Genomic DNA, 72,089 nt, shown 5'->3' on the forward strand with positions numbered 1-72,089 from the left:
TTTACCAAAAAAATAGAGTAAGTCAAAACCACATTGCAAATAAACATTTATTACAAATAAAGAAGCAGGGCGCGTCCGAGGGTGAGTATATACCTAATAAGAATATAATCACCCTCGGACGCGCCCTGCTTCTTTCCGACAGCCTTCCTTCCTAAGAATCAGCCCTTCCGTGGTGTAGAGAGAGGGTTTATTACACTCCAAGGTGTTCCCCAGGTTGCCTTTCCTGAGCTTCGATCTTCCGGCTCTCGTTTAGTAGTTGTTGGAAACTACGCTGCATTGGGCCTACAAATTGAGTATGGGGTGTAGAGAGATGGTGTGTTCCACTCCAAGGTGTTCCCCAGGTTGCCTTTCCTGAGCTTCGATCTTCCGGCTCTCGTTTAGTAGTTGTTGGAAACTACGCTGCATTAGGCCTACAAATTGGGTATGGGGTGTAGAGAGATGGTGTGTTCCACTGTAGAGAGATGGTGTGTTCCACTCCAAGGTGTTCCCCAGGTTTCCTCGCCAATGCTTCGATCATCATGCTCTCGTTTAGTAGTTGTTGGAAACTACGCTGCATTAGGCCTACAAATTGGGTATGGGGTGTAGAGAGATGGTGTGTTCCACTCCAAGGTGTTCCCCAGGTTTCCTCTCCATTGCTTCGATCTTCATGCTCTCGTTTAGTAGTTGTTGGAAACTACGCTGCATTAGGCCTACAAATTGGGTATGGGGTGTAGAGAGATGGTGTCTTACACTCCAAGGTGTTCCCCAGGTTTCCTCTCCATTGCTTCGATCTTCCGGCTCTCGTTTAGTAGTTGTTGGAAACTACGCTGCATTAGGCCTACAAATTGGGTATGGGGTGTAGAGAGATGGTGTGTTACACTCCAAGGTGTTCCCCAGGTTTCCTCTCCATTGCTTCGATCTTCCGGCTCTCGTTTAGTAGTTGTTGGAAACTACGCTGCATTAGGCCTACAAATTGGGTATGGGGTGTAGAGAGATGGTGTGTTACACTCCAAGGTGTTCCCCAGGTTTCCTCTCCATTGCTTCGATCTTCCGGCTCTCGTTTAGTAGTTGTTGGAAACTACGCTGCATTAGGCTACAAATTGGGTATGGGGTGTAGAGAGATGGTGTGTTACACTCCAAGGTGTTCCCCAGGTTTCCTCTCCATTGCTTCGATCTTCCGGCTCTCGTTTAGTAGTTGTTGGAAACTACGCTGCATTGGGCCTACAAATTGGGTATGGGGTGTAGAGAGATGGTGTGTTCCACTCCAAGGTGTTCTCCAGGTTGCCTTTCCTGAGCTTCGATCTTCCGGCTCTCGTTTAGTAGTTGTTGGAAACTATGCTGCATTAGGCCTACAAATTGGGTATGGGGTGTAGAGAGATGGTGTGTTCCACTGTAGAGAGATGGTGTGTTCCACTCCAAGGTGTTCCCCAGGTTTCCTCGCCAATGCTTCGATCATCATGCTCTCGTTTAGTAGTTGTTGGAAACTACGCTGCATTAGGCCTACAAATTGGGTATGGGGTGTAGAGAGATGGTGTGTTCCACTCCAAGGTGTTCCCCAGGTTTCCTCGCCAATGCTTCGATCATCATGCTCTCGTTTAGTAGTTGTTGGAAACTACGCTGCATTAGACCTACAAATTGGGTATGGGGTGTAGAGAGATGGTGTGTTCCACTCCAAGGTGTTCTCCAGGTTGCCTTTCCTGAACTTCTATCTTCAGGCTCTCATTAAATTGTGGTTAAACGGAACAACTGCATTTGGCGTACTAGTTGGTTTGGGGCCTACTATCGGTGTCTGCCGCTCCTTGCTGTTCTCCTGGTTTCCTGTCCTGAAATTCCGTTTTCAGGCGCACGTTAAGTAGTTGTTAATGTTAGACTGCATTTGGCCTACTAGTTGGGTTGGGGCCTACTATCGGTGTCTGCCACTCCTTGCTGTTCTCCTCCACTGAACAAAGCTGTGCCGCCTGTTTACTACTGTTGCCAATTTTGAACTGCATTTCGACTACTTACTGATTTGGGCCTACTCTCTGTGTCAGCCTCTCATTCCAGTTGTCCTCCACTGCAATGCCCCCTGATTAGTCGTGTGTTACCAATTTTGAACTGCATTTAGCCCACTTTATTCTTTGGGCCTATATCTGTGTTTCCTCCTCATCCTGCCCATTGCCCAGCCAGTGATAGATGAGTCTGCTGGTACATTGACCCATAACGCAACATTTCCCGTGCACGCTACACTGCAAGATTGTGACCCTGCTGAAAGTCAGGTCCCCCTTCCCGCATACCATACCACCTTACACGGGGACAAACAGGAAGATGCAGATGAAAGTGCAGGTTCCTTCATCAGGTGGGGGGAGGAATACTAGTTGGCGACGTCACTGGCACAGGGCCTCTCATGGTACGCAAAAGTGTTGCTGCCTGTGGGAGGCGCCCTCGCCGTGCAAACACACCGCTGTACTTTGAGGGGCCCTGTGCCAGTGCAAATGCCAATGAGTGGGCCCCCCCTGCTTGCTCAGGTTCACAGCACTTGCAAAGTTGAAATACTTACCTCTCCCTGCTCCACTGCCGTGACGTGGTCCAGATTTCCTGGGCCCACTAATTACTTGAACCAGCCCTACCCACCACAACTTTAGCCAAATGACCCCCAATTTCAAATGCCTTCCAATTATTATAAGGTAAATTATGCTTGACAAGCTTCATTAAGAAGAATGGATGGTTTTGACATTAAAATGGGCACTCTAGGTGTTTTCCTGGCCCCCACTCACTGCCGACTATGCTGCCCCATTGACTTGCATTGGGTTTCGTGTTTCGGTCGATCCCGACTTTACGTCATAATCGGCCGATTTCACTCGACCCGACTTTTGAGATAGTCGGGTTTCGCGAAACCCGGCTCGACTCTAAAAAGGTCAAGGTCGCTCAACTCTAATCAGCACCCTTCTTAGTCAAATCCGTCAAAGGCTTAACAACACTAGAAAAATTAGTTATAAAACAACGATAGAAATTAGCAAAGCCTAAGAACTTCTGCAGACTCTTAAGAGATGCAGGCTGCGTCCAGTCACAAATAGCCCGAACCTTGACGGGATCCATCTCAATAGTAGAAGGGGAAAAAATATACCCCAAGAAAGAAATCTTCTGGACTCCAAATAGACACTTTGAGCCCTTTACAAACAAGGAATTAGCCCGCAGGACCTGAAACACCTTCCTGACCTGCTGAACATGAGACTCCCAGTCATCAGAAAAAACCAAAATATCATCCAAATACACAATCATAAATTTATCCAGATATTCACGGAAAATATCGTGCATAAAGGACTGGAAGACTGAAGGAGCATTAGAAAGTCCGAAAGGCATTACCAAATACTCAAAATGGCCCTCAGGCGTATTAAATGCGGTTTTCCACTCATCACCTTGCTTTATTCGTATAAGATTATACGCACCCCAAAGATCAATCTTAGTGAACCATTTAGCCCCCTTAATGCGAGCAAACAAATCAGTCAACAAAGGCAAAGGATACTGATATTTTACGGTAATCTTATTCAAAAGACGATAATCTATACAAGGCCTCAAGGACCCATCTTTTTTGGCCACGAAAAAAAAACCTGCTCCCAAAGGGGACGAAGATGGACGGATATGTCCCTTTTCCAAGGACTCCTTAACATAATCCCGCATAGCAGTATGCTCTGGCACTGACAGATTGAACAAACGACCTTTAGGAAATTTACTACCAGGAATTAAATCTATAGCACAATCGCAATCCCTGTGAGGAGGAAGCAAACTGAGCTTAGGCTCCTCAAAAACATCCCGATAATCAGACAAAAATACAGGAACCTCAGAAGGAGTAGATGAAGCGATAGAAATCGGAGGTGCATCATCATGAACCCCCTGACATCCCCAGCTTAACACAGACATTGTTTTCCAGTCAAGGACTGGATTATGAGTTTGTAACCATGGCAGACCAAGTACTAGAACATCATGTAAATTATACAATACCAGGAAGCGAATCACCTCCTGATGAACGGGAGTCATACGCATGGTCACTTGTGTCCAGTACTGAGGTTTATTCATAGCTAAAGGTGTAGAGTCAATTCCCTTCAAAGGAATAGGGACTTCCAGAGGCTCAAGACTAAACCCACATCGCTTGGCAAATGACCAATCCATAAGACTCAGGGCAGCGCCTGAATCTACATAGGCATCGACGGAAATGGATGATAATGAGCAAATCAGATTCACAGACAGAATGAACTTAGACTGTAACGTACTAATGGCAACAGACTTATCAACCTTTTTTGTGCGTTTAGAGCATGCTGATATAACATGAGCTGAATCACCACAATAAAAGCACAACCCATTTTTCCGCCTATAGTTTTGCCGTTCACTTCTAGACTGAACTCTATCACATTGCATTGTCTCAAGTGCCTGTTCAGAAGACACCGCCAAATGGTGCACAGGTTTGCGCTCCCGTAAACGCCGATCAATCTGAATAGCCATAGTCATAGACTCATTCAGACCCGTAGGCGCAGGGAACCCCACCATAACATCTTTAATGGCCTCAGAAAGGCCATCTCTGAACTTTGCAGCCAGGGCGCACTCATTCCACTGAGTAAGCACTGACCATTTCCGAAATTTTTGACAATATATTTCTGCTTCATCTTGCCCCTGAGAGAGAGCTAATAAAGCTTTTTCAGCCTGAATCTCCTGGTTAGGTTCCTCATAGAGCAAACCCAATGCCAGAAAAAACGCATCCACATTAAGCAACGCAGGATCCCCTGGTGCCAATGCAAATGCCCAATTTTGAGGGTCACCCCGCAGGAAAGATATAATAATCTTAACCTGCTGAGCAAGGTCTCCAGAAGAGCGAGATTTCAAAGAAAGGAACAGCTTGCAATTGTTCCTAAAATTCAGAAAACTAGATCTATCTCCAGCAAAGAACTCTGGAATAGGAATTCTAGGTTCAGACATAGGAGCATGTACAACAAAATCTTGTATATTTTGAACCTTAGCAGCAAGATTATTCAAGCTGGAAGCTAAACTCTGGACGTCCATGATAAACAGCTAAGGTCAGAGCCATTCAAGGATTAAGAGGAGGAAAAAAAAAAAAAATCAGCCTGGCTGCAATTAAGGCTAGGCAGCAACCTCAGAGGAGAGAAAGAAAAAAAAAAAAAAAAAAACTTCCTCAGACTACTTTTCCTCCTACTTCAGCCCAAACATTTTGGCCGGCTATACTGTCATGATTCCAATGGCAGGGAATCACAAAAGGACAAGCACCAACGAGCTCTAGGGTGATGGAACCTGAGCTGACCGCGACCCTAAACCTGAACACACAAATAACAATAGCCGGGGAACGTGCCTACGTTGATCCTAGACGTCTCGCACCAGCCGAAGATCTAACTTCCCCTATTAGAAGAAACACAGACCTCTCTTGCCTCCAGAGAAATACCCCACAGAAATAGCAGCCCCCCACATATAATGACGGTGAAATGAGAGGAAGGCACATACACAGTATGAAAACAGATTCAGCAAAATGAGGCCCGCTAAAACTAGATAGCAGAGCATACAAAAGTAAACTGCGCGGTCAGCAAAAAACCCTTCAAAAAACCATCCTGTAATTACTTGAACTCATGTTCCAACTCATGGAACATGAGGAGCAATTACAGCCCACTAAAGCAACCAGCAGCAAAGAGACAATTATATGCAAGCTGGACAAGACAAAAATAAAGCAAAACGTGGAACAAGAAAATCAAAACTTAGCTTGTCCTGAAGATTACTGAAGCCAGAAGCTGAGGTAACAAAACACTCTGATAACCTTGATAGCCGGCAGGGAAATGACAAGAAAGCCCGGTTAAATAGGAAACTCCCAAATCCTAATAGAACAGGTGGACACCAGAGACAGCAGAACATAAATCACCCAGTACCATCAGTAACCACCAGAGGGAGCCCAAAAACAGAACTCACAACAGCCATCGCTAACCGCACCGCCCAACATGAAATGAGGTCAGAAGACGGGCAGCGCTCACAGGGCATTGCCAAGGGATAACACAAGAGCGCAGACTCCTGTACAGCAAATAACAACGCTCAGGAAGCAGCGCCCAGCACAAAGGTGGTATTTTTCTACACCTGTGCTGCGTGTCATTAAAAAGACAAGTCACGCCTCCACTACAGTTCTACTGTATACTGTGCTAAATTGTGTACGTGTTTTATTCAGCGTGTGCAATGAGAAAAATTAATAGAGCAACCATTGACTTGTGCAGCATTAATGCTGTACAAGGTGTGGCTCTTGTACTTTGTAACACCTGAGGGGGGGGTAAAGGTGACCTTTGAAATTGGTTCTACTAGGCTTCGGCCTTCACTCTGCTCCTCCTGCTGACCCTGGGCTCTAACACCGCCAGTTTGAGCCCGGACATGCTAGCTGCACAGAGAAAAACACCAGCCAATGTGTTAGTGGGGTTCAGCAGCGTCAGCTGTTCCCCTGCTGTGTAGCCGGCATCGTGTCCAGCACAAGTCACGCTGGCACAACAGACCAAAAGCTGCCACCAGTGCAGGCTTCGGCCTACACTCTGCTCCTCTCCTCCTCCTGCTGACCCTGGGCTCTAACACCGCCAGTTTTTGCCCGGACATGCTAGCTGCACAGAGAAAAACACCAGCCAATGTGTTAGTGGGGTTCAGCACCGCCAGCTGTTCCCCTGCTGTGTAGCCGGCATCGTGTCCAGCACAAGCCACGCTGGCACAACAGACCAAAAGCTGCCACCAGTGCAGGCTTCGGCCTACACTCTGCTCCTCTCCTCCTCCTCCTGCTGACCCTGGGTTCTAACACCGCCGGTTAGGGGCCCGGATGTGCTAGCTGCACAGAGAAAAACACCCGCCAATGTGTTAGTGGGGTTCAGCACCGCCAGCTGTTCCCCTGCTGTGTAGCTGACAATGTGACCTGCAAACGCCACGCAGGCACCTGAACTGAAATTAAAGGGTCCCTGGCCCCCACCCCCAGGTGTTTTTATGTATAACAGCCACCTTGTACAGCAGTAATGCTGCATTTGTACAAGGTGGCTGACTTTTTCTCCTTGCCCACGTGGAACTCAACACGTACAAAATGTGTCTCAGTAGAGGCCATTACATTGTCCCTGAGGTGTGACTTTCCTTTTTAATGAAACGCAGCACCCCCCTTGGTAGCGCTGCCCGTCTTCTGACATCATTGGTTGGCTGCCTGTGCCTGTGCGTCCGCCCTGCCCAACACAACGCCCCTCGTTGTCTCATTTATTTTGACAGCGAGGGTGTGATTGATGGGCATGTGCACTGCATATGTTCACCTGTCTTAACTCATCTCCTTTCGCCTTCTTCAGACTGTGCGGCCTCATGGTCGCGGCATGCGATAAGGGATCAGCTGAGGCCGCACAGTCTGAGGCAGGTGTAAGGACATGAGTGAGCGGCGAACATATTTACTGCACAAGGCCAGGAATTCCAGACCCGCAGTGTGAATTTTAGAAATCACACTGTGGGTGTGGGATTCATGGCCATCGCTAACCTCACCGGCCAACATGAAATGAGGTCAGAAGATTTGCAGCGCTCACAGTCACAGGGCGTTGCCAAGGGATAACACAAGAGCGCAGACTCCTGTACAGCAAATAACAACGCTCAGGAAGCAGCGCCCAGCACCAAGGCGTTATTTTTTGGACACCTGTGCTGCGTCTCATTAAAAAGACAAGTCACGCCTCCAATACAGTTCTACTGTACAATGGGCAAAATTTTGTACGTCTTTCATTCTGCGTATGCAATGAGCAAAACTTAAAGAGCAACCTTTCACTTGTGGAGCATTGCTGCTGCACAAGGTGTGGCTCTTCTACATTGTAACACCTGAGGGTGGGTTAAAGGTGACCTTTGAAATTGGTTCAATTAGGCTGCGGCCTACACTCTGCTCCTCTCCTCCTCCTGCTGACCCTGGGCTCTAACACCGCCAGTTGGGGCCCGGACGTGCTAGCTGCACAGAGAAAAACACCAGCCAATGTGTTAGTGGGGTTCAGCACCGCCAGCTGTTCCCCTGCTGTGTAGCCAGCATCGTGTCCAGCACAAGCCACGCTGGCACAACAGACCAAAAGCTGCCACCAGTGCAGGCTTCGGCCTACACTCTGCTCCTCTCCTCCTCCTCCTGCTGACCCTGGGTTCTAACACCGCCAGTTGGGCACCGGATGTGCTAGCTTCACAGAGAAAAACACCCGCCAATGTGTTAGTGGGGTTCAGCACCGCCAGCTGTTCCCCTGCTGTGTAGCTGGCAATGTGACCTGCAAACGCCACGCAGGCACCTGAACTGAAATTAAAGGGACCCTGGCCCCCACCCCCAGGTGTTTTTATGTATAACAGCCACCTTGTACAGCAGTAATGCTGCATTTGTACAAGGTGGCTGACTTTTACTCCTTGCCCACGTGGAACTCAACACGTACAAAATGTGTCTCAGTAGAGTCCATTACATTGTCCCTGAGGTGTGACTTTCCTTTTTAATGACACGCAGCACCCCCCTTGGTAGCGCTGCCCGTCTTCTGACATCATTGGTTGGCTGCCTGTGCCTGTGCGTCCGCCCTGCCCAACACAACGCCCCTCATTGTCTCATTTATTTTGACAGCGAGGGTGTGATTGATGGGCATGTGCACTGCATATGTTCGCCTGTCTTAACTCATCTCCTTCCGCCTTCTTCAGACTGTGCGGCCTCATGGTCGCGGCATGCGATAAGGGATCAGCTGAGGCCGCACAGTCTGAGGCAGGTGTAAGGACATGAGTGAGCGGCGAACATATTTATTGCACAAGGCCAGGAATTCCAGACCCGCAGTGTCAATTTTAGAAATCACACTGTGGGTGTGGGATTCATGGCCATCGCTAACCGCACCGGCCAACATGAAATGAGGTCAGAAGATTGGCAGCGCCCACAGTCACAGGGCGTTGCCAAGGGATAACACAAGAGCGCAGACTCCTGTACAGCAAATAACAACGCTCAGGAAGCAGCGCCCAGCACAAAGGCGTTATTTTTCGACACCTGTGCTGCGTGTCATTAAAAAGACAAGTCACGCCTACAATACAGTTCCACTGTACAATGGGCAAAATAGTGTACGTCTTTCATTCTGCGTGTGCAATGAGCAAAATGTAAAGAGCAACCTTTCACTTGTGTAGCATTACTGTTGCACAAGATGTGGCTCTTCTACATTGTAACACCTGAGGGTGGGTTAAAGGTGACCTTTGAAATTGGTTCAATTAGGCTGCGGCCTACACTCTGCTCCTCTCCTCCTCCTGCTGACCCTGGGCTCTAACACCGCCAGTTGGGGCCCAGACGTGCTAGCTGCACAGAGAAAAACACCAGCCAATGTGTCAGTGGGGTTCAGCTACGCAAGCTGTTCCCCCGCTGTGTAGCCAGCAACGTGTCCTGCAAACGCAACGCAGACACAAAGCTGCCTCCAGTGCAGGCTTCAGCCTACACTCTGCTCCCCCTGCTTACCCTTTGCTCCAACACCGCTAGTTGTGGCTTTAGGAAGACAATCTTGAATAGGCAACGCATCCGGGTTCCAGCACCGTCAGCTGGTTCTCGCCAGTGTTTTTGTCACGAGTACTCCCTCGTGCCCAGCCTGGTTCCAGCACCGTCAGCTGTTTCCGGGTACTGTCAAACTCACTGAGACCCCTATGCGTTGCCCCGTCGTGTTGCGGTCGGGTTAGCCAACTCCAGGGTGCCTCCAGTTTAGGAGCTTCCTATGTGGGCTGCGTGAACTGGTAGTCAAGGCTGGTTCTGTAGTGCCAGTAGGCCCAGCTCCCCCTGTAGGACTGTTGGGGTTCGGTAACTGCGGCTGCCTCGCGGCCTAGCTGTTCTCTCCTCTCCTGTGGGCCTTGGGGTCCACCACCTGGTTCCAGCACCGTCAGCTGGTTCCGGGCCGAGCCTTTGGCTTAGGTGCCTCCTCCTGGGTATCCGAGTTCCGCCATCGCCAGGCGGTCCTTGGTAGTGCTTTTAAGCGCGGGCACCTACAGCTTAGTAACCGGGTTCCAGCACCGTCAGCTGGTCCTTGGTCGTGCCATTGGCTCTTGCACACTGGGGCAACGCATGTGGGTTCCAGCACCGCCAGCTGGTTCTCGGCATTGTTTTTGTCACAGGTACTCCCTCATGCCAAACCTGGTTCCAGCACCGTCAGCTGTTTCCGGGTAGTGTCAAGCTCACTGAGACGCCTATGCTTGCCCCGTCGTGTTGCGGTCGGGTTAGCCAACTCCAGGGTGCCTCCAGTTTAGGAGCTTCCTATGTGGGCTGCGTGAACTGGTAGTCAAGGCTGGTTCTGTAGTGCCAGTAGGCCCAGCTCCCCCTGTAGGACTGTTGGGGTTCGGTAACTGCGGCTGCCTCGCGGCCTAGCTGTTCTCTCCTCTCCTGTGGGCCTTGGGGTCCACCACCTGGTTCCAGCACCGTCAGCTGGTTCCGGGCCGAGCCTTTGGCTTAGGTGCCTCCTCCTGGGTATCCGAGTTCCGCCAACGTCAGGCGGTCCTTGGTAGTGCTTTTAAGCGCGGGCACCTACAGCTTAGTAACCGGGTTCCAGCACCGTCAGCTGGTCCTCGGTCGTGCCATTGGCTCTTGCACACTGGGGCAACGCATGTGGGTTCCAGCACCGCCAGCTGGTTCCCGGCAGTGTTTTGTCACGGGTACTCCCTCGTGCCCAGCCTGGTTCCAGCACCGTCAGCTGTTTCCGGGTACTGTCAAACTCACTGAGACACCTATGCATTGCCCCGTCGTGTTGCGGTCGGGTTAGCCAACTCCAGGGTGCCTCCAGTTTAGGAGCATCCTATGTGGGCTGCGTGAATTGGCAGTCAAGGCTGGTTCTGTAGTGCCAGTAGGCCCAGCTCCCCTGTAGGACTGTTGGGGTTCGGTAACTGCGGCTGCCTCGCGGCCTAGCTGTTCTCTCCTCTCCTGTGGGCCTTGGGGTCCACCACCTGGTTCCAGCACCGTCAGCTGGTTCCGGGCCGAGCCTTTGGCTTAGGTGCCTCCTCCTGGGTATCCGAGTTCCGCCAACGTCAGGCGGTCCTTGGTAGTGCTTTTAAGCGCGGGCACCTACAGCTTAGTAACCGGGTTCCAGCACCGTCAGCTGGTCCTCGGTCGTGCCATTGGCTCTTGCACACTGGGGCAACGCATCTGGGTTCCAGCACCGCCAGCTGGTTCCCGGCAGTGTTTTTGTCACGGGTACTCCCTCGTGCCCAGCCTGGTTCCAGCACCGTCAGCTGTTTCCGGGTACTGTCAAACTCATTGAGACACGTATGCATTGCCCCGTCGTGTTGCGGTCGGGTTAGCCAACTCCAGGGTGCCTCCAGTTTAGGAGCTTCCTATGTGGGCTGCGTGAATTGGCAGTCAAGGCTGGTTCTGTAGTGCCAGTAGGCCAAGCTCCCCCTGTAGGACTGTTGGGGTTTGGTAACTGCGGCTGCCTCGCGGCCTAGCTGTTCTCTCCTGTAGACCTTCGGGTCCACCAACTGGTTCCAGCACCGTCAGCTGGTTCTTGGCAGTGTCTTTTGCTCTTGTACCTTCTGCTCCCCATCCTGGTTCCAGTACCGTCAGCTGGTTCCAGGCAGAGCCTTTGGCTTAGGTGCCTCCTTCTGGGTATCCGAGTTCCACCAACGTCAGGTGGTCCTTGGTAGTGCTTTCAGGCACGGGTACCTCCTGCTTAGTAACCGGGTTCCAGTATCGTCAGCTGGACCTCGGTAGTTCCATTGGCTCTTGGACCTTCGGCTACCCATCCGGGTTCCAGTACCGTCAGCTGGTTCTCGGCAGTGTCTTTTGCTCTTGTACCTTCTGCTCCCCATCCTGGTTCCAGTAACATCAGCTGGTTCCGGGCAGAGCCTTTGGCTTAGGTGCCTCCTTCTGGGTTTCCAAGTTCCGCCAACGTCAGGCGGTCCTTCGTAGTGCTTTTTAGCACGGGTACCTCCTGCTTAGTAACTGGGTTCCAGTAACGTCAGCTGGTCCTCAGTAGTTCCATTGGCTCTTGGACCTTCGGGTAGCCAGCCGAGTTCCAGTTCCATCAGCTGGTTCTCGGCATTTTCTCAGCCTTCTTGTACCTTCTGCTACGTTTTCAAGTTGAAGACCCTAAAGACGACATCACGGAAGACCACCCCTAAGATGACGACGACGACCCTGGAGATGACGACCCTGAAGACCACCCCGATGACGACGACGGCGGAGACGACGACGGCGGAGATGACGACGGCGGAGACGACGACGGCGGAGACGACGACCCTGGAGACGACGACATGGAAGACCGAGAAGCAGAAGAACAAGAGGCTGCAGAACAAAGAGCAGAAGAACATTAAGCATAACCCTTAATATCAGAGCAAAAGATATGTAAATTCTATGCAGAAGAAGACTAAGCAGTGTATGGGGGTGAGTCCGTTCCTCCTCGTGGTGCCCCTGGATAAAGCCTGATGCTGCAGGCCAAACTGAACGCGGACAAATGTAACTTTTGTGACTGGCAGAACGGAAGGTGTAATCTTCAAACTTTTATACATAACAACTACGGGAATGCCTGTCACAAATGTGAATATGATGTAAAAGTAGAATAGGAATAATAATAATAGTTGGATAAAATGAATATGAAGAATGTAATAAAAAAAAAAAAATTTAGAAGAAGATGAATAAGGTGAAGAAGTTGATGTCAAAGATGCTGATGATGATGAATATGAAAGTGTGGGAAAATTAAAAAAAAAAAAAAAAAAGGGGAAGGGCGTGGAATAGTGAAACATCAATATCTGACAAAATAAAAAAAATATTTACATAGTCAATATCTTTGTCACTCCGAACGTCTTTAAAAAAAAAAAACATGCTATTCTATTTGACTGGGCTAAACCTCTATGACTTTAATGTCTCCGCCACCTCCCCAAATAGATCCTGCATTATTCTTAGTTGTTTTCCTTCATGTAGAATGAACCTACAAGGAAAGAAAGGGTTTATTTTAATTCCGATATTTTGGTCCCATTGACTTGCATTGGGATCGGATATCGGTATCGGCGATATCCGATATTTTTTGAATATCGGCCGATCCAATCCGATACCGATACTTTCCGATATCGGAAGGTATCGCTCAACACTAATGGTAACTAATAATAGACAGCAGCAAGGAATCTCTCCTGAACCTAAGTCCAGGATTCACTCTACTGAGCATGCTCATGAAGCGACTTCTCATTGGTGATCGGCCGTCACATGCTCAGGTCCTGGTCTAGCTTCGCATTGGACCATGAGCAAGGTCCTGTCTGATTGGCAAAATCTATAAAAGGATCTTTGGTGCTCCTGTTGGTGCGCTAAGATCATTTATGTTCTGTGAGAGTGTGGAACCTAACGGTAGTGTGGACTTGTTTGCATGTGCACAGGACAGGCCTAGGGCCTTTAGAATTCCGGCACCTCCGGAGAGGAGATTGTTTGTGTGGCTTCAGTGCTGGCATTTAGCCTTTAGAATTCCAGCTTCTCCGGAGAGGAATTCTGTGTGTGCACATACTGTGTTTGAGTCCACTACCAGTTCCCTTGCCTCAGTGAGGTAGCTAACACCTGTGTAGTTAACAGGGTTTGTGTTTAGAGTCTAAACAACTTTGTGGCTGTGTGCTTATAACACAGCTCTGCTGCAGAGTATCTTTCTGTCGCTGTTTGTGATTGGCACCTGTTTCAGTACCGAACTAAATTTAATTCAGTGCTGGCAAACTATACATTCACTGCTTTGTTTTGCCATTGTCCTTACTAACTGCAATATACCATCTCTGCACGGTGGACCACAGGTGGTGAACGCACTTTATTATCATATCTTGTTTAGTGCGTTCCGCCGACCCTAACATTAGGTGCCATAATTTCAACACCTGAAATGAAATAACAACCTCTGCATGCTATCATCATAAAACTAAGGCAAATCTGTTTCTACTATTTTTCTAAAAAAAAAAAACTGGATAAATGAAATGTGCAAGTTGTCTAAAAAAGCAATGGAGCACCCTTTCTAATTGAAATGTTCAGCACAGTAGCTTGAAGCGGGAGGCAGTCTGGGCTGGAAAGTAGAAATGATTCAAGGACATTATGTCACATTCTATTCTGTTGAGCCAAGAAAATTCACTCTTTTTCTGCCTCTGTCAATCTGAAATATTTTTTAACAGTACTTAATGTACAAAGCTGCATGCTTTCAGCAATCGAAAAATAAACAATAGATAGATAATGATTTTGGGTTTTCATTGGCTGTAAGCCATAATCATCAACATTAACAGAAATAAACACTTGAAATACATCACTCTGTTTGCAATGACTCTATAAAATATGAGTTTCACTTTTTATATTGAAGAACTGAAATAAATGAGCTTTTTGATGATATTCTAATTTTGTGAGAAGCACTTGTATATAGTGAAAAGCAACTAAACATCATCATAATAATCATAATCAATGTATTACATAACTGTAAGATATAACAAGGCGTATCACTAGGACAGACTCCCCAAAGCCATCACATTTTAGGCACTAAAAATTAAAAAAGGGTAAAAACTGGGCAATTGAAGTTACAGATGAGCTCAAAAGTTTACGTAACCCGGCAGAATTTTTTATTCCTTGGACTTTTTCTGAGATTATGAATGATAACAACAAAACTTTTTCTCCACCCATTTTTAGTGGTTGGGTGAAGCCAACAAACTCTCCTTCCTCAGCATCACTGACACCTGGCTCACCCCCTCTGACTCAGCCTCTCAAGCTGCACTTTCCTATGGTGGATTCCACCTCTCTCACACCCCTCGCCCCAGCAATAAACGTGGTGGAGGAGTTGGCTTGCTCCTGTCCGACACCTGCTCCTTTACTCCAATCCCGCTACCACCCTCCGCTACTCTTCCCTCATTTGAGGTGCACTCCGCATCTATTCCCCCTGAAACCTCCAGCTCGTTGTCATCTACCGCCCCCCAGAACTAACCATCTTCACCTTTCTCGATCACTTCACCACCTGGTTACTTCATTTCCCCTCTGCTGACTTCCCCACTATCATCATGGGTGACTTCAATATCCCCATTGATATTTCCACCTCAGCTGCCTCTAAATTTTAATCACTCACTGCCTCCTTCGGCTTAACTCAATAGTCCTCTGCGGCCACTCACAAAGATGGCCACATGCTGGACCTCATCTTCACCTGCCTCTGCTCCCTTACTACTCTCACTAACTCACCCATCCCCCTGTCTGTCCACAACCTACTAACATTCTCTTCTCTCTCCTCTCCTAGTGTGCAACCCCACTCCAGAACTCACTCACCCTCGCAGCAATCTCAAACACCTCAATTTACAATCACTCGAAGTCCCTTCCCCCTCTTACAGACATAGCTTCCCATCATGTCACAGATGTTGCTGCCACTTTTTATAACACTACAATAACAGCAACACTCAATTTGGCTGCCCTGCTCATGCATAGCAAAATTCATGCAATAAACAGCCTGACCAAAGAATGAGACAGGCTTCCAGGGTCGCTGAGCAGAGATGGAAGTGATTCCGCGCTGCCGATCACTTCATTGCATACAAGCAGTCCCTCACCAGCATCAAGTCCACGCTCACTGCCACAAAACAAACTTACTTCTTATCTCTCATATCCTCCCTGTCTCACAACCCTATACAGCTTTTCAACACTTTCAATTGGCTACTAAGTTCCCCAGCACCTCCTCCCTCCACTCTCATTTCTGCTGAAGATTTTGCCTCTTTCTTTAAACAGAAGATCGATATGTCCACCATGACAGAAGATCAGCTCTCCACCCTCCTGTCAAGATCACACCTCACCACTTGCACGCTTGACCAGCTCCCGTCCCACCCACCTCATCCCTAACCTCACAGTGGCCTTCATCCCAACCCTAACACACATCTCTTTAAACTCTCACTCACAACAGATGTCTTCCCCTCATCCTTCAAACATGCAAAGATCACACCCATCCTGAAAAATCCCTCTCTCGACCCATTCTCTGTGTCTAGCTATCGCCCGATATCTCTTCTTCCTTATTCCTCAAAACTACTGGAACAGCATGTCCATCTTGAACTGTCCTCCCACCTCTCCTCCTGTTCCCTCTTTGACCGGTTACAATCTGGCTTCCGACCCCATCACTCAACTGAAACTGCCCTAACTAAAGTCAACTACTAAATGCCAAGAGCAAGCGACACTACTCTGTCCTCCTTCTCCTTGACCTGTCTTCCGCCTTTGACACTGTAGACCACTCCCTCATAGAATCCCACAGTAAGCAGTATCATCTCTATGCCGATCTACGCTGATCTCCACGCAGATCTACCTATCCAGACCTGACCTCACCTCCTTACACACCAAAATCCCCCACTGTCTGTCTGCTATCTCGTCCTTCTTTTCTGCTAACTTTCTAAAACTGAACATGGACAAAACAAAATTATTCATCTTTCCCCCATTTCACTCTACCCCTCCACCAGACCTATCTATCAATGTCAATGGCTGCTCACTTTCCCAATCCTGCATGCTCGGTGCCTTGGGGTGATCCTCAACTCTGCCCTCTCTTTTAAGCCACATATCCAACCCCTTGCCTCCTCCTGCCAACTCAAAAATATTTCCCGGAACTGTGCATTCCTTGACCACGAAACCACAAAAACACCAGTGCGCGCCCTTATCAACTCCCGCCTTGACTACTGCAACCTCCTACTCTCTGGCCTGCCCTCTACCAATCTGGCATCACTCCAATCCATCCTACACTCTGCTGCCCGACTAATCTACCTGTCTCTCCGCTATTCCCCAGCCTCACCCCTATGCCAAGCCTTTAACTGGCTTCCTATCGTCCAGAGACTCCAGTTCAAAACCCTTACTATGACATTCAAAGCCATCCACAACCTGTCTCCTCCATACCTCAGTGACATCGTCTCTCCGTACTTACCTACACGCAACCTTCGATCCTCTCAAGATCTCCTTCTCTACTCCCCTCTCATCTCTTCTTCCCACAACTGCATCCAAGACTTCTCCCGTTCTTCCCCCCCATCAGGGCTGGACTGGCCATTGGGCATTTCTGTCAAATGCCAGAAGGGCCAGTCCTTGTAATGGGCCGCTAGACACATCGCCCCCTCCGCGTTGTCAGTGGGAGTTGCAGAGTTCACTTCAACAGCCAGCACGCCAGGCAGCATTTGCTTGCCTTGCGCACTTGATCGCGCCGCACTAGAAAGGAGGAAGTGGGCGGACTGATGTCCTGAGACCTGATCACTAGCACTGCAGTGTGGTAACATAGAACAAGATGGGGGCCGCGCTGTGCTGTGCTGCGGCCATGCCTCCCACTGCAGCTTGTGATCACTTCTTCCTGTCTAGTCTGGGGACAGGGCATGAAAGTATTTACACCCACTGAAGATGTCCCTGATGGCAGTGACAGAACATAGGGAAACTGCAGCGGTAAGTTTCTGTGTATTTTGTGATGGAGGACGGGTAGCTGCCTGGCGCCTGCCCACGATGCCACTGGTTGGGTGGGGGTGCAAACATTTTTCTATACAATGATTTTTTTTTTCTGCTCCGGGTTCAGCCATTCAAAAAAGGGGCGTTCCGTGCTGGAGAAGAACACTGGCCAATGAGCATCAGATTGATAGAAGAGCTGATTGGCCAGTGCTCCTGTCCCCCTGCACTGGGCGCCTCTGAGGGAGAGAGCCTGCAATCAAGCTGCAAGGTCAGCCATATCTACCTGTATGTGCTCCCAGGGACAGATAGAGAAGCAGCTCAATTCCCCATGGTCACATCTCCTGCTCTGGTCCACAGCCCCGACAGAGAAGGAGAGAGCGGGGGAGGTGCTGGGAAAGTGCTTGCTGTGAGCAAAAGGAGCTGCACATGTATAGTGGCCTCTTCTGCAGCACAGAGTGTGTGGGTGTGTGGTATCTGTAGTGTGTGTGTGTGGTATCTGTAGTGTGTGTGTGGTAACTGTAGTGTGGGTGGTATCTGTAGTGTGTGTGTGGGTGGGTGGTATCTGTAGTGTGTGTGGGTTGGTGGTATCTGTAGTGTGTGTGTGGTATCTGTAGTGTGGGTAGTATCTGTAGTGTGTGTGTGGGTGGGTGGTATCTGTAGTGTGTGTGTGGGTTGGTGGTATCTGTAGTGTGTGTGTGGTATCTGTAGTGTGGGTGGTATCTGTAGTGTGTGTGTGTGGGTGGGTGGTATCTGTAGTGTGTGTGTGGGTTGGTGGTATCTGTAGTGTGTGTGTGGTATCTGTAGTGTGTGTGTGTGGTATCTGTAGTGTGTGCTGTGTGTGAAATATCTGTAGTGTGGGTGGGTGGTATCTGTAGTGTGTGTGTGTGTGGTATCTGTAGTGTCTGTGTGGTATCTGTAGTGTGTGTGTGGTATCTGTAGTGTGTGTGTGGGTGGGTGGTATCTGTAGTGTGTGTGTGGGTGGTATCTGTAGTTTGTGTGTTACTTGTGTGTGAAGTATCTGTAGTGTGTGTGTGTTGTGTGTGAAATATCTGTAGTGTGTGTTACTTGTGTGTGAAGTATATAGTGTGTGTTACTTGTGTGTGAAGTATCTGTAGTGTGTGTGTGTTACTTGTGTGTGAAGTATCTGTAGTGTGTGTTACTTGTGTGTGAAGTATCTGTAGTGTTTGTTACTTGTGTGTGAAGTATCTGTAGTGTGTGTTACTTGTGTGTGAAGTATCTAATGTGTATTACTTGTGTATGAAGTATCTGTAGTGTGTGTGAAGTATCTGTAGTGTGTGTTACTTGTGTGTGAAATATCTGTAGTTTGTGTGTTACTTGTGTGTAAAGTATCTAGTTTGTGTGTTACTTGTGTGTGAAGTATCTGTAGTTTGTGTGTTACTTGTGTATGAAGTATCTGTAGTGTGTGTGTGAAGTATCTGTAGTGTGTGTATGTTACATGTGTGTGATCAGTGCTGTATTTTTTTTAGCATATTCTGCAGTGTGATAATAGTCTGCAGGCCATCTGTGTTGAACTGATGTCTATTCCCCCTATAGCCACTGCAGGTTACATACAGTGGGGCAAAAAAGTATTTAGTCAGTCAGCAATAGTGCAAGTTCCACCACTTAAAAAGATGAGAGGCGTCTGTAATTTACATCATAGGTAGACCTCAACTATGGGAGACAAACTGAGAAAAAAAAATCCAAAAAATCACATTGTCTGTTTTTTTATCATTTTATTTGCATATTATGGTGGAAAATAAGTATTTGGTCAGAAACAAACAATCAAGATTTCTGGCTCTCACAGACCTGTAACTTCTTCTTTAAGAGTCTCCTCTTTCCTCCACTCATTACCTGTAGTAATGGCACCTGTTTAAACTTGTTATCAGTATAAAAAGACACCTGTGCACACCCTCAAACAGTCTGACTCCAAACTCCACTATGGTGAAGACCAAAGAGCTGTCAAAGGACACCAGAAACAAAATTGTAGCCCTGCACCAGGCTGGGAAGACTGAATCTGCAATAGCCAACCAGCTTGGAGTGAAGAAATCAACAATGGGAGCAATATTTAGAAATTGGAAGACATACAAGACCACTGATAATCTCCCTCGATCTGGGGCTCCACGCAAAATCCCACCCCGTGGGGTCAGAATGATCACAAGAACGGTGAGCAAAAATCCCAGAACCACGCGGGGGGACCTAGTGAATGATCTGCAGAGAGCTGGGACCAATGTAACAAGGCCTACCATAAGTAACACACTATGCCACCATGGACTCAGATCCTGCAGTGCCAGACGTGTCCCACTGCTTAAGCCAGTACATGTCCGGGCCCGTCTGAAGTTTGCTAGAGAGCATTTGGATGATCCAGAGGAGTTTTGGGAGAATGTCCTATGGTCTGATGAAACCAAACTGGAACTGTTTGGTAGAAACACAACTTGTCGTGTTTGGAGGAAAAAGAATACTGAGTTGCATCCATCAAACACCATACCTACTGTAAAGCATGGTGGTGGAAACATCATGCTTTGGGGCTGTTTCTCTGCAAAGGGGCCAGGACGACTGATCCGGGTACATGAAAGAATGAATGGGGCCATGTATCGTGAGATTTTGAGTGTAAACCTCCTTCCATCAGCAAGGGCATTGAAGATGAAACGTGGCTGGGTCTTTCAACATGACAATGATCCAAAGCACACCGCCAGGGCAACGAAGGAGTGGCTTCGTAAGAAGCATTTCAAGGTCCTGGAGTGGCCTAGCCAGTCTCCAGATCTCAACCCTATGGAAAACCTTTGGAGGGAGTTGAAAGTCCGTGTTGCCAAGCGAAAAGCCAAAATCATCACTGCTCTAGAGGAGATCTGCATGGAGGAATGGGCCAACATAACAACAACAGTGTGTGGCAACCTTGTGAAGACTTACAGAAAACGTTTGACCTCTGTCATTGCCAACAAAGGATATATTACAAAGTATTGAGATGAAATTTTGTTTCTGACCAAATACTTATTTTCCACCAGAATATGCAAATAAGATGTTAAAAAAACAGACAATGTGATTTTCTGGATTTTTTTTTCTCAGTTTGTCTCCCATAGTTGAGGTCTACCTATGATGTAAATTACAGACGCCTCTCATCTTTTTAAGTGGTGGAACTTGCACTATTGCTGACTGACTAAATACTTTTTTGCCCCACTGTATGTAAAGTGGTTTAATACATTTTGGTGTAAAAAATAAAGCAAAAAAGTCGGCACAACCTGTCAGTGCTTTACGATTTGATTCTACAACACTTGTATGGGGGCTGGTGAATTTTTATTTGTGCAAGGCCTGCTTTTTGGTCCCAGTCTGGCCCTGCCCCCCATACTCTGGAACTCTCTACCCCAACACATTAGACTCTCGGCTACCATGGAAACCTTCAAAAAGAACCTGAAGACTCACTTCTTCCGACAAGCCTTCAGCCTGCAGTGATCCTAAATCTACTGAACTGCCGCACAACCCGCTCTACCCTCTGCTAGTGTATCCTCAACCCATCCCCTGCAGACTGTAAGCCCTCGCGGGCAGGGTCCTCCCTCCTTCTGTACCTTTTAGTGCCTTGTTGTTTGCTCATGTTTATTGTATTTGTCTTTATTTGCCCCCTTTTCACACGTAAAGCGCCATGGAATTAACGGTGCTATAAAAAATGTATAATAATAATTTATTGTCAATCTACTGTGTTTCCTCTTTTTAAATCATAATGTCAACCCAAAACATCCAAATTACCCTAATCAAAAAATCACATACCCTGTTGTGATAACATGCACAGAAGTTGACACAAATGGGTTTGAATGGCTACTAAAGGTAACATCCTCACCTGTGACCTGTTTGCATGTAATCAGTGTGTGCATAAAGCTGAGTGAATTTCTGGTATCCAGAAAGACATCTTTCAAAAAATGGGCTGCAAGGTCGAGTCGCCAGAAAAAGCCAATACTGCACAAATGCCACAAAGTATCTAGCCTACAAAATGCAAAACAGCACCGAGAAAAGTCTCTAAACTTTTGGAACAAGGAAATTTGACCACAACCATAAATGTTACATTTGGAGAGAGGTCAGCCAGGCCTATGATTAAAGGAACACCATTCATACTATAAAGCACTGAGGTGGATCACTGATGTTTTGGGGATGTGTGAGCTACAAACGCACAGGAAACTTGGTCAAAGTTGAAGGAAAGATGAATGCAGCATGTTATTAGCAAACACTGGAGGCAAATTTACACTCATCAGCCCCGAAGCTGCGCATGGGATGCATTTGGATGTTCCAACATGACAACAATCCAAAACAGAAGGCCAAGTTGACCTGTCATTGGCTACTGCAGAACAAAGTTAAAGTTCTGGAGTGGCCATCACAGTCTCCTGAAATCAATATCATTGAGGCACTCTGTGGACATCCCAAGCACGCATTTCATGCTAGACAGCCCAAGAACTTAAAGAAATTGGAGGCTTTTTTGCCAAGAAGAGTGGGCAGCTCTACCATCTGAGAAAATAAGGAACCTCATCCACAACTACCACAAAAGACTTCAAGATTTCATTGATGTTAGAGGGGACAATACACGGTAATAATAAATGGGGTATGTGCACTTTTGATCAGGGTCATTTGGATGTTTTGGGTTGTCATTATGATTTAAAAGGAGAAAATACAGGAGATTGACAATACATGGTTTAACCCAACCACTAACCATGAGTGGAGAAAAAGTTTTGGTGTTATCATTCATATTCTCTGAAAAAACGCCAAAAGAGCAAAAATTCTGCTGGGGTATGTAAACTTTTGAGCACAACTGTAATTTCCCTCGATAAGAAAGTATTTCATTTCCTATACCAATACACAATTCTGCAGAAAGTTCCTAGTCAATCATTAGATTTTAGTTGTAATGCACTACTGTAATCTATCTTATCAAAGTGATTCACTTGCCCGTGGCCAACAAAAGTCATTTTTCTACAGATAAACTGCTGGTTGGATATAAGCTATTGATTGGGAACAGTTACAAATGACAAATATTATGATAGAACTGCCACTATCATCGACTTTGATTTCAGTTTTTATGACAGAGGAGAGACCATTGTAAATGCAAAATTTAGCAACATTAAGTTATTGTACCATAATGGATACTTATTTACTAGTGATGAGCAAATGATCTGCTGAAATTCATATTAGGCAGATGGCTCAAATTTGCTCAAGAAATTTGATTCAAAAAGTAATTTAATGTGAATTGAATGTCCTTTATTATGCTCTGGGGTCTCTGTAGATTCAAGAGCATAATAAACATAGGGAGAAAAAAACAACTCGTCACTCACCTGTACCACTGCCAAAGCTTTGTCACCTCAAAAGTCACTATGCACATCGACCAAGGCCCAAGTGTTGAGTGAAGATGACTGGAAAGCCAAAAAGTATGTGGGCACAGGGTGCAAGGCTGCATTGGCAGGAAAGTTGAGTAGTGAGTATACAGCTCTGGCAAAGAGACCACCACATCAAAACCCTGTCATGGGCAGCCCAATCTCCAGACCTGAACTCCATTGAAAACCTCTGGAATGTAATCAAGAGGATGATGGATAGTCACAAGCCATCAACCAGAGAAGAACTGCTTACATTTTTGCACCAGAAGCAGTGTGAAAGACTGGTGGACAGCATGCCAAGACGCATGAAAGCTGTGATTAAAAATCATGGTTATTCCACAAAATATTGATTTCTGAACTCTTCCATAGTTAAAACATTAGTATTGTTCTTTCTAAATGATTATGAACTTGTTTTCTTTGCATTATTTGAGGTCTGAAAGCACTGTTTTTTGTTGTTTTTTTTGACCATTTCTTCTTTTCAGAAAAAAATACAAATTTATTGCTTGGAAAATTGGAAACATGTTGTCAGAAGTTTGTAGAATAAAAGAACAATTTACATTTTACTGAAAAATATACCTATAAAGAGAAAAATCAGAGAAACTAACTATTTTGCAGTGGTCTCTTAATTTTTGCCAGAGCTGTATATTTATCTATTTCTTTTTGCCCGCCAAAATTTGGTAAAATGTTTGACAGTCGATTGAATTTGCGTGAAAAAAATAGCAAATTTTTTGGATTTAGAAGAATCCATTTTTTTTTATTTTAGGAAAATTCTATTTGCTTCAAAATGATTTTCTGATCTCTACTATATACAGTACAGATCAAAAGTTTGGACACACCTCATTTAAAGATATTTCTGTATTTTCATGACTATGAAAATTGTACATTCACACTGAAAGCATCAAAACTATCAAAACTATGAATTCACACATGTGGAAGATTGCGGCCAGCATGCAGCTAGCAGGTAAGGAAAGGGTGAGTCAAACACCTGAAAACTCCGCCCATATGACCGAAAACTGGTCCCGCCAAATTCAGGTGACAGGTTCCCTTTAATTACGTGTTTCCACCTACTGTAAAAGCATTTTATTATGGCGGGTCGATATTCCCTCTACAATTCTCCTGTTGTCACTATCATTGCACTGATACAGGTGTAATTGATCCACAATTGCTCACATTTTCTAGCTGGACAGATTCATATGTATGAAGTTTAATTGATTTTGGGACACAGTGATACGTAAATCTTACCTTTCCTTTTTAGCAGTTTCTATTACTACATTATTAGAGATGAGATTTTTTTTTTTTTACACACACACTTTGGATTCACTTAAATCTGAATGTTTGTGATCGTCAATGAGTGAATCCAGCAAAATGGTGGCCTCCGTTTCGATGGATTGCAGACACTCTGAAAAGGGGTTAAAAATTAAAAGCATAACATATACAACTTGTTGTTCACCTTTTCTGTATTACGGCTTCCTGCTTGGTCCTCTGCTGGCACCCTAAGGCTCTGTTTTCTTATTTTATTTATGTCATAAATATTCATCTCACTATTCATTACCTCTTAAATGTATCCATTTAAAGAATAGACAGAATTTTCAGGCTTTCACTTTAATTGATATTGTTACTTAACAAGGAGACAAAGATGATTTGTTCATTGGTGAAGCTATTTTCAAAATATCACACCTTTGTAATAAAAACATGACTTAGTTCTTAAAATATGACTGTCTCTTTAAATTCATTCTACTTCTAGGCATTTATTTTTCTTCTGATTCAGAAACATTTACCTGCTGGTTATTTCCCAGGGTTAGCCTCAATGTACTAGTTATAACGAGCTAGCAGCTGTTTCTGCTGAGATCTCACATTTTTTGGATGGCAGTGACAACTCTTGATTTATTATACCCAAGCCCTAGAAAATCTGGCAAATTGTTTCCCCTTTTCCTGAGGCTCAGAATGTTCATTTCATCAGCTGGATAAAATGCAACATCTTCTCCAGCTCATCAGCAGAGACGCCTCATATTTTCACAAAGTTGTAATCACTCTTTCAGACATTGATAGAGGTGGGCTGTTAACTTCTCAGGGGTCCATTTGCACTTTGCGGTCTCTAAAAATCAAGCCATTATTCTGCGTATTAGAATCTAAAGATTGTACAGCTGTAGAATGAGCTTTATCAATTTTATTGTTTCTTTCTTTCGTGTGCTATTTTAATTATTTAACGTTTTTTTTTCCATTTGCAATGTCTATGACAATTTACAGTTATTTACAAGGATAAATTTCGTAATTCCATCAATGACATAAACATGATACACTTCTTACTTTATCAAGATGTTAAAAAGTTTAATAAATGTAGATTTTTGTCATTACAATATGAAAATGTATGATGAACGTGGTATAAAAGGAAAAAAAAGCGAACAAACTGAATTACGTAACAAAAATTAGATAAATCTGCAGAAATTTGAATTCATCAGTTTGCTCATATTTGGCCAGGAAATTATATTCGCCTTACAATTTTCTTATGCAAATGGAATGTGCATTAATGTGTTTATGGTCTCTTCTGACCCCAAAGCAAAGCAAAGATGATTCGATCACCAAATACACAAGTTTGAGTCGGATTTGCATAAATTTGCAAGTACCCACACATTTAAATAGTTTGTGTTTTGATTTATGAGGAGCAACAAACAAAAATGAAAAAAGAAAGGGCTTTAATCATTTCAGAAACTGGTGAAGAGTCAAAGAGAGGACTACTGATGACAGACACAGTCAGACGCTTCTCCATAATGTCTTACATCTATTAGATCACATGGTCTAGCTCAGTCAATCTTGGGGGACAATCACTGCAAAAAAGGAGCGCTGGCCAAGCAGATCCATTTTATGCTGTTACAGCATGAGGATAGAGGTGAAAGTGCACATTAGTGTTCGGGGGCTTTAAGGAAGCCTGCGTACATCCTCTGTTAAGCCCTGCTTACTTCCGCATACTTCTGCATGCATCCTGCGTACATATCTTTAACATTGGGTATGCACGAAATGCGGATGTATGTGGATGTGTCATATTGGCGTGCCCACCGACCGCACGGGAACGCATTAAACCCCTTTTTGTTGCTTAACCCTAGAACGCATACCTGGGGCCTCACAGGCTCGTTAGGTTAATTGATTTCCATTTTCTGCAAGATTACTTTAGTTAAAATTCTGAAACTCTAGGTATTCCTCAGGTATATAGTTGTTAGTAATTTCCAGTTGTTCATATATTTTTATGTTACAGGCATTTCGGTATAACAATTCTTTTTTGGGAATACCCCATATTCACAGACCTGGGGCCTTTTAGGCCCGTACTAGGTTTACATGTGATTACAAGAGATGTTTTCTGCAAATTTTTTTCAAATGATATTGTAAATGAGGTAGTTTTGTGTACTAACTTAGAAGGAAAACATATCGCTTCAGTAAGATAAAAAAAGCATGTAAAAATATAACAAAAGAGGAACTGTATGCTTATATTGCCCTTATAGTGAAACTCATCCAGAATTCCATGCCAACAGGAAGGACAAGAGACGTCTATTCTTGACGGAAATTTGCTATGAACTTTTAATGCCTACCATGAAGGAGCGAAGCAACCCGAAATGCTTGCAAAGGCAAACTACCGAAGCTATGATCTGATGTGGTATACATTTTCAGGAACATCCAGAGCCAAGAGAAAAAAAAGAAAGCGTTGATATATTTGTCCAGGAAAGGAAATCTGAGCGTATCTGTAGGCTCCTTAGCAGGGGTCACCAGGAGGTCAGATCCATTACGGATCCTCTCCTGGCGGACCCCAGCGCCGCTAGTGGCAATGCATCCTTAATTTGCAATTTCAAATAAACTTTGAAAAATATTTATATTTGAGTTATTCCATGTTATTTGCACACGGGCCTAAAAGGCCCCAGGTATGTGAAAGTGTAGATTTTTATGGTCATGCATTCTAGGGTTAATTATTGATGATAAATGCAAAGTTATAGGAGTTCTCCACTACTAGAATAACCACTTTTCAATCATTAGTGTTTTATTCCTCCCAGTAAAATATTAACACTTACACTAACCTCCTGTGCCAGCACTGTCCCAGGCCATCCCTGTGGCAATTCTTAAAACCTTGTCTGATTTGGCAAAATTTATTTAGCAAATATGGTGGAAAATAAGTATTTGGTCATTAACAATAGTTCATCTCAATATTTTGTTATTTATCATTTGTTGGCAATGCTAGAAGTCAAACGTTTTCTGTAAGTCTTCACAAGGTTGACACACACTCTTGGTGGCATGTTGGCCCATTCCTCCATGCAGAAATCCTCTAGAGCAGTGATGTTTTGGGCAACACGGACTTTCAACTCCCTCCAAAGGTTTTCTATGTGGTTAAGATCTGGAGACTGGCTAGGTCACTCCAGGACCGTCATATGATTTTTACGAAGCCACTTCTTTGTTGCCCTGGTGGTGTGCATGGGATCATTATCATGCTTATCATGCTGAAAAATCCATTCACGTTTCATCTTCAATGCCCTTGCTGATGGAAGGAGGTTTGCACTCAAAATCACTCATGAATGATACATGGCCCCATTCATTCTTTCATGTACACAGATCAGTCATCCTGGTCCCTTTGCAGAGAAACAGCCCCAAAGCATGATGTTGCCACCCATACTTCACAGTAGGTATGGTGTTCTTTTGATGCAACTCAGCATTCTGTCTCCTCCAAACACGACAAATTTTGTATCTACCAAACAGTTTTATTTTGGTTTCATCAGACCATATGACATTCTCCCAATACTCTTCTAGATAATCGAAATGCCGTCTAGCAATCTTCAGACATGCCTGGACATGTAATGGCTTAAGCAGAGGGACACATCTGTCACTGCAGAATCTGAGTCCCTGGTGGCGTTGTGTGTTACTAATGGTAACCTTTGTTACGGTGGTCCCAGCTCCATGCAGGTCATTCACTAGGTCCAGCAGCAACAGAAGAAAGGTGTTCCAGCTCCATAAAAAAGTGATTCTTTTTTAATCTTTAAAATCTTCCAATTCACTGGATCCTTGTGTACATGCGAATGCTCAGATGCAGAGAAATATGCGACGCGTTTCGATCGATTCCGATCTTAATCAATGCATAGTTAAATGTGAGACACAAACCATCTTTTCTAATGTTCCCAGACCAATCCTGAAAGCAGTTCACGTCACCTGACTAGAGCCGCAGGTCCTGAACACAAATTCCTCCCCTCACATATATACATAGCGTTACATCTAAATGAGCAAAGCTACAAAATGAATTACACAAATTACAAAAATCAAAATATAAATACACAATGCAATTGATAAGTGTTTTAACAATAGTGATACATAATTTCATTTTTTCGGTTGAGACCAAACGGATATCTGGTTTGCAGGTTGTATATCCAAAAGGCTTCTCTGGTGAAAAGCCGTCTTTTAATATCCCTTCCACGCTGTGACATTTTAACCTGTTTGATGCCCTGAATCCTCATACTGGACATATCTCCTGCATGGTATGTAGAAAAATGTCTGGCAACTGCTGACATGTTGCAATTGTTAGGGCTAGCGGAACGCACCGAGAAAATAGAGACAATTATTATAAATGGTGCGTTCGCAGCCCGGGGTCCACCGTGCAGGAGGAACCTGCTGCTAGCGAATGGCGGCACTGTTTGGCGGTATAGACTAGCCCTGTTACACCACAGAGTAGCCGTGAATTGGAAGCACAGTGCCCTGTTAGCCTCACAGGAGCACAAGCTTACTGCCAAGCTGATAGCAGTCAGTGGTTATGCAACATGCAATCTCCTCACCGGAGAAGCCGGTATTCTAGGGGCTTATTTCAGCCGGGTCCCTGAACACACTCATACAATCTCCTCACCGGAGGTGCCGGTATTCTAGGGGCTTATTTCAGCCGGGTCCCTGAACACACTCATGCATAACCACACTGATGCAAAGCACATATATGAATTGACACTAGCGCATGGCCGTGCGGCCATGCGAGCCTTATATAGCTGGAGCAAGTAAAAGACCTTCCTAAAAGGACCAATGAGAGACTGCCATACCTGAGCATGTGACCCTAAATCTCCACTGAGAGATCTTGCCCTGGGCATGCTCAGTGTGCAAAGCAGGACTTAGTCCTAGCACTTAAAGGACCTTCCCGAAAGGACCAATGGACTTAGCTGCAGTATCTAACCATGTGACCCTCGATCTCCACTGAGAGATCTTACTCAGGGCATTCTGAGAATGAGAAAAGCAGGACTTAGTCCCAGAAGCGTCTGCTCGCCGCTGCCCAGCACTGACTTCAATGGCAGAAGCCGGCAAAGCAGCAGTAACTCTTTGTACAGAGTGTGACTGAGCAAGACGCTGAAATGATGTCTCCGCTGAGCAGGCTCCACTGCAGCAGAAGAATGGGAGACCGCAGCGGAGATGGCCCAAGATTCCCCCTGTGCAGAGGCGGGAACTCGACCCCTAACAGCGATTCCCTGCATTAGTAATGCCTACATCCCTCACATGCTCCGATATTCTCACCTTTAACTTTCTGGTAGTGCAACCTATGTAAGAGACATTGCAGGAGATGCAATCAATTTTGTATACAACATTGCTGGTATGACAATTGATAAAATCCTTGATATAATAAGATTTAATTCCCTCTTTATTGTGGAAAGTATTCTTTGTTACGGCATTTCGACAGGTACTACATGCGGTAACGCCACACTTGAAAAAACCCTTACATTCTAACCAGGTTTTTGATACCGACTGAGGAGCAAATGCACTAGGGGATAACACTAGTGTTGAGCATTCCGAAACCGCAAGTATCGGGTATCGGCCGATATTCGCGGTATCGGAATTCCGATACCGAGTTCCGATACTTTCAGTGTATCGGAAACCGGAATCGGAAATTCCCATCATGCAAACTCCCATTTTTTTATAAATCAGCCAAAGAGTAGTGTTGAGCGATACCGTCCGATACTTGAAAGTATCGGTATCGGATAGTATCGGCCGATACCCGAAAAATATCGGATATCGCCGATACTGATATCCGATACCAATACAAGTCAATGGGACATCAAGTATCGGAAGGTATTCTCATGGTTCCCAGGGTCTGAAGGAGAGGAAACTCTCCTTCAGGCCCTGGGATCTATAGGGATGTGTAAAATAAAGAATTAAAATAAAAAATATTGATATGCTCACCTCTCCGGCGGCCCCTGGACATCACGCTGCTAACCGGGAGGCTTCTTTGTTTAAAAAGTGCACCTTTAGGACCTGCAAATGACGTCCCGGCTTCTGATTGGTCGCGTGCCGCCCATGTGACCGGCCTGCGACCAATCAGAAGCCGCGACGTCATTCGCAGGTCCTTAATTCCTAGAATTAGGAGTTTTTGTGAATGAGAATGACGTCGCGGCTTCTGATTGGTCGCGTGCTGGTCACATGGGCGGCACGCGACCAATCAGAAGCCGGGACGTCATTCGCAGGTCCTAAAGGCGCGCATTTTAAACAAATAAGCCTCCCGGTTAGCAGCGTGATGTCCAGGGGCCGCCGGAGAGGTGAGCATATCAATATTTTTTATTTTAATTCTTTATTTTACACATCCCTATTGATCCGATACCGATACCCGATATCAAAAAAGTATCGGATCTCGGTATCGGAATTCCGATACCGCAAGTATTGGCCGATACCCGATACTTGCGGTATCGGAATGCTCAACACTACCAATGAGGAATGATTTGAAGTGTGGGCACATCCTGTTCTGCATGGTGGGCATGTAACTACTGGCATGGCTGTGATTGGCTGCTGAAATGATGTCACGATGCCCTTTAAAAGTCGCCGCCGCCACTTTGTGCTCACTCTGCTGTGAATTGTGCTTAATCCAGGCTAAATTAGCAACCGCTGTGTGTTCACCTTGCTTTTGCCTTGCAGCGCTGTTCACAGCTGTCTGCAAGGTCTGTGTGTGTGAGTGCAGCTCACTCTGCTGTCTGTCCATAGCCACAGCCGGTTGTGGTCAGCTCAGGGTGCTTCACTGCCTCATACTGCTAAATCCTTTTTTTTTTCTTTGCAATTAGTGCAGCCTGCTGCACATTTTTTCAAATATATCCTATATTAGTGGCTTTCCATCTGTATCCTGCTAGATTGTGGAAAATCACTATATAGGATTAGATAGAGGAGCTTTGTTTGGCCTTGCAGAGCCATTCGTGGCTGTCTGCACGGTCTGTGTGAGTGCAGCTCACTCTGTAGTCTGTCCGCAGCCACAGCCGGTTGTGTTCAGCTCAGAGTGCGTCACTGCCTCATACTGCTAAATCCATTGTCCTTTTTTGCAATTAGTGCATCCTGCTGCACATTTTTTCAAATATATCCTATATTAGTGGCTTTCCATCTGTATCCTGCTAGATTGTGGAAAATCACTATATAGGATTAGATAGAGGAGCTTTGTTTGGCCTGGCAGCGCCGTTCGCGGCTGTCTGCACGGTCTGTGTGAATGTAGCTCACTCTGTAGTCTGTCCGCAGCCACAGCCGGTTGTGTTCAGCTCAGAGTGCGTCACTGCCTCATACTGCTGAATCCATTGTCCTAAATTGCAATTAGTGCAGCCAGCTGCACCTTTTTTCAATAATATCCTATAAGTGTCTTTCCATACACATCCCGCTAGATTGTGGAAAAACACTATATAGGATTAGATAGAGGAGCTTTTCTTGGCCTTGCAGCGCCGTTCACGGCTGTCTGCACGGTCTGTGTGTGAGTACTGCACTCACTCTGTAGTGTCTGTTCTGCAAAACAAACCCAAAGTTCACCAAACACTCCACGTTACTGTTGTGTAGGCCACATAAGCTCATAATAAAGTCTAGTCCACACTCCATAAAATAAGTGTTTCTTATACCTGTTAGCAGCTGTTCAGGAATAAGCACACTAAGCCATTAGTACTTTTCTGCCCATCTTTATCAGTCTATCACGATGAAGAAGGCAGGGAGTAAGGCACATGGGCGTGGGCGTGGAGCAGGGAGAGGACGTGGGGATTCTGCACCAGCTGCGGGCACCGGTGACTCATCATCCTCCAGTTTTAGCAGGGAGCAGACCTTCTTGCGCAGCATTGTTGGAGCTCGCTGTACCCCGCTGCTGTGGGATGAACAAATTGAAGCCGTTGTCGGATGGATGGCAGCTAACGCATCGACTTCAATTAGTGCCACATCCTCTCAGGCACAGAGCACTGAAGATCAACCATCTGTCTCTTCACCACCTGCCAAATTGCCCAGGCAGTCAGAGAGCCCAGGACAGGAGCCATCCCTACTTCTGTTCTCTGAATCTCGTGGCTTGGAAACAGGGGGCCAGCCAAGCAGCATTAGAGAATCAGAAGAAGAGGCTGAATGCAGTGATGCCCAACAGCTTTGTCTCTCTGAATCAGAAGAGGCGGGTGGGACAGTGCCTCCGGTGACAACTTCTCAGTACGCATCAGATGATGAGACTCAGGTGCCAGTTTCTGGTGCGTATTGTGCTGCCGAGAATACCCAGGAGAAGCAGTTGGTGGCAGAGGGTAGCATAGATGATAAGGTCCTCGACCCATCATGGCGTGAGGAACAGGAAGGTGGTGGGAGCAGCTCTGAGGAAGAGATTTCCCGAATGGCTGGGAGAGGGAGGGGGAAGACTATGGCACCTGGAACCTCCACTTCGGCACCCATTAGGAGCATGCCTCTTCCAAAAGCCAAAGCGGGCGCTCCCAAGACTTGCAGTGCCTGGTCCTTTTTTGACACAGTTGCAGATGACATTTGCTTTGTCATATGCAAGCTGTGTAGTCAGAAAATCAAACAAGGTATAAATGTCAGCAACCTCAATACCTCAAACATGTGGAAACATGTGCGGACCAAGCACGCGATGGAGTTACAAAAACACACTGAAGACCTAGGCCAACCTACAGCGGCACCTACCACCTCTTCACCTCGTGTTGTTGCCTCTTCCTCCAGCTCACACACTGCTGATTCGGCTTCCTCACAGGATCGCCATGGAAGAACCTCTGGCACTGTTGTCCAGAGACCCAGTGTAATGCCACACACAGCACCACGTTCCCAGTCATCCTCACACTCCCTGCCCAGTCTACAGCCATCAGTAGCACAGGTATGGGAGAAAAGGTGGCCATTCTCGGCAAACCACCCACGAGCATAGGCTCTGAATGCAGGCATTGCCAAACTTCTGTCACTGGAAATGCTCTCATTCAGGCTGATGGAGACTGACTGCTTCCGTAACTTGATGGCATTGGCAGTCCCACAACACAATGTGCCCAGCCGCTTTTATTTCAGCAGGCAAGCCGTCCCTGCCCTGCAAAAGCATGTGGAGGCAAACATCAAACATGCGCTACTAAACGCCGTTAGTAGCAAGGTCCACCTCACCACCGATGCGTGGACCAGTTACCATGGACAGGGACAATACCTTTCCCTGTCATGATCCCAATGGCAGGGGATCACAAAAGGACAAGCACAAAGCTGACCGCGATCCTGAACCTAAACACACAACTAGCAGTAGCCGGGGAACGTGCCTACGATGATTACTAGACATCTCGCGCCAGCCGAAGGATTAACTTCCCCTATTAGAAGAAACACAGACCTCACTTGCCTCCAGAGAAACACCCCACAGAAATAGCAGCCCCCCACATGTAATAACGGTGAAATGAGAGGAAAGCACATACGTAGTTATGAAAATAGAATCAGCAAAAATGAGGCCCGCTAAAGCTAGATAGCAGAGGATACAAAAGTGAACTGCGCGGTCAGCGAAAAACCCTTCAAAAAACCATCCTGAAATTACTTGAACTCATGTGCCAACTCATGGAACATGAGGAGTAATTTCAGCCCACTAGAGCAACCAGCAGCAAGGAATTACATATCTGCAAGCTGGACTAAGACAAAAATAAAACAAAACGTGGAACAGGAAAATCAAAACTTAGCTTGTCCTGAAGATAACAGACGCAGGGAGCCGAGGTAAAAAGACACGCTGATTACATTGATAGCCGGCGAGGAAATGACAAAAAAGCCAGGTTAAATAGGAAACTCCCATAACATGATGGAACAGGTGGACACCAGAGACCGCAGAGAACACAAGTCACCCAGTACCATCAGTAACCACCAGAGGGAGCCCAAAAACAGAACTCACAACATTTCCCTCACTGCTCATTGGGTCAATGTTGTGGAACCGGGTACAGACATGGCGAGTGGCGCTGTACGTGTACTGCCAACGCCAAGGATTGCAGGAATCCAGTCTGTGCACATTGACTTCTCCTCATACTCCAGTTCCTCAGAATCATCACTGCAGGAGCCGTCACGGTCTACCTCCACCTTGACCCGTGAATGCTTACCTGTTACAACCGATATGAGCACAGCTGTGGCCAAACGTCAACAGGCCGTACTTAAATTAATTTCTTTGGGGAATCGAACCCACACAGAGCAGGAGCTCTGGAATGCCATCAATTCTGAGAGCGACAAGTGGTTTGCGCCCGCGAATCTCCAGACAGGCATGGTAGTGTGTGACAATGGCCAAAATCTGGTGGCAGCTCTGGCCCTTGGCAACCTCACTCACATCCCATGTCTGGCACATGTGCTCAATTTGGTTGTGCAGAGTTTTCTGAGGGACTATCCGGATCTTGATGCACTGCTGCACAAGGTCCGCCTTGTGTGCTCACTTGCGGCATTCCAGCATGGCCAGATCGCGCATAGCAAGTCTGCAGCGCCAATTCCGTCTTCCGGAACATCGCATCATATGTGACCTCCCCACCAGGTGGAATTCCACGTTACATATGTTGGAGCGGTTGTGTGAGCAGCAGCCAGCAGTAATGGAGTACCAGCTGCATCAAGCGCAAAAAAGTCGCAGTGCGCGCCGTTCAGACTTCACAGCCACTGAGTGGGCCACTATGAAGGACATCTGACAAGTTTTGCGGGCCTTTGATGAATCCACGCGGATGGCGAGTGCAGATGATGCACTAGTCAGTATGACTGTCCCCCTTATCTGCCTGCTTGAAAGAACCCTGCAAGTGCTAAGGGATGAGGTGGTGGAAGAGGTTGAGGATGAGGAGTCAGAAATGCCATTGGCTTCAGAACAGTCTGTGCGACGTGGTTCCTCACAAAGGAATAGGCAGGGGACCTATTGTGAGGAGGATGAGGAGGAGTCAATGGAGGAGGAAGACATCTTTCCAGAGGAGGGAGTTACACAAATCTCCAGTAGTCAGTATGTAGAGCGAGGGTGGGGTGATGCAGAGCAGGCAGACATCACGCCTCAAGCAGGGGGCAGCATTTCTTGGCCAGTTGGCAGTCTGCAGCACATGGTTGATTTCATGCTGCAGTGCCTGAGAAACGACCGCCGCATCGCCCACATTCTTACCACGGCTGATTATTGGGTGTACCCCCTCCTCGACCCGTGCTACAGGGACAATTTGCAAACCCTCATACCACCGTTGCAGCGGGAGCGTAAAATGCGGCTGTACCAAGACACACTGGTGCAGTCCATCATCTTCTCCAGTCCAATCGAGAGAAGTGCTGCGCCTGCTACTGCTAGTGCTTTACAAAGCAGCTCTGTGCATAGAGGCAGTGGAGGAATCTCTGCACAAAGAGGGAGCAGAAGCAGTGGCTCAGCACACGCCAAGACCAATCTGTTCCAACAGTGGCAAAGTTTTGTGTGCCCGCCACAAATGTCTACACCATCACTGACGGTGACAGATCCAGCCAGCAGGAGGCCACGTTTCCGTCAGATGGTGACAGACTACATGTCTTGCACTCTCAGCGTACTCCCAGATGGCTCTTCCCACTTTAAGTTTTGGGTCTCTAAGCTGGATACATGGCCATAGCTTAGCCAGTATGCATTGGAGGTGCTGGCTTGCCCTGCTGCCAGTGTATTATCGGAACGCTTCTTTAGTGCTGCAGGTGATGTACTAACAGAACGTCGCATGCGACTATCATCCGATAACGTTGACTGGCTTACTTTTTTGGAAATGAACAAGGCCTGGATCTCACAGGAATTTGCCACTCCTCTTACCGATTACCGATTAAATAATTGGTTGCCAACAGTATCCAGGTCTCCAGCTGTGTTCATGTTTCAAATACCTGAACTTTAATCCCTGGGCTCCAACACCGCCAGTTGCTGCCCAGAAGTTCCAGCTGCACAGACAACACATGACCCAGTGCTATTGGGTTTCAGTAACGTCCGCTGATCCCCTGCTGTGTATCTGGCAACGTGTCCAGCGACCGCCACGCTGGCACTACAACAGCAATTAAAGGGAACCTGTCCCCCCCAGGTGTTGGTAACTGAAAGAGCCACCTTGTGTAGCACTAATACACAAGGAACATGTGGCTCCTTTAGTTCTTCCTCTTGCACACGCTGCACTTAACACTTATAAAATATGTGTCCCCTCATACCGTGAAACCGTCCCATAGGTGGGACTTTCCTTTGCTATGAGACGTAGCACAGCCAGCATTCATACCCCCATGGTGCCGAGCGCCGCCTCCTCAGCATTGTTTGCATCAGTCCTGGAGCCTGCGCTGTTTGACCTTGGGCATGCACAGTTAGCGCTGCCCATCTTCTGACATCATTTGATGTCATGCTGACTGTGCCTGTGCAGGCGCGCTGCCAGAGATCACGCCCCGCAGTGTCTTCTGATTTAGTCACACTGTGGGGCTGGGATTCCTGGGCATGCACAGTGCATATCTTTGCCTCTCCCTCTTCTCCCTCCGCCTTCTACAGACAGTGTGGCGTCAGCTGATCCCAATTCACATGCCACGGCCGTGACGCCGCACTGTTGTGAGTTCTGTTTTTGGGCTCCCTCTGGTGGTTACTGATGGTACTGGGTGACTTGTCTTTCCTGGGTTTCTGGGTTCCACCTGTTCCATCAGCATATGGGAGTTTCCTATTTAACCTGGCTTTGCTGGCATTTCCTCGCCGGTTATCAATGTATCCAGTGTGTCTTGTTACCTCTGCTCCCTGCTCCTAGAACCTTCTGGACAAGCTAAGTTTGGATTTTCCTGTTTTGTGTTTTGCTTAATTTGGTTTTTAGTCCAGCCTGCAGATATGTGATTCTCTGCTGCTGGTTGCTCTAGTGGGCTGAAATTGCTTTTCATGTACCATGAGTTGGCACATGAGTTCAACTAATTTCAGGATGGTTTTTTGAAGGGTTTTTCGCTGACCGCGCAGTTCACTTTTGTATCCTCTGCTATCTAGCTTTAGCGGGCCTCATTTTGCTGAAACTGTTTTCATACTACGTATGTGCTTTCCTCTCATTTCACCGTCATTATATGTGGGGGGCTGCTATTTGCTGTGGGGTATTTCTCTTGAGGCAAGAGAGGTCTGTGTTTCTTCTGATAGGGGAAGTTAGATCTTCGGCTGGAGCGAGACGTCTAGGATCATCGTAGGCACGTTCCCCGGCTACTTTTATTTGTGTGTTAGGTTCAGGGTCGCGGTCAGCTCAGGTTCCATCGCCCTAGAGCTTGTTTGTATCTGTGCTTGTCATTTTTGTGATCCCCTGCCATTGGGATCATGACACCGCACACTCTGAAGAAGGCGGATGGAGAGTAGTGACAGGCAAAGATATGCACTCGCATGCCCAGGAATCCCAACCCCGCAGTGGGACTAAATCAGAAGACACTGTGAGGCGATTTCTCGGGCGGTGCGGCCGCACAGGCACAGTTACCATGACACCAAATGATGTTAGAAGACGGGCAGCGCTAACTGCGGATGGCCAAGGTTTAACATAACAGCATAACGGCGGCATGGGGGTATGAATGCTGGATATGCTGCGTCTCATCACAATGGAAAGTACCACCTGTGGGACGGTATCACGGTATCAGGGGACAAATTTATTAAGTGTTTAGTTCACCGTGTGCAAGGAGCATAATGAAAAGAACCACCTTGTCCTTGTGCACCATTAGTGCTGCACAAGTTCGCTCTTTCAGTTGCTAACGCATGGGGGGTTAAAGGTTCACTTTCAACTTGATCCAATTAGGCCTCGGCCTACACTCAGCTCCTCCTGCTGTCCCTGGGCTCTAACACCGCTAGTTGGTGCCTGGAAGTGCTGGCTGCACAGTTAACACTTGCTGCCATGTTATTGGGTTTCAGTAACGTCAGCTGATTCCCAGCTGTGTATCTGGCAAAAACTCCTATCTGCTCCTCCTGCTGTCCCTGGGCTCTAACACCATCAGTTGGTGCCTGGAAGTGCTGTCTGCACAGTCAACAGTCGCTCCTCTATTATTGGGGTTCAGTAACGTCAGCTGTTCCCCAGCTGTGTGTGTGGCAATACCTCAAAACTGCTCCTCCTGCTGTCCCTGGGCTCTAACACCGTCAGTTGGTGCCTGGAAGTGCTGGCTGCACAGTTAACACTTGCTGCCGTGTTATTGGGCTTCAGTAACATCAGCTAATTCCCAGCTGTGTATCTGGCAAAACCTCCTATCTGCTCCTCCTGCTGTCCCTGGGCTCTAACACCATCAGTTGGTGCCTGGAAGTGCTGTCCGCACAGTCAACAGTCGCTCCTCTGTTATTGGGGTTCAGTAACATCAGCTGTTCCCCAGCTGTGTGTGCAGCAATGTGTCATGCGACCGCCACGCTGGCACAGCATCAGATATTAAACTGCCTCCAGTGCAGGTTTCGGCCTACACTCTGCTCCTCTTGGATTCCCTGGGTTTCAACACTGTCAGTTGTCGCCCGGAAGTGCTGGCTACACAGAAAAAACACTCACTCACGTGTCAGTGGGGTTCAGCAACGCCAGCTGTTCCCCTGCTGTGTAGCCGGCAACGTGTCCAGCAAAAGCCACGCTGGCACAATAACAGACATTTTCCTGCCTACACTCCGCTCCTCTTGGATTCCCTGGGTTTCAACACTGTCAGTTGTCGCCCAGAAGTGCTGGCTACACAGAAAAAAACACTCTCTCACAGGTCAGTGGGATTCAGCAACGCCAGCTGTTGCCCTGCTGTGTAGCCGGCAACGTGTCTAGCAAAAGCCACGCTGGCACAATAACAGACATTTTCCTGCCTCCAGTGCAGGCTTCGGCCTACACTCTGCTCTTCTTGGATTCCCTGGGTTTCAACACTGTCAGTTGTCGCCCGGAAGTGCTGGCTACGCAGAAAAAAACACTCGCTCACGTGTCAGTGGGGTTCAGCAACGCCAGCTGTTCCCCTGCTGTGTAGCCGGCAACGTGTCCAGCAAAAGCCACGTTGGCACAATATCAGACATTTTCCTGCCTCCAGTGAAGGCTTCGGCCTACACTCTGCTCCTCTTGGATTCCCTGGGTTTCAACACTGTCAGTTGTCGCCCGGAAGTGCTGGCTACACAGAAAAAAAACACTCGCTCACTTGTCAGTGGGGTTCAGCAACGCCAGCTGTTCCCCTGCTGTGTAGCCGGCAACGTGTCCAGCAAAAGCCACGCTGGCACAATAACAGACATTTTCCTGCCTCCAGTGCAGGCTTCGACCTACACTCTGCTCCTCTTGGATTCCCTGGGTTTCAACACTGTCAGTTGTCACCCGGAAGTGCTGGCTACACAGAAAAAAACACACGCTCACGTGTCAGTGGGGTTCAGCAACGCCAGCTGTTCCCCTGCTGTGTAGCCGGCAACGTGTCCAGCAAAGCCAGGCTGGCACAATAACAGACATTTTCCTGCCTCCAGTGCAGGCTTCGGCCTACACTCTGCTCCTCTTGGATTCCCTGGGTTTCAACACTGTCAGTTTTCACCCGGAAGTGCTGGCTACACAGAAAAAAACACACGCTCAAGTGCCAGTTGGGTTCAGCAACGCCAGCTGTTCCCCTGCTGTGTAGCCGGCAACGTGTCCAGCAAAGCCATGCTGGCACAATAACAGACATTTTCCTGCCTCCAGTGCAGGCTTCGGCCTACACTCTGCTCCTCTTGGATTCACTGGGTTTCAACTCTGTCAGTTGTCGCCCGGAAGTGCTGGCTACACAGAAAAAAACACTCACTCACGTGTCAGTGGGGTTCAGCAACGCCAGCTGTTCCCCTGCTGTGTAGCCGGCAGCGTGTCCAGCAAGAGCCAAGCTGGCACAATAACAGACATTTTCCTGCCTCCAGTGAAGGCTTCGGCCTACACTCTGCTCCTCTTGGATTCCCCGGGTTTCAACACTGTCAGTTGTCACCCGGAAGTGCTGGCTACACAGAAAAAAACACTCGCTCACTTGTCAGTGGGGTTCAGCAACGCCAGCTGTTCCCCTGCTGTGTAGCCGGCAACGTGCTCAGCAAAAGCCACGCTGGCACAATAACAGACATTTTCCTGCCTCCAGTGCAGGCTTCGGCCTACACTCTGCTCCTCTTGGATTCCCTGGGTTTCAACACTGTCAGTTGTCACCCGGAAGTGCTGGCTACACAAAAAAAAACACTCGCTCATGTGTCAGTGGGGTTCAGCAACGCCAGCTGTTCCCCTGCTGTGTAGCCGGCAACGTGTCCAGCAAAAGCCACACTGGCACAATAACCGACATTTTCTTACCTCCAGTGCCGGCTTTGGCCTACACTCTGCTCCTCTTGGATTCCCTGGGTTTCAACACTGTCAGTTGTCACCCGGAAGTGCTGGCTACACAGAAAAAAACACACGCTCACGTGTCAGTTGGGTTCAGCAATGCCAGCTGTTCCCCTGCTGTGTAGCCGGCAGCGTGTTCAGCAAAGCCACGCTGGCACAATAACAGACATTTTCCTGCCTCCAGTGCAGGCTTCGGCCTACACTCTGCTCCTCTTGGATTCACTGGGTTTCAACTCTGTCAGTTGTCGCCCGGAAGTGCTGGCTACACAGAAAAAAACACTCACTCACGTGTCAGTGGGGTTCAGCAATGCCAGCTGTTCCCCTGCTGTGTAGCCGGCAACGTGTCCAGCAAGAGCCAAGCTGGCACAATAACAGACATTTTCCTGCCTCCAGTGCAGGCTTCGGCCTACACTCTGCTCCTCTTGGATTCACTGGGTTTCAACTCTGTCAGTTGTCGCCCGGAAGTGCTGGCTACACAGAAAAAAACACTCACTCACGTGTCAGTGGGGTTCAGCAACGCCAGCTGTTCCCCTGCTGTGTAGCCGGCAACGTGTCCAGCAAGAGCCAAGCTGGCACAATAACAGACATTTTCCTGCCTCCAGTGAAGGCTTCGGCCTACACTCTGCTCCTCTTGGATTCCCCGGGTTTCAACACTGTCAGTTGTCACCCGGAAGTTTTGGCTACACAGAAAAAAACACTCGCTCACGTGTCAGTGGGGTTCAGCAACGCCAGCTGTTCCCCTGCTGTGTAGCCGGCAACGTGCTCAGCAAAAGCCACGCTGGCACAATAACAGACATTTTCCTGCCTCCAGTGCAGGCTTCGGCCTACACTCTGCTCCTCTTGGATTCCCTGGGTTTCAACACTACCAGTTGTCACCCGGAAGTGCTGGCTACACAGAAAAAAACACTCGCTCATGTGTCAGTGGGGTTCAGCAACGACAGCTGTTCCCCTGCTGTGTAGCCAGCAACATGTCCAGCAAAAGCCATGCTGGCACAATAACTGCAAATAAAAGTGAACCTGTCCCCTCCCCCCCGGCGTTTGTAACTTAAAGAGCCACCTTGTGTAGCAGTAATGCTGCACAAGGAACAGGTGGCTCTTTTTGTTATGCTTTCTGCACATGCTGCACTTAACTCTTACTAAATATGTGTCCCCTCATACTGTGAATCCGTCCCGTAGGTGGGACTTTCCTTTGCAATGAGACGCAGCACAGCCGGCATTCATACCTCCATGGTGCCGAGCCCCGCCTCCTCAGCGTTGTTTGCATCTGTCCCGGAACCTACACTGTTATGTTTAACCTTGGGCATGCACAGTTAGCGCTGCCCATCTTCTGCCATCATTTGATGTCATGGTGGCTGTGCCTGTGCGGCCGCGCTGCCAGAGATCATGCCACGCTGTGTCTTTTGATTTAGTCACACTGTGGTGCTGTGATTCCTGGGCCTGCGCAGTGCATATCTTTGCCTCTTACTCTTCTCCCTCCGCCTTCTACAGACAGTGTGGCGTCAGCGGATCCCAATTCACATGCCACGGCCGTGACGCCGCACACTCCGAAGAAGGCGGATGTAGAGTAGGGAGAGGTGAAAATAGGCACTGTGCAGGCCCAGGAATTCCAGCCCCGCAGTGGGACTAAATCAGAAGACACAGCGTGGCGTGATCTCTGGCAGCGCGGCCGCACAGCCAAAGCCACCATGACGTCAAATGATGGCAGAAGATGGGCAGCGCTAACTGTGCATGCCCAAGGTTAAACATAACAGCATGGGCTCTGTGATAGATTCAAGCAATGCTGATGAGGCGGCGCCCGGCGGCATGGGGGTATGAATGCCGGCTGTGCTGCATCTCATCACAAAGGAAAGTACCACCTGTGGGACGGTATCACGGTATCAGGGGACACATTTTATAAGTGTTTAGTTGACCGTGTGCAAGGAGCATAATGAAAAGAACCACCTTGTCCTTGTGCACCATTAGTGCTGCACAAGTTGGCTCTTTCAGTTGCTAACGCATGGGTTAAAGGTTCACTTTAAACTTAATCCAATTAGGCCTCGGCCTAAACTCAGCTCCTCCTGCTGTCCCTGGGCTCTAACACCGCCAGTTCATGCCTGGAAGTGCTGTCCGCACAGTCAACAGTTGCTCCTCTGTTATTGGGGTTCAGTAACGTCAGCTGTTCCCATGCTGTGTGCGCGGCAATACCTCATATCTGCTCCGCCTTGATTCCCTGGGCTCCAACACAGCTGGTTGCTGCCCGTAAGTGCTGTTTGCACAGAGCCAAAACACCTTGCCAATGTGTTAGTGGGGTTCAGTAACGCCTGGTGCTCCCCTGCTGTGTATCCGGCAACGTGTCATGCGACCGCCACGCTGGCACAATAACAGACATTTTCCTGCCTCCAATGCAGTCTTCGGCCTACACACTGCTCCTCCTGCTGTCCCTGGGCTCCAACACCGCTGGTTGCTGCCCGGAAGTGCTGTTTGCACAGAGCCAAACACCTCGCCAATGTGTTAGTGGAGTTCAGTAACACCTGCTGCTCCCCTGCTGTGTATTCGGCAACGTGTCATGCGACCGCCATGCTGGCACAATAACAGACATTTTCCTGCCTCCAGTGCAGGCTTCAGCCTACACACTGCTCCTCCTGCTGTCCCTGGGCTCCAACACCGCTGGTTGCTGCCCGGAAGTGCTGTTTGCACAGAGCTAAACACCTCGCCAATGTGTTAGTGGGGTTCAGTAATTCAGTAACGCCTGCTGCTCCCCTGCTGTGTATCCGGCAACGTGTCATGCGATCGCCACGCTGGCACAATAACAGACATTTTCCTGCCTTCAGTGCAGGCTTCGGCCTACACACTGCTCCTCCTGCTGTCCCTGGGCTCCAACACCGCTGGTTGCTGCCTGGAAGTGCTGTTTACACAGAGCCAAACACCTCGCCAATGTGTTAGTGGGGTTCAGTAATGCCTGCTGCTCCCCTGCTGTGTATCCGGCAATGTGTCATGCGACCACCCCTCTCAGGCGTTTGTAACTCTAAGAGCCACCTTGTGCAGCAGTAATGCTGCACAAGGAACAGATGGGTCTTTTAGTTATGCTCCTTGCATACGCTGCACTTAACACTTAGAAAATTTGTGTCCCCTCATACCGTGAAACCGTCCCGAAGGTGGGACTTTCCTTCGCAATGAGACGCAGCACAGCCGGCATTCATACCCCTTTGGCGCCAGGCGCCACCTCCTCAGCGTTGTTTGAATCTGTCATAGAGCCCGCGCTGTTGTGTTACACCTTGGCCATTCGCAGTTAGTGCTGCCCATCTTCTGACATCTTTTGGTGTCAGGATGACTGCGCCTGTGCGGCCGCGCAGCCCGTGGTCCCGCCACGCGGTGTCTTCTGATTTACTCACACTGCGGGCCTGGGATTCATGGGAATGCGCTGTGCATATCTTTGCCTCTTGAGCATCTCCTTCCGCCTTCCTCTGACTGTGTGGCGTCACAGCCGTGGCATGTGATTAGGGATCAGCTGACGCCACACACTCTGAAGAAGGCGGATGTAGAGGAGTGAGAGGCAAAGATATGCACTGCACATGCCCATGAATCCCCGCGCCACAGTGTGACTAAATCAGAAGACACTGCGTGGCGGGATCTTGGGCTGCGCGGCCGCACAGGCGCAGTAATCTTGACACCAGAAGATGTCAGAAGATGGGCAGCGCTAACTGCGCATGGCCAAGGTTTAACACAACAGCGTGGGCTCTGTGACAGATTCAAACAACGCTGAGGAGGCGGCGCCTGGTGCCAAAGGGATATGAATGCCGGCTGTGCTGCGTGTCATTACGAAGGAAAGTCCCACCTCCGGGACGGTTTCATGGTGTCAGGAGACACATTTTATAAGTGTTTAGTTCAGCGGGTGCAAGGAGCATAATTTAAAAGAGCCACCTTTTCCTTGTGCAGTGTTAGTGCTGCACAAGGTGGTTCTTTCAGTTACTAATGCCTGGGGGGTTAAAGGTTCCCTTTCATCTTGCTCCAATTAGGCCTCAGCCTACACTCTGTTTGTCATGCAATCCCTGGGCTCCAACACCGCCAGTTGCTGCTCAGAAGTCTCTTTGGCACGGGTGTGCTCCCTCCTGCCCAGCCTGGTTCCAGCACCGCCAGATGTTTCCGGGCAGAGCCTTTGGCTTAGGTGCCTCCTTCTGGGTATCCGAGTTCCGCCAACGTCAGGTGGTCCTTGGTAGTGCTTAGAGGCACAGGTACCTCCTGCTTTGTAACCGGGTTCCAGCACCGTCAGCTGGTCCTCGGTCGAGCCATTGGCTCTTGCATCCTTGGGCAACGCATCCGGGTTCCAGTACCGTCAGCTGGTTCTCGGCAGTGCCAATAGGACAAGCTCCCCCTGTAGGACAGTTTTCGGTAACTGCGGCAGCCTCGCGGCCTAGCTATTAATTCTTTTCCTGTGGACCTTCTGCTCCACATCCTGGTTCCAGCACCGCCAGCTGTTTCCGGGCAGAGCCTTTGGCTTAGGTGCCTCCTTCTGGGTATCCGAGTTCCGCCAACGTCAGGTGGTCCTTGATAGAGCTTTGTAGCACGGGTACCTCCTGCTTAGCAACCGGGTTCTAGCACCGTCAGCTGGTCCTCGGTCGTGCCATTGGCTCTTGCATCCTTGGGCAACGCATCCGGGTTCCAGTACCGTCAGCTGGTTCTCGGCAGTGTCTTTTGCTCTTGTACCTTCTGCTCCCCATCCCGGTTCCAGTACCGTCAGCTGTCGTGTTGCGGTTGGGTTAGCTGACTCCATAGTGCCTGAAGTTTAGGAGCTTCCTATGTGGGCTGCGGGAAGTGGCAATCAAGGCTGGTTCTGTAGTGCCAATAAGACAAGCCCCCCTTGTAGGACTGTTGGTTTTCGGTAACTGCGGCTGGATCGCAGCCTACCTATTTTTTCTTTTACTGTGGACCTTCTGCCGCCTGAGTTCCAGCACCGTTAGCTGGTTCCTGGTAACACCATCGTATCTAGGTCCCCCTGGTTCCAGCACCGTCAGCTGATTCCAGGCAGAGCCTTTGGCTTAGGTGCCTCCTTCTGGGTATCCGAATTCCACCAACGTCAGGTGGTCCTTGGTAGTGCTTTGTGGCACGGTACCTCCTGCTTTGTACCCGGCTGGTTCTGTAGTGCCAATAAGACAAGCCCCCCCTGTAGGACTGTTGGTTTTCGGTAACTGTGGCTGGATCGCAGCCTACCTATTTTTTCTTTTACTGTGGACCTTCTGCCGCCTGAGTTCCAGCACCGTTAGCTGGTTCCTGGTAACACCATCGTATCTAGGTCCCCCTGGTTCCTGCACCGTCAGCTGGTTTCGGGCAGAGCCTTTGGCTTAGATGCCTCCTTCTGGGTATCCGAGTTCCACCAACGTCAGGTGGTCCTTGGTAGTGCTTTTTGGCACAGGTACCTCCTGCTTAGTAACCGGGTTCCAGCACCGTCAGCTTGTCCTCGGTCATGCCATTGGCTCTTCTACCTTCGGGTAGCCATCCGGGTTCCAGTACTGTCAGCTGGTTCTCAGAAGTGTCTTTTGCTCTTGTACTTTCTGCTCCCCATCCTGGTTCCAGTACTGTCAGCTGGTTCCGGGCAGAGCCTGTGGCTTAGGTGCCTCCTTCTGGGAATCCGCGTTCCACTGTCAGGTGGTCCTTGGTAGTGCTTTGTGGCACGGGTACCTCCTGCTTAGTAACCGGGTTCCAGCACCGTCAGCTGGTCCGACTCCATAGTGCCTGCAGTTTAGGAGCTTCCTATGTGGACTGCGGGAAGTGGCAATCAAGGCTGGTTCTGTAGTGCCAATAGGACAAGCCCCCCCCTGTAGGACTGTTGGTTTTCAGTAACTGCGGCTGGATCGCGGCCTACCTATTTTTTCTTTTACTGTGGACCTTCTGCCGCCTGAGTTCCAGCACTGTTAGCTGGTTCCTGGCAACACCATCGTATCTAGGTCCCCCTGGTTCCAGCACCGTCAGCTGGTTCCAGGCAGAGCCTTTGGCTTAGGTGCCTCCTTCTGGGTATCCGAATTCCACCAACGTCAGGTGGTCCTTGGTAGTGCTTTGTGGCACGGTACCTCCTGCTTTGTACCCGGGTTCCAGCACCGTCAGCTGGTCCTCGGTCGTGCCATTGGCTTTTCTACCTTCAGGTAGCTATCTGGGTTCCAGTACCGTCAGCTGGTTCTCGGCAGTTCCTCGGCCTTCTTGTACCTCCTGCTACAGTTCCAAGTTCAAGAGCCTAAGCATGACGACCCTGAAAACTGAAAAGCAAAAGAACAAGAAGCTGCAGAACAAAATGCAGAACATTAAGCATAAGACTAAAAATCAGAGCAAAGATATTATCTAAATTATAAGCAGAAGAAGGCTAAGCAGTGTACGGGGGTGAGTCCGTTCCTCCTCGTGGTGCCCCTGGAAAAAAACTGCTGCTGCAGGCCAAACTGAGCGTGGACAAATCCTGTTTTAAATCTTTTGTGACAGGCAGAATGGAAGGTGTAATCTTCAAACTTTGATAGATAACAACTACAGGAATGCCTGTCACACATAAGATTTTGATGAAGAAGAGGAATATGAAGGAGATTATGAAGTTGAATATGAAGAAGAAGAAGAGTTGAACGAGAAGAATATGAAGATTTAAAAAAAAAAGAATAATAGGAAGAAGGTGAAGAAGAAGATGAATAAGGTGAAGAAGAAGTTGATAAAAAAGATGCTGCTGCTGAGGATGATGAAGAAAGTGTGTTAGAAGTAAAAAAAAAGGTGCAGAGCATGGAAGTAGAGAAACATAAATATCTGACAAAATCTAACAAATCTAAACATAGTTTAAATCTTTGTAACTCCGAACGTCTTAAAAATTTATAATTCCTGCTATTCCATTTGAATGGGCTAAACCTCTATACCTTTAATGTCCCCTCCATCTCCTCCGATACATTCCACGTTATTCTTAGTTGTTTTCCTTCATGTGGAATTAGGCTACAAGGAAAGAAAGGGTTTATTTTAATTCCGATATTTTGCTCCCATTGACTTGCATTGGTATCGGGTATCGGTATCGGCGAGATCCGATATTTTGCCGATATCGGCCGATCCAATCCGATACCGATACTTTCGAATATCGGAAGGTATCGCTCAACACTAGATAACACACTACCAATCGTTGGCGCTCTCCTTGCTACTACATTCAGTCCATCTTTTAGAATTTCTGAGAGCACATCATCCTCCTGCAAAATGGGCAGCCTTTTTAAAATTATATTTTTAATTTCAAGAAATTGAGTGCTGTACTGAAAACAGACATATGGTTTATTTTTCCTTTTTTCCTTGTCCTCTCTCTTTTCTATATCTGATCTAAGGAGGCTATCTCTGGACTTACTTCCTACTATTCTACGGGCTCTTTCCAAAGTCCAATTGGGATACTCCCGCTTCTTTAGCCTGGCCCCCAAATGATGAAATTCCCTATCTCTGTTTATTTCCCCACTAAAATTTCTCTTTATTCTTGTGTATTCCCCCACCGGGACAGATTTAATAGTATGTCCTGGGTGACTACTTCTTGCGTGTAGTATAGTACTACCACTGAGGGGTTTAACATGTGTTTTACTCCCAATGATTTGTTTAGTTACCCCTACCAAATCCAAATCCAGGAACGACATTTGATTGACATCCCATCTGTGGGTAAATTTTATTCCATATTCATTTGCATTGATATATTCAATAAAGTCTGGTACGGCAGATACATCACCCCTCCAAATTATTAGGGTGTCATCTATGTATCTGCCAAACCAGACAAGAGCCTCAGCAAAGGGATTATTCACACAGTAAATGTATTTATGCTCCCAGTACGCCATGGTCAAATTGGCCAGCGAAGGGGAGTATTTAGCCCCCATAGGAACGCCTGTTTTCTGTTCATATATCACATTTTCACAAGAAAAGATGTTGTGTTTGAGATGAAAAAAAGTGACCTGCAAAACAAAATTAATTAGATCCTGCGTACACGAACTGTCATTTTCCAGATGGTATTGTAATGCTTCCATTGCAAAGGTATGTGGTATGCACGTGCATAGCGATATGACATTGCAGCACAACCATGAAAAATTTCTTTGCCATACTTTTCTTGAAAAGGTTTTTAAAACCTCCCTAGAGTCTTTGATATAACCCGGCAATTTGGCTACAAGCGGCTGTAGGATGGAGTCTACCCACTCACATAAATGCTCATTCATTGAGCCAATTCCCGACACTATAAGTCTCATTGTGGTCCAGGTTAAAATGTCACAGCGTGGAGGGGATGTTAAAAGACAGCTTCTCACCAGAGAAGCCTTTTGGATATACAACCTGCAAACCAGATATCCGTTTGGTCTCAACCGAAAAAATTAAATTACCGTATATACTCGAGTATAAGCAGACCCGAGTATAAGCTGACCCCCCTAATTTTGCCACAAAAAACTGGGAAAATTTATTGACTCGAGTATAAGCCTAGGGTGGAAAATGCAGCAGCTACCGGTGAATTTCAAAAATAAAAATAGATGCTCCATACCGTTCATTATTGCCCCAAAGGAGGTTCCATATAAAGCTGTGCCATATATAATGCTCCATACTGTTGATTATTGCCCCATAGATGATCCATACATACTGTAGCTGTGCCATATAGAATGCTCTGCACCGTTCATTATGGCCCCATAGATGCTCCATATAAAGCTGTGCCATATAGAATACTCTGCACCATTCATTATGGCCCCATAGATGCTCCATATAAAGCTGTGCCATACAGAATTCTCTGCACCGTTCATTATGGCCCCATAGATGCTCCATATAAAGCTGTGCCATATAAATGCTCTGCACCGTTCATTATGGCCCCATAGATGCTCCATATAAAGCTGTGCCCCATATACAATGCTCTGCACCATTCATTATGGCCCCATAGATGCTCCATATAAAGCTGTGCCATATAAATGCTCTGCACCGTTCATTATGGCCCCATAGATGCTCCTTATAAAGCTGTGCCCCATATACAATGCTCTGCACCATTCATTATGGCCCCATAGATGCTCCATATAAAGCTGTGCCATACAGAATTCTCTGCACCGTTCATTATGGCCCCATAGATGCTCCATATAAAGCTGTGCCATATAAATGCTCTGCACCGTTCATTATGGCCCCATAGATGCTCCATATAAAGCTGTGCCCCATATACAATGCTCTGCACCATTCATTATGGCCCCATAGATGCTCCTTATAAAGCTGTGCCATATATGCTCTGCACCATTCATTATGGCCCCATAGATGCTCGTTATAAAGCTGTGCCATATAGAATGCTCTGCACCGTTCATTATGGGCCCTTAGATGCTCCATATAAAGCTGTGCCCCATATATAATGCTCTGCACCATTCATTATGGCCCCATAGATGCTCCTTATAAAGCTGTGCCATATATGCTCTGCACCGTTCATTATGGCCCCATAGATGGTCCTTATAAAGCTGTGCCATATAGAATGCTCTGCACCGTTCATTATGGCCCCATAGATGCTCCATATAAAGCTGTGCCATATATGCTCTGCACCATTCATTATGGCCCCTTAGATGCTCCTTATAAAGCTGTGCTATATATGCTCTGCACCATTCATTATGGCCCCATGGATGCTCCTTATAAAGCTGTGCCATATAGAATGCTCTGCACCGTTCATTATGGCCCCATAGATGCTCCTTATAAAGATGTGCCATATTTGCTCTGCACCGTTCATTATGGCCCCATAGATGCTCCTTATAAAGCTGTGCCATATATAACGCTGCTGCTGATCAACACTACTGCTGATGCAATAAAAAAAAACACATACTCACCTCTCTTGCTGCCTGCAGCTCCTTAGCATCCCGTCTCAGCGTCTCTCTCCGCACTGACTGTTCAGGCAGAGGTCAGCGCGCACACTAGTACGTCATCGCGCCCTCTGACCTGAACAGTCAGAGCAAGAGGATGGGAAGGCGGAGCGGCGCCCGGCGGGTAGAACATGGACAGGTGAATATAAAATACTCACCTAGTCCCGGCGCTCCTGACGCTCCCCCTGCCTGTCACACTGTCTTTAGGTGCCGCAGCTCTTCCTCTGTCAGCGGTCACTGGCACCGCTCATTAGAGGAATGAATATGCGGCTCCACCCCTATGGGAGTGGAGTCCATATTCATAAGTTTAATGAGCGGTCCCACGTGACCACTGTACAGGGGAAGAGCAGCGGCTCCCGAAGACAGTGTGACAGGCAGGGGGAGCGTCAGGAGCTCCGGGACTAGGTGATTATGCGACAATCCTCTCTCCCCCTCTCCCGCCGACCCTGCTGCCGACCGTGACTCGAGTATAAGCCGAGAGGGGCACTTTCAGCCCAAAAATTTGGGCTGAAAATCTCTGCTTATACTCGAGTATATACGGTATGTATCACTATTGTTAAAACACTTATCAATTGCATTGTGTATTTATATTTTGATTTTTGTAATTTGTGTAATTCATTTTGTAGCTTTGCTCATTTAGATGTAACGCTATGTATATATGTGAGGGGTGGAATTTGTGTTCAGGACCTGAGGCTCTAGTCAGGTGACGTGAACTGCTTTCAGGATTGGTCCGCGAACATTAGAAAAGATGGGTTGTGTCTCACATTTAACTATGCATTGATTAAGATCGGAATCGATTGTATCGCGTCGCATATTTCTCTGCACCTGAGCATTCGCATGTACGCAAGGATCCATTGAATTTAAAGATAAATAAAGAATCACTTTTTTATGGAGCTGGAACGCCTTTCTTCTGTTGCTGCTGTTACTACTCATCCTGGTCTTTGACGAAGTTCCGAGCACCTGCGTCTGATTGGTGAGCTGGCTGTGGTTTCACAAACCGCAATTTTATATTCATTGCTCATTCACTAGGTCCCCCGTGTGGTTCTGGGATTTTTGCTCACCGTTCTTGTAATCATTTTGACCCCATGTGGTTAGTTCTTGTGTGGAGCCCCAGATCGAGGGAGAATATCAGTGGTCTTATATGTCTTACACTTTCTAGTTACTGCTCCCACAGTTTATTTCATAACACCAAGCTGCTTGCCTATTTCAGATTCAGTCTTCCCAGCCTGGTGCGGGGCTACAATTTTGTTACTGGTGTACTTCAACAGCTCTTTGATCATCACCATAGTGGAGTTTGGAGTGTGATTGTTTGAGGTTGTGGACAGGTGTCTTTTATACTGATAACAAGTTCAAACAGTTGCCATTACTACAGGTAATCAGTGGAGGACAGAGGAGCCTCTTAAAGAAGAAGTTAAAGGTCTGTGAGAGCCAGAAATCTTGCATGTTTTAGGTGATCACACATTTATTTTCCACCATAATTTGCAAAATAAATCTTGCCACATCAGACAGGGTGATTTTCTAGTTTTTTTTTCTCATTTTGACTCTCATAGTTGTGGTCTACCAATGATGTCAATTACAGGCCTCACTCATCTTTTTAAGTTTGGGAACTTGCACAATGATGGCTGACTAAATACTTTTTCCCCCACTATATATATTAGATAGATAGACACATAGATAGATAGAAGAAAAGCTGGTAAGTAGTGTTGAGCGATACCTTCCGATATCGGAAAGTATCAGTATCGGATTGGATCGGCCGATATTCAAAAAATATAGGATATCGCCGATACCAATCCCCGATCCCAATGCAAGTCAATGGGACCAAAATATCGGAATTAAAATAAACCCTTTCTTTCCTTGTAGGTTCATTCTACATGAAGAAAAACAACTCATAATAATGCAGGATGTATTTGGGGAGGTGGCGGAGACATTAAAGGCATAGAGGTTTAGCCCAATCAAATAGAATAGCAGGAATTTTAATTTTTTTTTAAAGACGTTCGTTGGTACAAAGATATTGACTATGTAAAGTTTTTTTTTATTTTGTCAGATATTGATGTTTCACTATTCAATGCCCTTCCCCTTCTTTTTTTTTTACTTTTCCCACACTTTCATCTTCATCATCATCATCATCATCTTTGACATCAACTTCTTCTTCACCTTATTCATCTTCTTCATCTTCTACATTTTTTTTATTACATTCTTCATATTCATTTTCTTCAACTATTATTATTCTTCCTATTCTACTTCTTCATCATATTCTCATTTGTGACAGGCATTCCCGTAGTTGTTATCTATAAAAGTTTGAAGATTACACCTTCCGTTCTGCCTGTCACAAAAGTTACATTTGTCCGCGTTCAGTTTGGCCTGCAGCATCAGGCTTTATCCAGGGGCACCACGAGGAGGAATGGACTCACCCCCATACACTGCTTAGTCTTCTTCTGCATATAATTTAGATAATATCTTTTGCTCTGATATTAAGTGTTATGCTTAATGTTTTTCTGCTCTTTGTTCTGCAGCCTCTTGTTCTTCTGCTTCTCGGTCTTCCATGTCGTCGTCTCCAGGGTCGTCGTCTCAAGGGTCGTCGTCTCCGCTGTCGTCGTCTCCGCCATCGTCGTCTCCGCCGTCGTCGTCGTCATCGGGGTGGTCTTCAGGGTAGTCATCTCCAGGGTCGTCGTCATCTCAGTGGTTGTCGTCTCTGGTGTCGTCTTCATCTTAGGGGTGGTCTTCCGGGTCGTCGTCTTTAGGGTCTTGAACTTGGAAATGTAGCAGAAGGTACAAGAAGGCTGAGAAAATGCCGAGAACCAGCTGATGGAACTGGAACTCGGATGGCTACCCGAAAGTCAAAGAGCCAATGGAACTACCGAGGACCAGCTGACGTTACTGGAACCCGGTTACTAAGCAGGAGGTACCCGTGCTAAAAAGCACTACCAAGGACCGCCTGACGTTGGCGGAACTCGGATACCCAGAAGGAGGCACCTAAGCCAAAGGCTCTGCCCGGAACCAGCTGACATTACTGGAACCAGGATGGGGAGCAGAAAGTACAAGAGCAAAAGACACTTCTGAGAACCAGCTGACAGTACTGGAACCCGGATGGCTACCCGAAGGTAGAAGAGCCAATGGCATGACCGAGGACAAGCTGACGGTGCTGGAACCCGGTTACTAAGCAGGAGGTACCCGTGCCTGAAAGCACTACCAAGGACCACCTGATGTTGGTGGAACTCGGATACCCAGAAGGAGGCACCTAAGCCAAAGGCTCTGCCCGGAACCAGCTGATGGTGCTGGAACCAGGATGTGGACCAGAAGGTCCACAGGAGAGGAGAGAACAGCTAGGCCGCGAGGCTGCCGCAGTTACTGAACACCAACAGTCCTACATGGGGAGCTTGGCCTACTGGCACTACAGAACCAGCCTTGATTGCCAAATCCCGCAGCCCACATAGGATGCTCCTTAACTGGAGGCACCATGGAGTTGGCTAACCCAACCGCAACACGACGGGGCAACGCATAGGCGTCTAAGTGACCTTGACACTACCCGGAACCAGCTGACGGTGCTGGAGCCAGGCTGGGCACAAGGGAGTACCTGTGACAAAGACACTGCCGAGAACCAGCTGACGGTACTGGAACTCGGATGCGTTGCCCAAGTGTGCAAGAGCCAATGGCACGACCGAGGACCAGCTGACGATGCTGGAACCCGGTTACTAAGCTGTAGGTACCCGCGCTTAAATGCACTACCAAGGACCGCCTGACGTTGGCGGAACTCGGATACCCAGAAGGAGGCACCTAAGCCAAAGGCTCGGCCCGGAACCAGTTGACGGTGCTGGAACCAGGATGTGGACCAGAAGGTCCACAGGAGAGGAGAGAACAGCTAGGCCGCGAGGCTGCCACAGTTACCGAACAACAACAGTCCTACAGGGGGAGCTTGGCCTACTGGCACTACAGAACCAGCCTTGATTGCCAATTCCCGCAGCCCACATAGGAAGCTCCTAAACTGGAGGCACCATGGAGTTGGCTAACCCGACCGCAACACGACGGGGCAACGCATAGGCATCTAAGTGACCTTGACACTACCCGGAACCAGCTGACGGTGCTGGACCCAGGCTGGACACGAGGGAGTAACCGTGACAAAGACACTGCCGAGAACCAGCTGACGGTACTGGAACCCGGATGGGTTGCCCAAGTGTGCAAGAGCCAATGGCACGACCGAGGACCAGCTGACGGTGCTGGAACCCGGTTACTAAGCTGTAGGTACCCGCGCTTAAAAGCACTACCAAGGACCGCCTGGCGTTGGCGGAACTCAGATACCCAGATGGAGGCACCTAAGCCAAAGGCTCGGCCCGGAACCAGCTGACGGTGCTGGAACCAGGATGTGGACCAGAAGGTCCACAGGAGAGGAGAGAACAGCTAGGCCGCGAGGCTGCCGCAGTTACCGAACACCAACAGACCTACAGGGGGAGCTTGGCCTACTGGCACTACAGAACCAGCCTTGATTGCCAATTCCCGCAGCCCACATAGGATGCTCCTAAACTGGAGGCACCATGGAGATGGCTAACCCGACCGCAACATGACGGGGCAACGCATAGGCGTCTAAGTGACCTTGACACTACCCGGAACCAGCTGACGGTGCTGGAGCCAGGATGGGTACGAGGGAGTACCCGTGACAAAGACACTGCCGAGAACCAGCTGACGGTGCTGGAACCTGGATGCGTTGCCCAAGTGTGCAAGAGCCAATGGCACCGAGGACCAGCTGACGGTGCTGGAACCCGGTTACTAAGCTGTAGGTACCCGCGCTTAAAAGCACTACCAAGGACAGCCTGGCGTTGGCGGAACTCGGATACCCAGAAGGAGGCACCTAAGCCAAAGGCTCGGCCCGGAACCAGCTGACGGTGCTGGAACCTGGATGCGTTGCCCAAGTGTGCAAGAGCCAATGGCACCGAGGACCAGCTGACGGTGCTGGAACGCGGTTACTAAGCTGTAGGTACCCGCTCTTAAAAGCACTACCAAGGACCACCTGGCGTTGGCGGAACTCAGATACCCAGAAGGAGGCACCGAAGCCAAAGGCTCGGCCCGGAACCAGCTGACGGTGCTGGAACCAGGATGTGGACCAGAAGGTCCACAGGAGAAAAGAGAACAGCTAGGCCGCGAGGCTGCCGCAGTTACTGAACACCAACAGTCCTACAAGGGGAGCTTGGCCTACTGGCACTACAGAACCAGCCTTGATTGCCAATTCACGCAGCCCACATAGGACGCTCCTAAACTGTAGGCACCATGGAGTTGGCTAACCCGACCGCAACACGACGGGGCAACGCATAGGCGTCTAAGTGACCTTGACACTACTCGGAACCAGCTGACAGTGCTGGAGCAAGGATGGGCACGAGGGAGTACCCGTGACAAAGATACTGCTGAGAAACAGCTGACGGTACTGGAACCCGGATGCGCTGCCCAAGTGTGCAAGAGCCAATGGCACGACCGAGGACCAGCTGACGGTGCTGGAACCCGGTTACTAAGCTGTAGGTACCCGCGCTTAAAAGCACTACCAAGGACCGCCTGGCGTTGGCGGAACTCGGATACCCAGAAGGAGGCACCTAAGCCAAAGGCTCGGCCCGGAACAAGCTGACGGTGCTGGAACCAGGATGTGAACCAAATGGTCCACAGGAGAGGAGAGAACAGCTAGGTCATGAGGCTGCCGCAGTTACCGAACACCAACAGTCCTACAGGGGGAGCTTGGCCTACTGGCACTACAGAACCAGCCTTGATTGCCAATTCCCGCAGCCCACATAGGACACTCCTAAACTGGAGGCACCTTGGAGTTGACTAACCCGACCGCAACACGCATAGGCGTCTAAGTGACCTTGACACTACCCGGAACCAGCTGACGGTGCTGGAGCCAGGCTGGGCACGATGGAGTACCCGTGACAAAGACACTGCCAAGAACCAGCTGACGGTGCTGGAACCCGGATGCGTTGCCTATTCAAGATTGTCTTCCTAGAGCCCCAACTAGCGGTGTTGGAGAAAAGGGTAAGCAGGGGGAGCAGAGTGTAGGCCGAAGCCTGCACTGGTGGCAGCTTTTGGTCTGTTGTGCCAGCATGGCTTGTGCTGGACACGTTGCCGGCTACACAGCAGGGGAACAGCTGGCGTTGCTGAACCCCACTGACACAATGGCGGGTGTTTTTCTCTGTGCAGCCAGCACTTCCGGGTCCCAACTGGCGTAGTTAGAGCCCAGGGTCTGCAGGAGGAGCAGAGTGTAGGCCTAAGCCTAGTAGAACCAATTTCAAAGGTAACCTTTAACCCCCCTCAGGTGTTGCAAAGTACAAGAGCCACACCTTGTGCAGCATTAATGCTGCACAAGTCAAAGGTTGTTCTATGAATTTTTCTACTTGCACACGCTGAATGAAACACGTACACAATTTTGCCCATTATACAGTAAAACTGTATTGGAGGCGTGACTGACTTGCCTTTTTAAGGAGACGTAGCAGAGGTGTCAAAGTTTACACCTAGGTGGTGGGCGCAGACTCATAAGCGTCGTTATTTGCTGTACAGGAGTCTGCGCTCTTGTGTTATCCCTTGGCAATGCCCTGTTAGCGCTGCCCGTCTTCTGACCTCATTTCATGTTGACCGTTGCGGTTAGCGATGCCCATGAATCCCAGACCCGCAGTGTCTTTTAAAAAACTCACACTGCGGGCCTTGGATTCATGGCCTTGTGCAGTAAATATGTTCGCCGCTCGCACATGTCCTTACACCTGCTTCAGACTGGGCGGCCTCCGCTGATCCCTTATCACATGCCGCGGCCATGAGGCCGCACAGTCTGAAGAAGGCGGAAGGAGATGAGTCAAGTCAGACGAACATATACACTGCACATGCCCATCAATCACACCCTCGCAGTCAAAATATATCAGACAACGAGGGGCGTTGTGTCGGGCAGGGCAGACGCACAGGCACAGCCAGCCAACCAATGATGTCAGAAGACGGCCAGCGCTACCAAGGGGGGTGCTGCGTGTCATTAAAAAGGAAAGTCACACCTCAGGGACACTGTAATGGTCTCTAATGAGACACATTTTGTACGTTTTTGTTGAGTTCGACGTGGGCAAGGAGAAAAAGTCAGCCACCTTGTACAAATGCAGCATTAATGCTGTACAAGGTGGCTGTTATACATAGAAACACCTGGGGGGGCAGGTTCCCTTTAATTTCAGTTCAGGTGCCTGCATGGCGTTTGCAGGACACGTTGCCGGCTACACAGCAGGGGAACAGCTGGCGGTGCTGAACCCCACTGACACATTGACGGGTGTTTTTCTCTGTGCAGCTAGCACTTCCGGGCAACAACTGGCGGTGTTAGAGCCCAGGGTCAGCAGGAGGAGGAGAGGAGCAGAGAGTAGGCTGAAGCCTGCATTAGTGGCAGCTTTAGGTCTGTTGTGCCTGCGTGGCGTTTGCAGGACACGTTGCCGGCTGCACAGCAGGGGAACAGCTGGTGGTGCTGAACCCCACTGACACATCAGCGAGTGTTTTTTCTGTGTAGACAACACTTCCAGGTGACAACTGACAGTGTTGAAACCCAGGGCATCAAAGAGGAGCAAAGTGTAGGCCGAAGCCTGCACTGGAGGCAGGAAAATGTCTGTTATTGTGCCAGCGTGGCTTGTGCTGGACACGTTGCCGGCTACACAGCAGAGGAACAGCTGGCATTGCTGAACCCCACTGACACATTGGTGGGTGTTTTTCTCTGTGCAGCTAGCACTCACGGGCAACAACTGGTGGTTTTAGAGCCCAGGGTCTGCAGTAGGAGCAGAGTGTAAGCCGAAGCCTGCAGTGGAGCAAGTTGAAAGGGAACCTTTAACCCCCCCCCAGGCATTTGTTGCTGAAAGAGCCATCTTGTACAGCAGTAATACTGCAAATGGAAAATGGTGGCTCTTTAAATTATGCTCCTTGCAAACGCTGAAGTACACACTCATGTAATGTGTCCCCTCACACCGTTAAACCGTCCCGGGGGTGGGACTTTCCTTTGTAATGTGACACAGCACAGCCGTCATTCCAACCCCCTTGGTGCCGTGCGCCACCAACTCAACGTTGTTTGATTCTGTCACAGAGCCTGCGCTGTAATGTTATCCCTTGGCCATGCACACTTAGCGGTGCCCGTCTTCTGACATCATTTAGGTGTCAGGCTGGCAGTGCCTGTGCGTCCAAGCTGCCCGAGATCCAACCTCGCAGTGTCATCTAATGTAATCCCACTGCGGGCCTGGGAACCATGGCATGCGCAGTGCATATCATTGCCTCTCACTCCCCTCCTTCCTGCTTCTTCAGACTGTGCGGCGTCACTGCCGTGGCATGCTATTAGGGATCAGCTGACGCCGTCTAGTCTGAAGAAGCGTGAAGAAGGGGAGTGAGAGGCTCGTATATGCACTGCGCATGGCCATGGATACCAGGCCCACTGTGGGATCACATTAGACGACACTGCGAGGTGGGATTTCGGGCAGCGTGGACGCACAGGCGCAGCCAGGACGACAACAAATGATGTCAGAGGACGGGCAGCGCAAACTGTGCATGGCCAAGGGAGAACATAACAGCGCAGGGTACGTGACAGAATCAAACAACGCTAAGGAGGCGGCGCACGTAGCCAAGGGGGTAGGAATGACGGCTGTGCTGCGTCACATTACAAAGGAAAGTCCCACCTCCGGGACGGTTTGACGGTGTGAGGGGACACATTACATGAGTGTGTAGTTCAGCGTTTCCAAGGAGCATAATTTAAAGAGCGACCTTCTCCTTGTGCAGTATTAGTGCTGCACAAGGTGGATCTTTCAGTAACAAACGCCTAAGGGGGGGGGACAGGTTCCCTTACATTTTTGTTGTGCCAGCGTGGCGGTCGCATGACACGTTGCCGGAAACACAGCTGGAGATCAGCTGACGTTACTGAACCCCAATAACAGAGGAGCGACTGTTGACTGTGCAGATAGCACTTCCAGGCACCAACTGGCGGTGTTAGAGCCCAGGGACAGCAGGAGGAGCAGATTGGAGGTATTGCCGCACACACAGCTGGGGATCAGCTGACGTTACTGAACCCCAATAACAGAGGAGCGACTGTTGACTGTGCAGACAGCACTTCCAGGCACCAACTGGCGGTGTTAGAGCCCAGGGACAGCAGGAGGAGCAGATTGGAGGTATTGCCGCACACACAGCTGGGGATCAGCTGACGTTACTGAACCCCAATAACAGAGGAGCGACTGTTGACTATGCAGACAGCACTTCCAGGCACCAACTGGCGGTGTTAGAGCCCAGGGACAGCAGGAGGAGCAGATTGGAGGTATTGCCGCACACACAGCTGGGGATCAGCTGACGTTACTGAACCCCAATAACAGAGGAGCGGCTGTTGACTGTGCAGATAGCACTTCCAGGCACCAACTGGCGGTGTTAGAGCCCTGGGTGTTGTGAATTCTGTTGTTAAGCTCCCTCCTGTGGTCATGAATGGTACTTCGGCTGGTTCTGTCCATGGGCTTCCTCTGGTGGTTGTGAGTGGAGCTTCTGCTTCTGAGTTTCCTTCCACAGGTGACGATGTTAATTCGTTAGCTGGCTGCTCTATTTAACTCCACTTAGATCATTGCTCCATGCCACCTGTCAATCTTCCAGTATTGGTCTTGTTCTCTCCTGGATCGTTCTTGTGACCTGTCTTCCCAGCAGAAGCTAAGTTCCTGCTTGCTTTTCTCTGGTTTGCTATTTTTCTGTCCAGCTTGCTATTTTGATTTTGTCTTGCTTGCTGGAAGCTCTGGGACGCAGAGGGAGCGCCTCCGCACCGTGAGTCGGTGCGGAGGGTCTTTTTGCGCCCTCTGCGTGGTCTTTTTTGTAGTTTTTTGTGCTGACCGCAAAGTTACCTTTCCTATCCTCTGTCTGTTCAGTAAGTCGGGCCTCACTTTGCTAAATCTACTTCATCTCTGTGTTTGTAATTTTCATCTTTACTCACAGTCATTATATGTGGGGGGCTGCCTTTTCCTTTGGGGAATTTCTCTGAGGCAAGGTAGGCTTTATTTTTCTATCTCTAGGGCTAGCTAGGTTCTTAGGCTGTGTCGAGTTGCATAGGGAGCGTTAGGAGCAATCCACGGCTATTTCTAGTGTGTGTGATAGGATTAGGGATTGCGGTCAGCAGAGTTCCCACGTCTCAGAGCTCGTCCTATATTATTGTAACTATCAGGTCTTTCCGTGTGCTCTTAACCACCAGGTCCATAATTGTCCTAACCACCAGGTCATAACACCAGGGACAGCAGGAGGAGCAGATTGGAGGTATTGCCGCACACACAGCTGGGGATCAGCTGACGTTACTAAACCCCAATAACAGAGGAGCGACTGTTGACTGTGCGGACAGCACTTCCAGGCACCAACTGGCGGTGTTAGAGCCCAGGGACAGCACGAGTAGCAGAGGAACAGAGTGTAGGCCGAAGCCTGATTGGAGCAAGTTGGAAGGGAACCTTTAACCCCCCCCAAGATGTTTGTAGCTGAAAGAGCCATCTTGTGCAGCACTAAGGATGCAAAAGGAAAAGGTTGCTTTTTTAATTATGCTCCTTGCAAACACAGAAGTAAACACTTAAAATGTGTCCCCTGATCCCGTAAAACCGTCCCGGAGGTGGGAATTTCCTTCGTAATGGGACGCAGCACAGCTGTCATTCCTATCCCCTTGGTGCCGTGCGCTGCCTCATCAGCGTTGTTTTAAGCTGTCACGGAGCCTGCACTGTTATGTTATCCCTTGGCCATGCACACTTAGCGGTGCCCGTCTTCTGACATCATTTAGGTGTCAGGCTGTCAGTGCCTGTGCGTCCACGCTGCACGAGATCCCACCTCGCAGTGTCGTCTAATGTAATCCCACTGCGGGCCTTGGATCCATGGGCATGCACAGTGCATATCCTCGACTCTCACTCCCCTCCTTCCCTCTTCTTCAGACTGTGCGGCGTCACGGCTGTGGCATGCTATTAGGGATCAGCTGACGGCGCACAGTCTGAAGAAGGCGGAGGGAGATGAGCGAGAGCCTCAGGGGAAGATATGCACTGCGCATGCCCATGGATCCCAGGCCCGCAGAGTGATTCAATCAGAAGACACTGCGAGGCGGGATCCCGGGCAGCGCGGCCGCACAGGCGCAGTCAGCCTGACACCGGATTATGTCAGAAGACAGGCAGCGCAAATTGGGCATGGCCAAGGGATAACAGAACAGCGCAGGGTCCTTGACAGCTTAAAACAACGCTGAGGAGGCAGCGCACGGCACCAAGGGGGTAGGAATGACGGCTGTGCTGCATCACATTACGAAGGAAAGTCCCAGCTCCGGGACGGTATAACGGTATCAGTGAACACATTTTATAAGTGTTAAGTTCTGCGTGTGCAAGGAGCTAAACTAAAAGAGCTACCTTTTCCTTGTGCAGCATTACTGCTGAACAAGGTGGCTCTTTCAGTAACAAACGTCGGGGGGGGGGACAGGTTCCCTTACATTTAGGTTGTTGTGCCAGCGTGGCGGTCGCAGGACACATTGCCGGCTACACAGCTGGGGATCAGCTGACGTTACTGAAACCCAATAACACTGGGTCATATGTTTTGACTGTGCAGCCTGCACTTCTGAGCCGCAACTGGCGGTGTTGGAGCCCAGGAATAGCAGTTCAGGTGGTAGAAAGATGAACACATCAGGAGACCTGGATGACACCCAATTACTTAATCAGGCAGAGGAGTGGCAAATTCCTGCGAGATCCAGGCCTGGTTCATTTTCAGAAAAGTAAGCCGGTCAACGTTATCGGAGGATAGTCGCATGCGACGGTCTGTTAGTACACCACCTGCGGCACTAAAGACACGTTCCGATAAAACACTAGCCGCAGGGCAAGCCAGCACCTCCAATGCATACTGGCTTAGCTCTGGCCATATATCCAGCTTAGAGACCCAAAACTTGAACGGGGAAGAGCCGTCTGGGAGTACAGTAAGAGGGCAAGACATGTAGTCTGTCACCATCTGACGGAACCGTTGCCTCCTGCTGACTGGAGCCACTGGTGATGGTGTAGACATTTGGGGCGGGCACACAAAAGTTTGCCACAGTTGTGCCATACTGGTCTTGCCTTGGGCAGAGGCACTGCTTCTGCTCCCTCTTTGTGCAGAGCCTCCTCCACTGCCTCGACGCACTGAGCTGCTTTGTAAAGCACTAGTAGCACTCCTCTCAGTTGGACTGGAGAAGATGATGGAATTCACCAGTGTGTCGTGGTACTCCCGCATTTTACGCTCCCGGGTCAACGCTGGGATGAGGTTTTGGACGTTGTCCCAGTAGCGAGGATCGAGGAGGGTGAACACCCAGTAATCAGGCATGTTGAGAATGTGGTCGATGCGGCGGTCGTTTCTCAGGCACTGCAGCATGAAATCAACCATGTGCTGCAGACTGCCAACTGGCCCAGAAACGCTGTCCCCTGCTTGAGTCATGATCTCTGCCCGCTCGTCATCACTCCACCCTCGCTGTACACACTGACCACTGGACAATTGTATAACTCCCTCCTCTGGACGGAGCTCTTCCTCCTCCATTGACTCCTCCTCATCCTCCTCACAAAGTGGCCCCTGCCTACCCCTTTGTGAGGAACCACGTGGCGCTGACTCTCCAGAAGCTGATGGAAAAGGTGACTCCTCATCCTCCACCTCTTCCACAACATCATCCCTTAACGCTTGCAGTGTTTGTTGAAGCAGGCAGATAAGGGGGACAGTCATGCTGACTAGTGCATCATCTGCACTTGCCATCCGCGTGGAATAATCGAAAGGACGCAAAACCTGGCAGACGTCCTTCATAGTGGCCCACTCTGTGGTTGTGAAGTCTGATTGGCTCTGACTGCGACTTCTTTGCGCCTGATGCAGCTGGTACTCCATTACTGCTTGCTGCTGCTCAGACAACCGCTCCAACATATGTAACGTGGAATTCCACCTGGTAGGTAGGTCACATATGATGCGGTGTTCCGGAAGGCGGAATCGGCGCTGCAGAGCAGCAATGCGGGATCTTGCCAAGCTGGAATGCCGCAAGTGAGCACACTCTAGGCGGACCTTGTGCAGCAGGGCATCAAGATCCGGATAGTCCCTCAGAAAACTCTGCACAACCAAATTGAGCACATGTGCCAGACATGGGATGTGAGTGAGGTTGCCAATGGCCAAAGCTGCCACCAGATTTCGGTCATTGTCACACACTACCATGCCTGGCTGGAGATTCGCTGGCACAAACCACACATCGCTCTCCTGCTTGATGGCATTCCAGAGCTCCTGCGCTGTGTGGCTTCGATTCCCCAAAGAAACTAGTTTCAAGACAGCCTGTTGACGTTTGGCCACGGCATTGCTCATGTCGGTCGTAACAGGTAAACATTCATGGGTCCATGTGGAGGTGGACTGTGACGGCTCCTGCAGCGATGATTCTGAGGAACTTGTGTATGAGGAGGAGTCAATGCGTACAGACTGGATTCCTGCAATCCTTGGAGTGGGCAGGACACGTCCTGCGCCACTCGCACGATCTGTACCTGGCTCAACAACATTGAGGGAAAGGTATCGCCCCTGTCCATGTTGACTGGTCCACGCATCGGTGGTGAGGTGGACCTTGCTACTGACGGCGTTCAGTAGCGCGTGTTTTATGTGTCCCTCCACATGCTTGTGCAGGGCAGGGACAGCTTGCCTGCTGAAGTAAAAGCGGCTGGGCACCTTGTACTGTGGGACTGCCAATGCCATCAAGTCACGGAAGCTGTCAGTCTCCACCAGCCTGAATGAGAGCATTTCCAGTGACAAAAGTTTGGCAATGCCTGCATTCAGAGCCTGTGATCGGGGGTGGTTGGCCGAGAATGCCCGCCTTTTCTCCCATGCCTGAACCAGCTGTGCGTGAGCTGGAGGAAGAGGCAACACGAGCTGAAGAGGTGGTAGCTGCCGCTGTTGGTTGGCCTAGGTCTTCAGTGTGTTTTTGTAACTCCACCGCGTGCCTGGTCCGCACATGTTTCCACATATTTGTGGTATTGAGGTTGCTGACACTTTTACCTCTTTTGACTTTCTGATGACACAGCTTGCATTTGACAAAACAAATGTCATCTGCAACTGTGTCAAAAAAGGATCAGGCACAGCAAGTCTTGGGAGCGCCCTTTTTGGCTTTTGGAAGAGACAGGCTCCTAACGGGTGCCAAAGTGGTGGCTACAGGCTCCGCAGTCTTCCCCCTCCCTCTCCCTCTTTGGCCCGTTAGGGGAATCTCTTCCTCAGAGCTGCTCCCACCACCTTCCTGTTCCTCACGCCACGATGGGTCAAGGACCTCATCATCTCCACTACCCTCTGCCACCAACTGCTCCTCCTGGGTAGTCTCGGCAGCACAGTACGCACCAGAAAGCGGCACCTGAGTTTCATCATCAGATGCGTACTGTGCTGTGGTCACCTCAGGCACTGGCCCACCCGCCTCTTCAGAGTCAGAGAGACAAAGCTGTTGGGCATCACTGCACACTGCCTCTTCTTCCATTTCTCCAATGCTGCTTGGCTGGCCCCCTGTTTCCAAGCCAAGAGATTCAGAGAACAGAAGTAGAGACGGCTCCTGTCCTGGGCTCTCTGACTGCCTGGCCAATTTGGCAGGTGGTGAAGAGACAGATGGCTGCTCTCCAGTGGTCTGTGCCTGAGAGGATGTGGCACTAATTGAAGTCGATGTCCATCCGACAACGGCTTCAATTTGATCTTCACGCAGCAGCGGTGCACGGCGCTCTCCGACAAAGCTGCGCATGAAGGACTGTTCCCTGCTGAAACTGAGTGATGATGAGTCATCGGTGCCCGCAGCAGGCACAGAATCACCACGTCCTCTCCCTGCTCCTCTCCCTGCTCCACGCCCACGTACTTTACTCCCTGCCCTCTTCATCTTGGTTGACAGATAAAGATAAGCAGAAAAGTACTAAGGCCTTAGTGTGCTTATTCCTGAAATGCTCCTCCTAACAGGTGTAAGAAACACTAATTTTGTAAAGTGTGGACTAGACTTTATTATTGATAAAATGTGGCCTACACAAGTGTTAAGTGGTGTTTGTGTTTGGTGAACTTTACTTTTTTTTTTTCTGCAGATCGGGCTACAGAGCGACTTTAACTCACACGGGGACCGTGCAGACAGCCGTAAACGGCGCTGCAAGGCCCAAAAACACTCCTCTAGGTTATCCTATGTAGTGTTTTTCCACAATTTAGCTGGAGACGGTTGGAAAGACACTAATAGGAAATTTTAGAAAAAATGTGCAGCAGGCTGCACTATTTGCAAAAAAGGACAAGTTATTTTACGGTATGAGGCAGTGACGCACCCTAAGCTGAATACAACCGGCTGTGGCTGCACACAGACTACAGGGCGAGCTGCGCTCACACGGAGACCGTGCAGACAGCCGTAAACGGCGCTGCAAGGCCCAAAAACCCTCCTCTAGGTTATCCTATGTAGTGTTTTTCCACAATTTTGCTGGAGACGGGTGGAAAGACACTAATAGGAAATTTTAGAAAAAAATTTGCAGCAGGCTGCACTATTTGAAAAAAAGGAAAATTTATTTAATGGTATGAGGCAGTGACGCACCCTGAGCTGAATACAACCGGCTGTGGCTGCACACAGACTACAGGGCAAGCTGCGCTCACACGGAGACCGTGCAGAGAGCCGTAAATGGCGCTGCAAGGCCCAAAAACCCTCCTATAGGTTATCCTATGTAGTGTTTTTCCACAATTTAGCTGGAGACGGGTGGAAAGACACTAATAGGAAATTTTAGAAAAAAATTTGCAGCAGGCTGCACTATTTGAAAAAAAGGAAAAGTTATTTAATGGTATGAGGCAGTGACGCACCCTGAGCTGAATACAACCGGCTGTGGCTGCACACAGACTACAGGGCGAGCTGCGCTCACACGGAGACCGTGCAGACAGCCGTAAACGGCGCTGCAAGGCCCAAAAACCCTCCTCTAGGTTATCGTATGTAGTGTTTTTCCACAATTTAGCTGGAGACGGGTGGAAAGACACTAATAGGAAATTTTAGAAAAAAATTTGCAGCAGGCTGCACTATTTGAAAAAAAGGAAAAGTTATTTAACGGTATGAGGCAGTGACGCACCTTGAGCTGAATACAACCGGCTGTGGCTGCACACAGACTACAGGGCGAGCTGCACTCACACGGAGACCGTGCAGACAGCCGTAAACGGCACTGCAAGGCCCAAAAACCCTCCTATAGGTTATCCTATGTAGTGTTTTTCCACAATTTAGCTAGAGACGGGTGGAAAGACACTAATAGGAAATTTTAGAAAAAATGTGCAGAAGGCTGCACTATGAGCAAAAAAGGACAATGGATAGAACAGTATGAGGCAGAGTGAACCCCCCCTGAGCTGAATACAACCGGGTATATGGCTGCACACAGACTACACACACTGGGAGAGACCTTGCAGAACGCTGTTAAAACAGCGCTGCAAGGCAAGAGCAAGGTGAACACACAGCCTTTGCTAAATTAGCCTGGGAAAAGTGCAATGAAGCAATTCGCTATCTCAACTGGCCCTCAGTTAGAACACAGCGTCCTGTCCCTAACTGAAATCACAGCAGAATGAGCGCAAAATGGCAGCAGCGTTTTTTATAGTGCGTAGTGACATCATTTCAGCAGCCAATCACAGCCTTGCCAGTACTTACATGCCCACCATGCTAAACAGGATGTGCCCACACTTCCATTCATTCCTCATTGGCTGCTGCGTGCAGTTTTGAATTCTGGGAACTTCCGATTCCGGTATCCGATACGCGGGAAATATCGGAATTCGGCATCGGAATTCCGATACCGCAAATATCGGCCGATACCGGATACTTGCGGTATTGGAATGCTCTACACTACTGGTAAGTCATCTGCCGTGTTCTGTAAAATCACTGAAGGAGCTGACAGGATAGAAGAAATGGATTACATACAGTAAATGCAAATAGAATAGTTACATATAGATAGATATATAGATGTATGTGACAAATACAATTAGTGCAGTGTGTGTGCAGCTTACTGTACATGTATTTAATTAATAAAAGATTATTTTTTGGAACAAAGTGTTGTAGGCTCCTGCTCCATTTTCGTAACCAACAGAGGGAAAGCCGACAGATTGGTGCAGATGTTTATAGCCTGGGAAAGGGGTAATACCCATGGAGCTTCTCAGGCTATTAATATCATCTCACAGATGTATATTTAGCCTTTACTGGCTATTAAAATGTGGGACCCTAAAAAAAATGACTTAATGTCACCCTATAATTAATAACCAGCAAACGCTATGCAGACAACTGTGGGCTGATATTCATAGCCTAGGAAGGGGACATGGATACTGACCCCCCAAGGCTAAAAACATCAGCTCTCAGCCTTTCCAGAAAAGGCCCATCTCTAAGATATGCCAATTCTGGCACTTAGCCTCACTCTTCCCACTTGCCCTGTAGTAGTGGCAAGTGGGGGTGATAATTTAGTTGGTTGATTTCACCTTTGTATTGACGGGTGACAACAAGCCCTGAGGTTAGTAATTTAGAGGCATCAATAAGATGCCCCTATTACTAACCCCATAGTCATGTTGTAAGAAAACATAGACACCCAGAAAAGTCCTTTAATTTAAAGAATGACACAGACTACTTTAATAATCTTAATTAAACCATACTTATGACCTTGCCCATTCCCCCAATGCCTCTGTTCAGCGTTGCTCTTTTCAGAAGTGCACAAAACTGACCAAAGGAAATTTAATACAATCTTAAAAAAACAGACACCGCAGGATCACAGGTCCTATGGCGTCCATAGTGCTTTTTGTTTTGTTTTTTATACCACTCCATGTGTGGTAAAATTGGTAAGGCAGCTTTATTCTTTAGGTCAGTAGATTACAGTGATACCTCATTTATATCTTTTTTTATGTTTTGGCGCTTTTACACAATAAAAAATATTTTATAGAAAATATAATTATCTTTACATTGCTTTATTCTGAGAGCTATAACTTTTTTACTTTTCTTCTGATGGAGCTGTATGGCAGCTTGTTTTTTTCAGGACAAGATGCCGTTTTCAGAGGTACCACTTTTATTTACATCCATCATTTTGATCGCATTTTATTGCACTTTTTGTTCGGTTTTGATTAATTGGATTTTACACTGTTTGCAAGTGATTCACAAGAAAACCTGTGAAAACATCTTCATAAATCAACATTATTTTTATCAAACCCTACGCATCCATTGCTTAGTTATTACCTACTGTTGCATGTCTGCAGTAGACCTGCATGTCTCCAATGTAATAAACTGCCATGTCTGTGGAATAAGATTCTATTAACTCTTATATATACTCTTTTTCCTATATAATTTTGGTACTGTAGGTTAGCAAGAAATAGGGAACAGATGGAAGGTGGCTGCAGTTTAAATAACAGAAGGCTTGGTTTGTTCAAAATTATATACTAAATGGATCAAAATCATGCAAGCGCTTCAGTCAAGGGGACAAAGCAATATAAAAATACAATTTGTATTGGAAAAAGTTTTAAAAATTGAACAAAGATATTTGTTTACCAATTCATAAATGTTTACCAACTCATAAATCTTTTAATGCATTCACTGTTAAGACTCAAAATGCATACCTTATGATAAGTAGAAATATAGAAAATGTTAACATGCAATAAAAGTTTAATTAATAATAAGTTTAAATTGCCATAGTTAGTTTCAATCAAAAATTTTTAACCCTATTTGAAAAACTGGAACAGTAATTCTACCATTTGCAATAAATAAATCAAACAACAACGGTTTACCCACTTTGCCCTGAAGCCTGTTTTCACCTTCCTGAACAGGCCAATTTTTACATTCTGACCACTGTCACTTTATTTGTTCATAACTCTGGAATGCTTCAATGGATCCCACTGTCTCTGCATAGGACAGTGTCAGATCAGCAATCTGCCAGGCAGTGTAGGAGGCTTGCCAGCGCCTGCTGAGCAGGCACTGACAAGCCATCTCAATGAAGGATCCGGAAGGACCCCGCGGCAATCTTGGAGCCATGGGTCTTCATGGAGACCATCGGAACATCGCAATCGCATTGTGTTGTTATGGTGGGAGCTATGTTCTCTATGCGACTAGTGACAGCGGCATCAGAAAAGTTACATGCCCACCATCGATACTAGCATTGATCGTGGGCATTGCTGCATTGTGTCAGCTGTCACATGCACTTGACACCCGTACGCGATCGCCGCGGTGTTCACCGTGAGACCGCGCGATCGTGCTACAGTACTAGTACTGCTGTTTGCGGGAACACAGTTCCTGCAGAGCAGTACTAGTACGGCACATGTCAGGAAGGGGTTAATATTAGGTAGATATATTTATATTTATCCTTGATTAATAAGCTTAAGCTTAAGCAATGAGGTCAGTTTTGCATTTTTTAACATTTTACATGTTACATTTTTTACATTTTTTAAGCACTTTCCTTGTGTAAGGACTGTTGGAACGCACCAAGTTTAAGATGTAATAGTATTAGGTGCGTTTGCAGTCCGAGGTCCACCGTGCAGGTGAAAACCCTGCTGCTAGCAGAGACGGACGATATGGGGGTACAATGTGAATTCACACATGGGTTAACTTCACACTGTGTGAAGGAAGCAAACCCTGTTGCGTCACAGGGCCGCGGTACCGCACCAAGTGCGCAAGCAAGGAGTCTCAGAACTCAATCCCAAGAATCAGGATTTGAGTTCATAAAGACCTCATGTGCTCGACACCGCTACTGGGGTGTCAGAGGGACAGAAATAATAGTTTTTAGGAAGCACGAGAGTGCGTGCGGTGCCGCACTGGCGGACGCCACTAACCACCCAGGCTTGGGTCAGTAAAGCGCAGAGGAAGCGCACGGCGCCGCACTAGCAGTCACAGCAATTAGACGCTATAATGTGTGTAACATGCTGATGGCTTGGACGGGCACTAGATAGCTTCCATCAGTCGCGAAAAGTAAATAAACACTAGGAATGTGTTTATTGATTTAGGAGCTTTCATCCATCGATATACATCCATCTACACACACATTATCAAGTCAATACTAGCGCATGGCCATGCGAGCCTTAAATAGTTGCAGCACATTTAGGACCTTCAAAGAAGGACCAATGGAGTTGCTGCAGTACCTGAGCATGTGACCCCAGATCTCCACTGAGAGATCTTGCCCTGGGCATGCTCAGAGTGCAAAGCGGGACTTCGTCCTAGCACCTACAAGGACCTTCCAAGAAGGACCAATGACCTAGCTGCAGTATCAGATCATGTGACTCTCGATCTCCACTGAGAGATCTTACTCTGGGAATGCTCAGAACGTGAAAAGCAGGACTTAGTCCCAGAAGCGTCTGCTCGCCACTGCCCAGCACAGACTTCAATGGTAGAAGCAGGCAATGCAGCAGTAACTCTTAGCACAGAGTCAGACTGAGCGAGATGCTGGGATCGACGTCTCCGCTGAGCAGGCTCCACTGTGGCAGGAGAAGAATGGGAGACCGCAGCGAAGATGGCCCGAGATTCCCCCTGTGCAGAGGCAGGAACTCGACCCCTAACATTACCCCCCCTCCTAGGGCCCCCCCTCCTTGGGCCTCGCTACGTTCGAAGGCAGCAATGAGCTGCAGAGCCCGAATGTGCTCAACAGGCTCCCAGGACCTGTCCTCAGGGCCATAACCCTTCCAATCCACCAAATAGAATTTTTTACCACGTACCACCTTGCACCCCAAAATAGCGTTCACCTCATAATCATCCGTAGACGAACCCGATGTCCTGGCAGATGACTCAGAAAACTGGGACATGTATATGGGTTTCAAGAGGGACACATGAAAGGTGTCGGTGATACCCAAGCGTGGAGGAAGGGCCAGACCGTAGACCACAGGGTTAACCCATTCGAGGACCTTGAAAGGACCTAAGTAGCGAGGTGCAAACTTAGTGGACTCCACTCGCAGCCTAATGTTACGGGCAGAGAGCCACACCAAGTCGCCAGGAGCAAAAGTCAGAGCGGGGCGCTGATGTGCATCGGCGGAGGACCTCATTCTCTCCTTGGAAGCCCGAATGGCATCCTGAGTGCGATCCCAAATGTCCCATGCCTCCACAGCCCAGTCTGCCACCCTGGAATTGGCAGAAGACACGGGCATGGGCACATGTACCAGCGGATGCTGACCATAGTTAAGGAGGAAAGGAGTCTGTCCAGTGGAGTCGGCTACAGTGTTGTTCAGAACAAACTCCACCCACAATAGCAAAGATGTCCAGTCATCTTGCTTAGCAGAGACAAAATGTCGCAGATATGTGACCAAGGTCTGGTTGTCTCTCTCTACCAACCCATTTGTCTCAGGATGATAGGCAGAAGAGAGATTTAACTCAATCCTGAGAAGATGACAAAGCTCTCTCCAGAACCGAGACGCAAACTGGGGACCCCGGTCACTGACAATTTTGTCCGGCATACCGTGAAGTCGGAAGATATGTCTAATAAACAACGTTGCCAAGGCCCGTGCAGAAGGTAGCCGAGGAAGCAGCACCAAATGCACCATTTTAGAAAAATGGTCGGTGATTATCCAAATGACGGTGCAGCCACGAGATTTGGGCAAACCCACCACAAAGTCCATCCCGACCATCTCCCAGGGCCTGTCTGCCACCAGCAGAGGGTATAACAAACCAGCTGGCCGTTGTCGAGACTTATTTTTGGCGCAGGAGACACATGCCAGAACGTAATCTCTGACATCTCGGAGCATATGCGGCCACCAGTACGTCCTCGCCAGCAGCTCAGGTGTCCTTTTTGTCCCAAAGTGTCCACCCACCCTGGAGGAATGAGCCCAAGAGAGAACCTCCGGTCGCAGATTGATGGGAACAAAAGTCTTGCCCGAAGGCACTGACTCTAGCGAAACCGGAGCTATGGTTCTCAGACTCTCCGAAGGGACAATAAGCCGAGGCTCCTCTTCCTCCTCCTCAGTTGACACATAGGAGTGAGAGAGAGCGTCAGCACGAATATTCTTCTCCCCGGCGAGATAATGGAGAGTGAAATGGAACCGGGAGAAGAATAAGGACCCTCTGGCCTGACGAGAATTCAGCCGCTGAGCTATATGCAAATAGACCAAATTTTTGTGGTCCGTGAAGACTTGGAAGGGAAACCGAGCACCTTCCAGAAGATGTCTCCACTCTGACTTCATTGCTAACAACTCCCTATCCCCGATGGAGTAATTTCTCTCCGCTGGT

The sequence above is a fragment of the Ranitomeya imitator genome, chromosome 3 (genome assembly GCF_032444005.1).
Source record: "Ranitomeya imitator isolate aRanImi1 chromosome 3, aRanImi1.pri, whole genome shotgun sequence".
NCBI lineage: Eukaryota > Metazoa > Chordata > Amphibia > Anura > Dendrobatidae > Ranitomeya > Ranitomeya imitator.